A 72,089-nucleotide genomic window follows, 5' to 3' on the forward strand; every position below is an offset into this window, starting at 1 on the left:
TATTGGTGAGCTAGTCTTGTCTCTACTTGCTCCTAGATGAATATTATCGATATATCATCCTTGTCCTAGTCTTATCCTTGCCTGCAAGGTACTAGTTGGGCTACTGCTAATTCCTCTATACGCTATTTGTGGAGAAGCTTCTGTTGGTGGTCCTGCTCAGACAAGTGTTGTTGAAATTCTTGCTACCTTTGGAACTATTCTTGTACATTGCAAAGTTATTATTAGAGTTATAGCTCTCTTTGGGAATCGATATTTAGATTCTGGAAATCGTGGACTGACAAAAAATAACTAGGATATTCATTGTGGTATCATGGAGAGTAATTGTATTGAGGATTGTATAATTGTTGTGGTGTTTAATAAAATTTTTTTGAGTTAGATTTGGTAATTTTAGAAAGTTTGGTTGTTTTAGAAGTTTAGGAAATATTGGGAATTAGGAAATTTTGGGTTGTTGGGATAGCTTTTGGGATAAGTTGTCAGTTTTGATTCTAAAGGTCAGAAGTGAGTCCACACCTACTGTGCCAATTGTTGATATAATATTTGAGTTTAAGGGTTTAAGGTAAATAAAACTGGGTACAAACACCTCGAGCCCAATGTCGACCATTGTTAGGGGTTCGGTCAATTACTTGGTAAGTAACACTTCAAAAACTTCCCGTGAATGAATTGACTTCCCCCTAAAAATAAAAGGTGCCTATTAAGATTTCTACCCATCAAATAGTAAAGGTAAATGTTCCTCATGGTAATTAATTTCTCCAAGTCCATCAAACAACCCAGTCGCAGCCTATCAAATTTTTTTATTGTGTATTCCTTAGCCAATGGAGGCCTTGCATCACAAGTGTCATTCACAAGCAAATTCCACCTTATAAAGAATGAAAATTCCCTCAAGAATCGAAGAAGGATGATAATGTACTTTTCCTTGTCAAGACAAAGGTTACTAGTGTAGTTGCTCAAAATGTGTTCGACAGCAACACCCTCTAGCTTTGCCTCTTGGTGAAGTAAAGCAATCCTTGCAAACTGCTGTCTTCCATCTAAATTGTAAGGACTAACTTGAATAAGTTATGGAAGGCTACCAAATTCGTAGGCAAGCGATGGAGATGAAAATATAAAAAGAAGGCTACTGGGTTCCACCAAGATAACTATACACCTTTCACTTAACTGAGCAATAAGTGTCACATTTAGTCACTGAGTTACTAAATTAACCAAGTCACTAAGCTAATATAATATTTAAAAAAAATTCAAGTATTTCTACAGTACTCACATACACATACCATATTTAAACTTAAGTACATGTCATTTTAAAATCCAAAATTTATATACCAAAACTTGTCATTGGAGCTTGTAGAGTGATGTGATCCAAATTAGCGTTGCAACCCTTGATTCATCTCTACCTTTGTCTTTTACCTATGTGTTTTAAAGCAAACATGTTAACCTATGTGAATACTTTAGTAAGTACTCAATTGAATTCAATCTTACCTTATATAAATAATTTAATTAACTTCAATAGTTTTTATTCACACAATTTCTTTTACCGATATACTTAAACTTTTAATTCATTTTCAAAACATAAAATCATTTAAATTAATTTTATAACCTATGTTTTTTTACTTTAAATAAAAATTTTACTTTGTTGGGGTTTATATCACACGACCACAGTATGGAGACATGGCCGTATGACTTTACCTACACGGTTTCTGCCCTTGCACACGGTTGAACAACACGACATGTTCTGTAGCTTCACACGGCCCTAGCCTATCATACGGCCGTGTGAACCCTATTTTGTATTTTTTCCTTCTTTTTCTAAAATGTTTCAAATGAGTCACCGCTTCCTTTTAAATTGGTTTAAAGTTTTTGTGTGTTCGTTTTAACCTCAATAATATATTAATATAATATTTTTTTATTATAATTTTGATGACCACTGATCGTTTTGAGAAATTTTACATTGATATAGCATGATTCTATTCTGTTATGCGTGGTAGCATCCCGTAACCCTAATCCGACAACGAAAAAGGATGAGGGGTGTTACAAAACCAATGGATATGATGGATAAATGGATAACTGTCTAATTGAACCCTATGGGATATAAGCCCCAACAAATTCAATTAATGGCTCTAATCAACCCTCTAAAGAATAATTCTTTGGCAAATTGAAGGATGAATAATGAATTCTCACAATTCCTTGAAGAAAATCAAGAAGAAAATTACTTCTAAAAATAATAAGAAAGAAATCTTGCACAAAGAAAGTAACTTCCAGAGTTAAAAACTTTATTAATGAAAACAATTGTGTCCCTAATGAATAATGAAGATATCTTTATATAGGTTAGCTAAGTACATCTAAATAAAACTTTCAACTATACTAAAACGCTAATTAATTTAAATAACCAGTTTTTAAACGAAACTTTCTTGTTTGACAAAGAAACGTAAAACTCCTAAATAACTTAAAGTACTTAAAAAATATCCAAAATTAAAAGTAAATAAATAATAAAACCTAATAAATACAATATTGGGGCATATATAATAAGAATTACATCTAAAAAGTTGAACCCAATATGATTTAAACTCGAATTAAAAGCTTGACATTCATAATTTTCGTAATAATCCAGTCTAAAAATTCTGCTCACGCAGTATTCATTAAATTGAGTGGTTCAAAGTACGTTCTGAAGCTAAGAGATAGATCTTCGAATGCTATGAAACATCTCAACCAAAAAATGCTTAGATCCCATCCAAAAACTCATTGAAAGTCAAAGGATCTTCTGAACTTGAAAATTGACATATTCGGCGAATGAAATTTTAATAAATTTCACCTCATCCGTTCATGTGTCATACGTTTTTCTATTTTCAAAATAAACATCTTAAATTAATTTAAATAAATAACTTAATTTCTTAATTAAATAATTTTCTCAACCTAATTTTAATTTCATTAAAATCATGACAACTTTACCATAAAAGAATCTATGAGAAAATATATTTAATATTTCTATATTCAATTGATTCATTATGATCAATTGATTTAATTCTATTTTGAACTTTAATTATTTAATTAATTAAATAATAATTTGAAAAATCATAAATTAATTTTTAGGTCATTTCCATTTAGAGAAAACTACATTCATTTTCTAATGTTACCCATTTCTCTAACTTTATCATTTCTATTCATTTTTATTCATTTGATTCAACATGAAATTTATTTCTAGTTTCAATAAGCTAGCAAAAGGACCGATTGAACATATGTGATTAGGGCTCAAATGATTTATAATTAAGTTTCAGCTTTTCTCCTATTAATTATAAACTCATTTAGTCGCAAAGTCATTCCAGTATAGTATCGCGACTGAGCCTCCCTAATGACATACCATTACGAAAGCAACTCGATCAGTGCTCGTCCAATGACCTTGTCATAAGTGTGTTACCCTCATAGGATATCATTAATCTCTTTGGGATAAATCTGATCTCCTGATATGATCTTATTTTATCTCATGGTGACACATTTTCTTTCGTGAATAGTCAATTACTACCAAATAGTAATCAAGCCATTCATAAAAAAAAATGAACGACCCATGACCACGTTTACTTTTCATCTATCATGGAATGTCAATAAGAGGATATCATTTACCCATGTCTCGGGCTAATAATTCCACTATTGTGAATGATGCTACATACTGTAGAAGTTATATACACAACACACCAACTTTTGGTTCCTTATATATTTGAGCCCATGCTTTTACTTACATCAAAGTATACAAGTCACACATACATAGTTCATCATCCACTCAAAATTAAGGTATGCCACACTATGAACGTCTTAAGTGAATAAACCTATAAATGGATTTAGGATCTATTCTCCTTGGGTCCAGTCTGTGTAATGTCAGTCCAGTCAATCATATTTATGTTAGATCTGGTGCCCTAAGTGTAATATTTTTGTCTAAGTACACTAGCATTTGTTTTAACAGATTGGTTAATAAAATTATTCATAAATTACATTAATACTTTGTATAATTGTTGTGACACCCTAAACCCGGCCTAAAAGTTTAGACCGAATCCCGGATATCACATTGATCACCGAAGTGATCGTCGGTAATTTTTTTTACAAAGCAAGTTGTCACATCAAATCGAAACATTTAATCATTTAAAATATAAAAAGTAAAATTACAGTTAAGTTTAATATATATAACCGGTATAAAAACGAATAAAACTTAAAACGGAACTTGTACTACAGTTTTATAAAACCTTAAATTTCAAAACCGAATAACAAATTAGAAACTAAAAAAAAATGATAATTTATTTTCCATTGAGACTGTCCAAGACCTCCGCATACCGAATCCAATGTTAATATTTGGTAATGTACCTGAAAAGAAAATACTAACAAGGGGTGAGCTACTCGAGCTCAGTGTGAGTTCCATTCAAGACTAAAAACAGAATCACAAAATTTTAATTATATAGTGCAACAGATTTACATATATACACAGAGTCAGAAGAAAACTTGGAACTAACGTCCCAACAGAACATATCACCCAAACACCCATATCACTCATAGACAGATAAAAAACAGTCAGACAGCCTATCACCCAGAACACACAAATAGATGCGTATGAAATCCAGTTAAGTAATATAACCCACCCATCCAACTAACACACCTTTCCGTCCCACGATCACACTTCATAAGAGCTATTTAAGCTCATCCAACCAAAACACACCACATAGGACCTCGAGCGCCCATCTAACCCAACACACCATATATGTGGACTAAGCCACTCATATATCAATATGCAGCAGAGCTGGCATATGTGCTGTACAGTGCAATGTGGTAATCCACTGTATAGATACGTTGCAGTTTAAAGCGCGGATCGAGATAATGGTACGCAAAGAAAGTGACATATATACGATGCAGATGTGGTAAACCACTGCATTTAATAAGCTTGCAATTAATCTGCCAGATTAGAACAGATACAGTCTTTCTTCTCTTCACAAACCAACCCAAAATACTTTATACAAGTGTATGTATACATTCAATCTCATAGAACACTGACACATTAGCTGACAGTCAAACAGAACAAATATGCACACACACATCCAGTTAACTAGATTCAGGGTCAGACATCTCACACATCAATTACAAACAACACCTAAGCCGTAACTCAAATCGGAGTATTAACTACCTTTATTAAAGCTTAGCCAAGGGTTGAAGCACACAGACATAATTTCAGATCAGAAACACACACAACCAAAATAAGTGTTTTAGAACCACACGCCCATGTGCTCAAGCCGTGTGTACCAACACAAGCCCATGTGGCCACCAGTGTGGTCACGAACCCACATTAAAATAACCCCAAAAAATATGCTTCCAACCACGAAGCACTTTCCAGCCCTCGATAGTTCGAAATTATACCAAATCATACAAATTCTAAGCATGAGACAGCGATACAACATCGAAAAGAACAGATTTGCGAACACTCACACACACATTGTTGAATTTTCATAAAGTCGAAATAAAATTCGCAATTAAACTAACAGAAGATATGAAACCCACACCTGATTTGTAATGGGAGACGTTCAAACACTGACTTGACGATGGAAGAGTGAAATTCCTGAAATAAGCTAGCAAAACTATTTTTGAGAGTTAATTCAAGGAAAAAGTAGAAAAGAAACAAAAAGAAAAGAAACAGGGAAAAAAAGAGGAGGAGAACGTCCAGGAGAAAAGAAAATAAAATTAAATTAAATTGTTAAAAATAATAAATAAATAATTATAATCCTAATAATAAAACCAATTATTAATTAAAATTTAAAAATTAATTTTCTATTTAACAAAATAAAAATATATTACTTAAAACTCACACCTAAAGACTCAAACCCAGAACCCAGAGGTTCACTAACACTCACTCAATCACCAGACCAGCAGGCCCATTCTGTCACTTAAACATACAATCAAACACAATAGCGCAACCTTCTCACTGACCCTAACCACACAAGCCAAAACCTCTAACCCCAAAATTCGGAGTGTTACAATTGTCCTTATATGGTTTTTGTATGCAAAGAAAAATAGAAGAAAATGTTGCTCACTAGTTGTCTAATGATTAACTAATACTAAGCAATATTACGTGGTCAGGTCATAATACAGAAAGATAGGTTATATTAATAGACTAACCTAAACATGTCCTTAGTTTAATCGAAAATGAGCAAACCATTTGAAAGACTAACATGTCATCTATCAAGTCCAATTTGGGAGATGTTTTGTCTTGGGCATTAGAGTGGATGACTCCCAGAAGATAGAGACATAAATGTGACTAACTGGACTGATAATACATCGGATTAGACCCAAGAAGAATATATCATGAATACTTTTATAGATTTATTCACTTGTGACATTCATAGTGTGACATACCTAAATCCTGAGTGGATGACAGACTATGTATATGTGACTCAAACACTTTGATGTAAGTAAAATCCTGAGTTCGAATAAATAAGGAACCAAAAGCTAGTGCGTTGGGTATACAACTTCTACAATATGTAGCATCATTCACAATAGTGGAATTATTAGCTCGATACATGAGTAAATTATATCCTCTTATTCACGTTACATGATAGATGAAAAGTAAATATGGCTACGGGTCATTCTTCTTTGTAATGAATGAGTTAATTACTATTTGGTAGTAATTGACTATTCTTGAAGGAAAATGTAATGGTTACCATGAGATAAAATAAAATCATACTGGGAGAGCAGATTTATCCCAAAGAGATTGAGGATATCCTATGAGGGTAACACATTTATGAAAAGGTCATTTGATGAGCACTAATCGAGTTACTTTTGTAATGGTATGTCATTACGGAGGCTCAGTCACAATACTATAATAGAATGACTTTGTGACTAAATGAGTTTACAATTAAAAGGGAAAAAGTTGAAACTTAATTTGTAACACTCTAGACCCGACCTAAAAGTTTAGGCCAGATTCCGAAGGTCACATTGATCACCGAAGTGATTGTAGGAAAATTTTTACAAATCAATTTATATGTCGGTTCATAATACTTAATTGTTTAAAACCAGTCAATAAAATTACAATTAAGATAGTATATATGTATATAACCGGAATAAAAACTATTAAAACTTAACTCGAAATCTGTACCACAGCTTTATAAAAAATCTTATAGATCAAAACCAAATAATCAAATAGGCACTGAAAATGCAAATTGATAAAAATTTATTTTCATCGAGACCGTCCGAGACCTCTGCACACCAAGTCTAGCGTCAGAATTCAGAAAATGGTATCTGAAAGGTAAACACTAATAGGGAGTGAGCTATTCAAGCTCAGTGTGACACCGAAACAAGACTAAAAACACATTTTAAGAATTCAAATCAGTATTGCATCAGATTTACAGATAAATAGCGCGTCAAAAAAAAAACTTGAAACTAATATCACAACAGAACAGAAATCACACTCACATAAACTCACAAACAGACAGACAGAGTTCAGTCAAACAGTCAAGCATCCAGAACATACACATGAACATGGATGAAATGCAATCAAATAAAACCCACCTATCTAACCAACACACCTCTCCATCCCCTATTATACCCCATAAGAACTGTTTAAGCTCATCTAGCCGAAACACACCACATAGGACCTCGAGGGCCTATCCAACCCGGCACACAACATATGTGGACTAAGCCACTTAGATAACAATACGCAGCAAAGCTGGCGTATGTGCCGTACAGTGCAATGCAGTAATCTGCTGTATAGACAAGTTGCAGTCTCAACTGCTAGAACAGATAACAGTACACAGCAAAGCTGACACACCTATAATACAGTGCGATAAATCGCTGTACGGGTAAATTGCGGTAGAATTGCCATATCAGATTAAAATCAGACTCCATTCTCTTCATTAACCTACCCAAAATCCTTAAATTTATGCAAGTGTATGTATGCACACAAATTCATAAAACAGTGACATTTACACAGTCAGTCAGACAGAACGGATGTGCAACACACTCTACAAACCAAATTCAAAATCACACATCACACGCAATTATCACATATATCGAGCCTAGAACACCCTCCCTAAACTTGGCTAAGGGTCGGAGCACCCACACAAACATATATTTAGATAAAAAATACACACATAACTAATATAAGTGTCTTAAAACCACATGCCAGTGTGCTCTGGCTGTGTGGCAGTAACTAGGCCGTGTGGGAGGTCAAAAGCTTATGCAAAAAGGGGCACATGATCGTGTGGCAGAGGCACACGCCCATGTAAAGAGAGACATACTGTTGTGTGACTAAGGCACACGCCCGTGTGAAGAGAGGCATAGGGCCGTGTAAAAATAGGCACACGACCTTATGACTAAAGCACACGCCCATGTGGACCAAGGACATGGTCGTGGAGACATGCCGTACAACTCTTTGTCCATTTATACTAAATCTGAGTACAGTGCTGACACAGCCGTGTGAGGATCTCACACGTCCGTGTGCCCAGAGATACGACTATGTAAAAATTGACTATTTTCCCTAAGTCAACCACACAACCGTATAGCACCAAATCTTGCCCGAAAACCCTAATCTCTAATTCCACACGGCCGTGTGAACAAGCACACGCCCGTGTAGTCGCCCTTGTGGTCACGAAACCACCATAAAATAACTTGTAAAACGTGAATTTCACCCTTAAACATTCTCTAATCCCCATCAAGATCAATAGATATTATAGTAACCCAAATTTGATGCAATTTAGTATCCAATCCACATTACAATTACCCCATAATTAAAACCCACACATGAATTTTCCCTAAATTAAACAATTCACAAATAGAGTTGAAAAGTTTTGAACCCATACATATTTTAATAATCGAAAATGTCATGTTGTCGACTCGATGACAAAAAAAAACGAAGCTCTGCCGAAACCACCACACCACCGATCCAAAAAGAAAGAAGTCAATGAAAGAAACAAAAGTCAATAAGAAGGGAGGAAATAAAACGTGAAGAAGAAAAGAAAATTAATAAAAATAAAAATAAAAACAAAGAACAAAAATAACAATAAATAATAAAAAAATATTCACTTAAAATAAAACAAAATAAATTGCCTCTCCAAAAATGCACCCTCAAAGATTCGAACCCAGATCATTGAGGCAAACTAACACACAACCAATCATCAGACCAACAGGCCCATTCTGACACTTAAACACACCACTAAACTCAATAGCACCACCAACTCACTGACCCTAACCACAAAACCCAAAACTTCTAGCTCTAAAATTCAGGGCGTTACAACTCATCCCTCCTTAAAGAAATTATGTCTGCAAAATTTTCAACTAACCAAACAGTGGTATATCACAAGTTACACCACCATGCTCCCACTGCATACTCTAGCCCGAGTAGAACCAAATCAAACTTAAGACCTCTCGCACACATCCAGAACACTTAACCACTAAAACAGATACACAGTTGTCCTATCACACACAATTACTATGCTCTAAACAAAACATCGAAACATTTCACTACCATACCAGTCTCAAAACTGTCGAGGACACTTCCGAATCCAATGATCGGTGGAACCGCATCGAAAACATGCTCTCGCCTTCTTCCAACAATTTGCCGGATGGCACTTCTTACAGTGCTTACATAACGGAGCACTCGCACCACTACCTCTATCCTCAGTAAAATCGCTATTGTCACTCAAATGCGTTCTAACACGCTTCGCAGAACAAGGCTCCAACGTCGGAGGACTGTGATCTCTTTTCTTCCCACAATCAATGCATCTACTTTGAACTAACTCTCTATTCCTCTCTAAACTAGCCTCAAAGGCTTTCTCTAACACCTCTCTCAACACTTGAGTCAATGCCTCGATACCAACCTCTACCCAAAGCTGAGGGGATCGCATTATTCGCCGACTCCTGAACTGACACACGCCCCGAAAAAATTGACGACTCCTTATGATCACGCTTAGCTTCAGAATCTATATCCATCTTGTGCTAAACTTAGGATATCTACACTTTCAAAAAGTAACCACAAAAATAAATACATAAAGCTACATTCCTAATCTTACAGTTTCGAATTTCTACCTGAACCAGCATCGAAGTCTCAGATAGTTCATTTCCGTAAAATAATTTCAAAACGCAATCGTTCAACTTACTGTGGTAAGGTTTCTCAAAAATTACTTTTTAAAACCTCAATGTGCATACACAGATACATAAAAACACAGGCAGAGTTTTTACAAACCTGGCTCTGATACCATTAAATGTAACTCCCTAAACCCGACCTAGAAGTTCAGGCCAAATTCCGGAGGTCACATTGATCACCGAAGTGATCGTAGGAAAATTTTTACAAATCAATTTATATGTCAGTTCATAATACTTAATCGTTTAAAACCAATCAGTAAAATTACAGTTAAGATATTATATATGTATATAAGCTGAATAAAAACTATTAAAACTTGACTCAAAATCTGTACCACAGCTTTATAAAAATCTTACAGTTCAAAACCAAATAATCAAATAGATACTGAAAATGCAAACTGATAATAATTCATTTTCACTGAGACCGTCCGAGACCTCCACATACTGAGTCCAGCGTCAGAATTCAGAAAAGGGTACCTAAAAGGGAAACACTAAGAGAGAGTGAGCTACTCGAGCTTAGTGTGAGACAGAAACAAGACTAAAAACATATTTTCAAAATTCAAATCAGTATTACATCAGATTTATAGATAAACAGCGCATTAGAAAGAAGCTTGGAACTAACATCCCAACAGAACAGAAATCACACTCACATCAATTCACAAACAGACAAGCAGATTTCAGTCAAACAGTCAAGCACCTAGAACATACACATGGACATGGATAAAATGCAGTCAAATAAAACCCACCCATCCAACCAACACACCTCTCCGTCCCCCGATCACACTCTATAAGAGCTGTTTAAGCTCATCCAGCCGAAACACACCACATAGGACCTCAAGGGCTTATCATACCTTGCACACAACATATGTGGACTAAGCTACTCAGATAACAATGCACAGCAAAGCTGGCATATGTACCGTAAAGTACAATGCAGTAATCTGCTGTACAGATAAGTTGTAGTCTTAACTGCCAAAATAGATAACAGTAAGCAGCACAGTTGACGCACCTAAAGTACAGTGCGATAAATAACTGTACGAGTAAATTATAGTAGAACTGCCATATCAGATCAGAATTAGACTCCCTTCTCTTCATTAACTCACCCAAAATCCTTAAATTTATGTAAGTGTATGTATGCACACAAATTCAGAGAATAGAGACATTTACACAGTCAGTCAGACGGAACGGATGTGTAATACACTCCACAGACTAGATTCAAAATCACACATCACACGCAATCATTACATATATCGAGTCTAGAACACCCTCCCTAAACTTGGCTAAGGGTTGGAGCACCCACACAAACATATATTTAGATCAGAAATGTACACAGAACCAATATAAGTGTTTTAAAACCACACACACGTGTGCTCTAGCCATGTGGTAGTGCTTAGGCCGTGTGGGAAGTTAAAAGCCCGTGCAAAAAGGGGCACACACCCATATGAAGAGAGGCACACGGCAGTGTAAAGAGAGACACACGATCGTATGATTAAGGCACACGCCCGTGTGGACCAAGGACATGGCCTTGGGAACAGGCCGTATAACTCTCTGTCCATTTACACTAAATCTGAGTACAGGGCTGACACGGCCATGTGAGGGTCTCACACGCTCGTGTGCCCACCAGACACGGCCGTGTGTTTAAGACACACGCCCATATGGGATCCCTAAATCTCTAAATTAGCCACACGGCCGTATAGCCAGGCCTGTGGCATCAACACCCTCAAACCCTAATTTCCAATCTCACATGCCCGTGTGCCCAGAGGATACAACCGTGTGAAAATCAACTATTTTCCCCAAGTCAACCACACGGTCGTGTAGCACCAAATCTTGCCCGAAAACCCTAATCCCTAATTCCATACAGCCATGTGAACAAGCACACGCCCGTGTGGCCGCCCTTGTGGTCACAAAACCATCCTAAAACAACCTTTAAAACGTGAATTTTACCCTCAAACATTCTCTAACCCCCATTAAGATCAACAAATATTATAGTAACCTGAATTTGATGCAATTTAGTATCCAATCCACATTACAATTACCCCATAATTGAAACCCACACACGAATTTTCCCCAAATTAAACAATTCACAAATAGAGTTGAAGAGTTTCAAACCCACACACGTTTTGATAATAAAAAATGTCTTGATGTCGACTCGATGATAAAAAAATGAAGCTCTGCCAAAACCACCACACCACCGATTCAAAAAGAAAGAAGCCGATGAAAGAAACAAATGCTAAAAAGAAGGGAGGAAATAAAACGTGAAGAAGAAAAGAAAAATAATTAAAAAAAACAAAAACAAAACAAAAATAATAATAAATATTCACTTATAATAAAACAAAATAAATTGCTTCTCCAAAAATGCACCCTCAAATATTCGAACCCAGATCCTTGAGGTAAACTAACACACAACCAACCACCAGACCAACAGGCCCATTCTGACACTTAAACATGCCACTAAACTCAATAGTACCACCAACTCACTGACCCTAACCACAAAACCTAAAACTTCTAGCCCTAAAATTCAGGGCGTTACATAATTATAAATCATTTGAGTCCTGATCACATATGTTCAATTGGTCCCTTTACTAGCTCGTTGAGACCAAAATGAATTACATGTTGAATCAAATAAGTAGAAATGATGAAATGGAGAAATAGGAAATATTTGGAAATGATTCAAGTTTTCTCCAAAATGAAAATGCAAATGAAGAAATGAAATCATTTAGAAATTAATGTGGTTTTCTCCAAAATGAAAACGAAAATTGAACATTGAAAATGACTTGAAAAATGAATTTATGTTTTTTGAATTAAATGAAGTTTGAAAATGGAAATAAATCATTTGGTCATAATGAATTGTTGAATGCACAAATATTAAATATATTTTCTCATAAATTCTTTTTATGGTAAAATCGTCATGCTTTTAACAGAAGAATTGAGTTAAGAAAATAAAATATATTAAAGTTTGTTTTTTGGGAAATATAAAAACAAATATTGGGTTAAATCAAATTCTAAAGTATTTGGTTAAAAGTTAGGAAAGTACTTGTAATTGGACTTGATGTGAAAGAGGCCCAAAAGCCACTTATATAACAAGGGATATGGCAAATCATAGTATCATTAACTAGGGTTGCCGCCCCCTAAATCCTAGTTGAACTAGGATTTCATTTTTCTAGTTGAAATAAACTTCTACAATTCAACAAAGGTTCTACCTTCTCTCCCTATAAATAGATGGCACGGGTAGAGCTATTGCCACAAATTTCAGATATTGTTATTCTGCCCAAAAATAGAGAGACTTTTATTCTCTTAGAATTAAATATATTTTTCAGAATAATGATTCTACTAGTTTCTATTTGAGAAAAGAATTTTTGTTTTCACCCCCCAAAAAAAGAAAACTATTTCTAATTCTATGTTTGATTTGAATCATTCGAGCCTACACTCAAAGCAATTCATGGTACAAGAATAACAAAGAAGATTGTTTGGTTGAAAGCCAAGAACGACAAGGATCTGTCTATCTGAATTTCAGTCTAGGATTTATTGCTAAAAATATCACAAACCAGGTCGATTTTCAAAATTTTTATTTTCCGCGGTGCAAGAAAACTATTTTTGAACCAATTTTTTTCCAGCAATCTATGTCTCTATCTTCTTGGAGTCATCAACTCTGATACCCTAGGCAAAAAATCTCCTTGATTGGACTTGATAGATGACATATTAGTCTTTCATTTAATTTGCTCATTTTTGATTAGACTAAGAACATGTTTAGGTTCATCTGCTAATATAAGTTGTCTTTCCATATTGTAATCCTACCATGTAATAGTGCTTAGTATTAGTTAAACATTAGATGATCAGATAGCTAATATTTGCTTCTATTTTGCTTTACATGCAAAATTCATGTGAGGACAATATACAATGGGTATTAATGTAATTCATTAATAATTTTTTTAACCAATCTATTCAAAAAAAGTAAAAGTGTACATAGAGAAAATACTACACTTAGAGTACCAGATCCAACACGACCATCTTTGGCTCCGAAAATATTCTTCTTCTTCTTCCTTTCTTAGTTGCTCATTGTCCCTCTAAGCACATTCTCGAGCATACTCCCAAGGTTGAGCCAACTCATTTTGAGCTCGCAACTCCTTATATTATTAGATAGTAGATTGAGAATCATCTTCTATTTTTTATTCTTGCCAATATTGTTCATTTTGATGATTTTCTAAGGTGGTGAAAGGAAGTGGAACAGCATGATCATCATTCCATCATCAAAATTATAAAAATGAGGGGTGGTAAACTTTTACAACATCATTTTCATCTCAATTTTTGAATCCACATTGGTGTTGATAATGTATAGCTTGTTCTTCTTGGTCTCGATGATAATAGCTTTTAGAGAATAAAGACATAGTTTTTTGTTTGGTTCTTATAAACGATGTTGATTGCTATAACAATTAAGTTACACAAGATGCTGAGGTAGACAATGATGGTGGTTCATATTGTAAGTGGTGCAAAGAGCCACTATGAATGATGGTTTAAAGGTTGTATTTGAGCATATTGAAAGCCATATTGTTTATCTCATTTTTCTTATGTTTTGTCCCTTGATATTTGGAAAAAGGGTGTAACGCCCCAAATTTTATGTTTCTACTTTTGCTATTAATTGACACAACTAAGTATCTGCTTCAGTGGTTAAGTGTTCTGGGTGTGTGTGTGAGGTCTCAAGTTCAAGCCTTTTGTTTGGCAAATTTTGGTATTTTTCTAATATAAGCCTTAACCTTACCAGTAGGCTTAAGTTTAACGTTTGATAAGAAAATATCAGAATGAGCCAGCTGGTCTGGTGGTTAAGTGGTGTGTTAAGTTGTTGAAGGTCTAGTGTTCGAATCCTTTCATGAGCATGAGTGAATATTTTTGCTCGGTTTGGTGGCTGGGAGTTTGAGTTGTGTTGGGAATCTAAGTAGTAGGTGGTTGAGATAGTATGGGTAGTGAAATTTGGATAATCAGTTCCCAAATTTTCTCTCTAGAAAAAAAAATTGACAACTTTTTCTCCAACTCTATGTTTTTTTCTTTTTCTTCAGCCGAAAGTTTTGGTTCCCTTCTCTCATTCTTTTTGCGATTCCCTCTTCGTTATCTTTCGGTGTGCAACGTTGTTCTGATTGTTCAGTAAGTGTTGTGAATATAGTTTCGTGTTAGAAAGTTGAATCTTTGCTAATAGAGGTTGTTTTGTGTTTAAGGGAATTAAAGAGTCTGGAGTTTGCAATCGGTGTTGTGGAAGTGCGAATTACCGGTGATTGTTTAAAGGCAGGGGATTTTAATGGTTTTAAGTTAGAATATCTCGTCAAGTTTCAATCAAATAACGATTTAAGTGACTAAATTGGGTATATATTGGTCAATTATAGGTGATAGATATCTCGGAAGTGTTTTTACGGCAAAAACGATACAGGTGTGTACCCAAAAACACAAAAAACGTGAATCGGCAAAAGTTGAAAAATGAAACTTTCGACGCCACACGGGCGTGTAGTCGCCCGTGTGGTAGGCCGTGTGGCAGCACACGGGCATGTGATTGATGAACTAGGCCGTGTGCGCTTGACACGGGTGCATAACATGGCCGTGTGAGGACTAGCTAGGCTGTGTGCGTGACATGGGCTCGACCAATTAGGCCGTGTGGGCTACACGAGCATATGGGCCCACACGGGCGTGTGGAATTCTGGGTCAGGCTGTATGATCCACACGGGCAGGCCACATGGGCATGTGAGCCCAATTTTCTGAAATACTCTGAAAGGTTGCTCGGGTCGCCCAAGTCGACTGGGACCTACCGTAGGGTCGGTAAGAGTTACTTGACCCCTGATTACGTGATTTGACTATGTAATATGTATGCTCTAGCATATTACTCTTAGCATGTAAACCGATTCATATGTATGATCTGTTAATTGCATAATTGCACGCCATGTATTATATGTTGCATTGCATTGGGGTTGGGTTATTGTATATGGAGGAAGTATTCTGAAAGGCTCCTAGCCTCATATCTGGCAGTACAGCTATGATTATCTAATTATGTGCCGCATTCGGTACAGCATGGTGTGTAGAGATGGGTGGGTTGATTTTATTCCAATATGGTGTGTAAGGTTGGACGGAGTTGGTGTGTAGAGGCTGGTAGGTAGGAATCTATTTAATCTGTTTTGTTCTGATTTTATATCTAATTGGGCTAAGGCCCTAGTATAGTCGATTACGCATCCGAGTGGGCTAAGGCCACATCAGATTAGATTAAGGGCTCGGCCCGGTCGATTCTGACTATATTCTGATGTATACATGTTTTCTGTGGGGATTACACACTGAGTTTGCAAAAACTCACCCTTTCTGTTTAATTTGTACAGGTAATCCCCAGGCTTGACGGTTCAGTACAGCAGAGGACTCGGCGGTGGCCACACATGTTTAGACGATTTTAAACCCAACTTCGGTATTTAATTCTTAATAAATTTTTGGGTTGTTTTGATGTAATTTGGAGTTTATGGACTTAATTTGAATTTTTAAACTACTTATGGGATTTTAGCCTAAACTCGATTTTCCTAAAAGCTAAGGTTTTTGTAAATAAAATGGCTTCCAAGAATTAATTGGGTTTCAAAAGCTTCCGCGTAAAAGAAATGTTTTAAATCAAATCAAGTAAAACATGTTTTCCTGCACTAAGTAAAAGATAATAATTGGGACGATTTTAAGGCCAATGTGTTTTTAAAAATACACTCATGTGATATTGTCAGATTCGGCCATAATATCTAGGCCGAGTTTAGGGTGTTGCAAAGGGTATTTATAAGGGGAGGTCGAATAGACTTGTATTTCAACAATCAAGCAACCTACTCCATAAATGTAAAGGGCGGAGCGTCGAGTTGTTAGATAGGAGCATTGTTGGAGTCAATGTGGGGACTAAACAAAACGACGTCAAGTAGATTACAACTTTTAAAAAAGATGAGTTACGCATGATTAAACGCTGATCCTGATGCCAACATAGAGATTTTTAACCTCTTACTCCTTTGGTTATTGACAAATGTCTTGATGTTTGAAGTCCTACAAACTTATAAAATTCAAATAAAGAAAAACTATCCTGTCATTTTTATGTCTTATATTTCTCCTTCTTGTCTTATATTTTCTTACTATAGTTGCCCAAAATTTCACAATATTTTATTTACTTTTCAAAGCTACACAAGTTTTAGAAGCGAATATCATGTCTCATTTGGACCTTTTCATTTATGTTTTGTCGAGTACAAACATTTATATCTCTGCATTTTTTGTCGCCTGCAATTTAAATTTGAGTCCTTCATGTTTTAAATGATGTAATTATTAGCCATTTACTTCAAAGTCATGAAAAAAGAGGCTATGTCTCCTTCAGTAATAATGGCGCTGGTATGTGAATTATGGACAGAAATATATTTTGCTAAACTAAGAAATTATTCAGGAAAATAATCATGACTATGATATGATGATTGATGAACTGACCACTGAAATTGCTTGTTTACTGATGAATGCTTTGGACCTTCTTAACTTCAAGTGGTGACCCCCTCCCACCGGAAATTCTAGCCTGAGCTTTTTTCTGAAGTCGAATGAGTTGCATTAGGTATTTGCTACTGTTGGTAAAGTTGTTACATTTGAAAATAATGACAATTAAGAGTGGTAGACATTGGCTGCAAGTAGCAAGGAGGAGAACATGGGCATGAAATGGTAGGTTGAATATCAACATCTAAAAGCGTTTTGTTTCAGTGAAGGTAAGATAAATTGGGGCATAAGTTTTGAGGAAAATGAGAGACTGTGGTTCATGCTCTGGTGTCCACTGTCCTGTTTCTCATGCTTCGCGTTGCTGTCGGTTAAAGCATGTGGAGGGGTCCAAATCAGACGGAGATGTGCATGTGTTTCGCCACATGCTGCTGGGCCTCTCCCATCCTCCTTTCCTTTTGCTGTAAATTGAATAGATTAAGGACCAGTTTAATATTATTTTTCAGAAGCACTTTTAACTTAAAAAGTTTTTTTCTTTTTTCCGAAAAATAATGATAAATTGACGCTAATTGTATGTAGGAGTTAACTTCGTTTTTAACTAAAGTTTTAATGTCAAATGTATTGAGAATGGAAATTTTTAGTGTTGGGAGATGTTTTCTTTTTCCTACTTCCATTCTAACATAATTATTGAATATTAAAACTTTCAAAAAAATTAGAAAGATAAAAATTGAAGGGTAGTAAATTAGAATGATATAAAATATATATATTCCATAGGTATGCTTAGAAGGAAATTTTGAAATTTTAACAAAAAAATTCTTTTTATTTATTACTTGGTAGAGTGAAAAATAAGAGGTAGTATATAGAATTTTTAAAAATTTGAAGAATTTCAATTACTAGAGAATCCTTTCTCATTTCTCTCTTCTAATTTAGAATGATTAATTTTATGCATTATAATGAAAAATGATAACTTCTTACTTTATTTCTATTTTTTCACTCTCTTCTAATGTTTTTTACTTTTTCATTTAATCCCTATTTTGTTTCTTGATTCCATCGACTATGTTACCCTTTCAAATTACAGGTGTCTTTAATGGTTGCAAACCCATAGAGATAAGATCCAATCTCATATTAGCAAATATACAAGTGTTTAAGTCCGACTCATCATAAAATATGAGAAAATATTTGAACTCGATCTAACTGATTTATACACTATTTAAGCTATTGATTTTGTTAATGTCACAAATCAATCAAATATTAATTTTGTTGAAAAATCATTAAAAAAATCATTCTGTTTAAAACTCAAAATAAATTCATAAATGATAACTAAGGATTTTGAACCTAAGGCACCACCATTAGTTTTAGAATCTAGTAGGATCGCCAATTGGACCAATTGAACTAGAAATTGGTCGAGGTATGACCTAAAGAGAGGCAAAAAACCCTATTGACCTACGAATTTGTTAAACTAGGCTAAAAAACAAATGGTTGAATATGATTTTATATTTTTTTAATAATTTATTTGATTTGAACTAGCCAATCCGAGAATTGATAGTTAGAATGGTTTAACCATCGACTCGATTCCAAAAACATTGACCAACATCCTAAAACCTCGACTTCATCATTTCAATTAAAATCTCATTTAATTTTAATATATATTTTATGAATATATATTTTACATAATATTTTTCCACGTACACTAGAGGTGAACTATAACCTAGTATATATAATATAATTAAGGTATAATATAAGTTTTACTCTAAACTTAATAAATTCAATCTATTTTAATTCTTAAACTTGACTATTAAATTCATACATTCATTGTATAGGATCATAAGCTCAAACTTTGTATTATTATTATTACCTAACAAAACTGCCATTAAACCAATTTTTTTTTTTTTAATTTGGAGGGTGGAAACTGTGTGATCCAATGAAATGAATTTAGTGGAAAAAGGCAAGTAACAAGTAGCAAGTATGCATGGTACCATCCTATAAATACCCTCACCTTCCCTACTTTTCTAATCATCAATCTCTCTTCTTCTTCTTTTAACTGTTTTTTTTTCTTTCCCCATTCTCATAGCTTTCATCATCTTCAAATGGCTAAATCACTTGTCATTGTTATGTTATGTTTTCTCTTAGTAATTGTTTTACTTGGAGAAATCCAGGTATGCTACTATTACTCACCTCTTTTTTCATTTTAATCCTCTTACTATGTGGGAAATTGGCACACAATCTGTTTGACATATATAAATTAAACTTATTATAATTTCATAATTTAGTCTTAAATAAGCACTTCACTTTTGTTTTAATAATATATATATATATATATATATATATGGTATAATAATTTTCTTATTAGTACTAACAGAAGTAAACACCCATAAAATTTATGCAATAGACAAATATATGCCAAAATTGTACTTTCATTTTGAGCTATGGTTCGATTTTTTGGCATCTCTATTTTTGTTTAGGCATCAAGCCCTTCTCAAAAACAAAGACAAGGCAACCATGGAAATGGAATGGTACTGAAAACTTATCAAACCTCAAACTCTTCTTTTGTCTTTAACCTTTTGTATTAATTGGTTCTGCAATGTAAAATGCAGTATGGTGCCACCCAAGGGAGCCTTCGTCCTCAAGGTGAGTTAAAAACAGTTCTAATTATCTAATTTGGTATAAGTTTCAAAGGAGTTGTAAATGTTATGATATAAAATCAAATTTATCGAATATCATTAAATTTCTCCGCGACTAAAATCCAAACAAGATAGATAATTTCCAACAACGGATCTTTCTTACATACTTGCACATGGTTTTGGACCCTTTCTCACCCATACACAATAATATATCTTCGTCTATAAAACAACGCAGAGTGTGGTCCAAGATGCACACAGAGATGCTCAGCTACAGCATACAAGAAACCATGCATGTTCTTCTGCCAAAAGTGTTGTGCCAAGTGCTTGTGTGTGCCTCCAGGCACTTACGGCAACAAACAATCTTGCCCTTGCTACAATAATTGGAAGACCAAGAGAGGAGGCCCCAAATGCCCTTAGATCCCTAACTATATCTATGTTGTTCTCTAGTTAAAGTGCTTAATTATCCAATTATAGGCCATCGATCTTCTTCTTTTTTCCCTAAATTAATGATGGTAAATTGTACTAGTATTTCCTTTTAAAGGAAGTATGTGCTTTGCATTTAAAATTTGGTTTTTGGGTAAGGTATCTAAAAGATGGGAAGTGTCTTTTTTGTAACGCAACTAATATGAAAATGAATTAGTAAAATACATTTCTCTATTCATTTTTCAGTCATATCATTTCATTTATGAGAAATTTGGGTTATTTTATGGGTTTGTGTTTGATATATTTTATTGTATAAATATATGTAATTAAAGACAATTTATTAGATACTTTCAAATTTTTTTAAAAATTGGGTAATTTACACAGACAGTTATTTTAGTTACCAATGTTTTTCTATTTTTACCAACTCCACTATAATTTTTTTATTTAATCATTAATGTCTCTTAAATTTGGGTTTTTTTAGTATTCTTGTACTTAATTACTTTAAAAATTCATTGAAATAATTTTTAGCATTAAATATTCAGTAATTTCACTAATGATTTAATCATCTAAACAAAAGTGGAGTTAAATTATGCATCTATGTAAGAGCTACAATCCCTCTTGTAAGAGCTCCTCTATAACAATTAAATTTTAAAAATAAATTTTTTATTTTGTAATTTTGTAATTTTATATAGTTTTATAAAATTTTAGATTTTTATCAAAAATAGTTTTTAATAATTTTATTTTTATAATTAAAATTAAATTGATAGAATGTGCAAATATTAAAGGTTAAATTTATTAAATTTTTAGAATTAAAACCAAATTGAAAGAATGTGTAAATAACTAAAGGCTAATTTTATTATTGTGTCAATAAAAAATACCACATCAGCCTTCCTTTAACAATTTAACAACAAAGTGATCAACAAATCATTTTGAAGACGTTAGTAACTAAATAAAAAAATTATAGTTGAGCAGTTAAAAATAAAATACTATCATATTTGAGTGATTATTTTATTGTTTAGCCCCAAAAGTATAAAAATAAAGGTCCCAACATCGAATTTATGGTTAAACCACTTGTTAGTACCTCAAAGTCTTAAGGTTCAAATTTTATTGTTGTCATCTTCTTCCACAATCTGTGACTTGTACAATTTTTGAAATGCTTTTGACTAACAAATGATTGTTGATTCGTGCTACAAAGAAAATTAATTATGTTGAAAGACCTGTTCTTATCTTTTGATCAAATTTTGAAGGGAAATGGAGTATTTTTAAATTCTTTGAAGCTAAAGCAATATTTTGCACTATTAAAGGGATGTAATCTATGGATAAAAATAAGTTTAAATTTGAAAGAAGATTTGTATTTATTTGAAGATTCGTCAGATCGAAATCTATAAATAAATTTAATTGTCACACATATTAGATTTACTTTTAGGAGTGCTTTCAATTAAATACTTTTTGCACTCTTGTATTAGTTATTTTATTGGAGAGCTATTTTGTTTTGTAAATAAGAAATTTGGGTGAGTGATTATAATAATTGAATTTAGTATTGGAGGTAAAGTTAGATTAGACTTAAGTGCATAAGTGTTCCAGAATAATTGTTGAACAAAATTATTTATTAAACCAGTCCTCTATGCTAACAAAAATCGCGTGCACTTTCTTTACAAAATGGTTTGATATATTTTCTTGTTGCAATATCCCGAAAAACTGATAACTTTTTAAAAAATATTTAATTACAATTTGATTTAGTTTATTTATAGTATTAAATTGGGTTGAAAATTTTTTGGTTATATCATATACAAGTCTTTTTGGGTCCAAAGCTTTTTCATTCAGGTCTTTTTAGGTTAGGGGTTTTATACATAAATACACTTTTAGAGGCATTTATTGAAGTTTAATTTTAAAAATTTTTAAAGTGTTTATATATATTTGAATTTTTGATAGAATTTCTATACAATTTTCAAATTATTGAATGATGATATCATTCTGACATTATTATTTTATTTTTCACAATTTTAGAATGTCACTGTCTCAACTTACAAAATAAAAACTAGAAGAAAAAAAAGGCATAAATACTAGAGAAGAGATTAGGGAAAGTTAATCAGTTTAAATTGAAAAATCTGATCCCATCAATTTTCAGTGATTTTTTCGATTGTGGATTTGATTTTGTTAGCTAAGTCAATCGGTTTTTGGGTTTTTACTTATCAAACCGATTTGACTGAAAATACCAACTTAATATTTTTCTAAAATTATATTAATATGTGTTTAATAAATTTATTTTATTAAAACCCAGTAACAAAACTAAGGATAGTACAATTAGGAATACCCTAACTAAATGTCTAACCAATTAACTAAAAGCCCAATTCAAAATAAAAATCAATTAAAAACATAACCCACATATCCTATACAAAAACTCTCCTTCCATATTTTCTTCTGAGATAAAATAAGGCTGTGTTTGTTTACCAATAAAATATTTTCTGAAAAATAATTTTTAAAAATAATTTATTTTTCTGAAAATAATTTACTTTTCTGAAAATAATGAATCTGTGTAAAATATTTTCTATTGTTTGGTAAATTTCCGAAAATATTTTCCAGAAAAACTGTTTTAAATTAAACAAATATATATTTAAGAATTTATTATATTTTCATGGTTTAATTGAGTTTATTATATATATATATATATATATTAATAAATTTATATTTTAAATTGTTTTTACATATCTTGCAATGATTTATTTATATAAATAAATCAAATTAAATATATAATAATACTCAATTATTAAACTAAAATATTAACCGTCATAATTTAAAAATAATCAAAGTCAAATAAATTATTTGTAATTGTTATTTACAAATGTTATTTACAATTCCTAGATGTGATTACACATTTGTATCATGTTCCAATAAACCAAATTGACTTGCTTCTCAATGCTTGCTTCACCAAAAATCACAAACAATTCTTGAAAACTTTACATGAATTTTTTCTACAGGTAATTTCAGACTACATATCATACACCGACAATCGCTCTTCTATAGAAACACGGCAGATTGGGCACCTTTTACACTTCTCACAGCATGTACTGAGATGCAAATTAGTCAAATAAAAAAGAATGCATGATTCCACATCCTTTGATAATAAATGTAATATTATGCATGGTCATAAGACAAAGGTTACAATTTTGTAAGTAATTACCATAAACATACATACATGAGAAGTTATGATGCCTTAGCTGTAGATTTAGGAGATATATCAATGCATTTATCATTACTGATAGAGCACGTGATAGCTAGAATGAATGAACTTTAGCAGTATTTATGGGGATGGATAGATTTGAATACCTGCAGAGGCCATGATGCCTACATGGGAGGAGGACTATGTTGATTTGTTCTTCGAAGCAAACTCTATAGAGAATCTTTTCCTGACAGATTCATTAAATTAACAAGTAAGCAATACCATAGATAACGGTTCAACAGTTATAATAACTAGGTTAGAAATTATGTTTTCTCCTGAAATATACATTTTTGAAGTCTTTCAAACTCCTGCTGGCTAAACTCGGTGATTTCGGTCTGCTCACAGGCTACAGCTTGTAATCTCCAAGTCTGTATTTAAAGGAAATGAAGATTTTATCAATACAACACCATTAGATGGTAAACAAGATTTCACATATTATATAGCCATCAAGTTAGACAAAAACAATTGCAAAAATAAAGCAGAATTCAATTAAATTTCATTCAAAAATTAAAAAAAAACATACTTAAACTAAAGCATAAACGTATACTTTTACGATTTGAAGGTAACAAGTACTGGGTGTACCTCTTCAACCAGATCTGATTTAGGCATTTTCTTCATAGAATCAGGTGAGAAAGTGTTATATCTAAACGTTAAAAGGATGAAAGATAACATCAGCATAGAGACAAAAGGAGAAAAAAACCTGTTACAATCTCTCATCTTTGTAATACTCAAGAAGCCCCATAGCATGCAATAGAAGCAACTGGTACTTATGATGAGAACAAACAAGCATTGTTGATAAATTCAGCATAACAATAATAACTTATTATGCAGACTCCATTTTTTAGTTTCCAATGCTTTTTTAAACATTCTTTGCGTCCAAGAATTGAAAGCAAAAATTATACTTTTCTAGAATGTAACTCACAAGATGTAGAAATACTTTAAACAACAATACTCGAATAAAGAAGACTATAATTTGAAACAAAATAAAGGGCATCATAACCGAAACAAGCACATGATTAACTTCATCCACAAAAATATCCAGTAATTAAAATCTTGCTTTTATCCCTAGATCATGTGGATTAAGAATAGCTGTATAAACCTCAAAGTTTGCCGGAGACCCAGACAATGGTTGAACATTAATGCCCCACTTCTTTTCATCCAAATGAAATGCTGCCAAGGCCCTTTTCTGGCAAAGTATTTCAAGTTCATCAATGTACTCATTGCCACCATTGTACTTGCAATAAACAAAAAGATAATTGGTTGCTAAATCATAACCAAAAATAGAATTAAATTTCTTTTCACTTTGGTCAATTATACATAGTATATACCTTTTACCAGGTAGTCCTTTGGAATACTTGTTTGTGAGGCATGACCCGACTGCCTCTATCATAGCACAGGATGTAAACCACCAATCTGCCCCAAAATAACAGAAGCTTCTTAGTTTACAAATTATAGAACTATAAATATTCGTTATCAACATCCACGAGATAGTCAAGCATTGAACATTGCTTCTCACAGAAATGCAAAGTCTTAAGCAACTAGAAATTCTAATTTCAAAACACTGCAATTAGTAAAAGACCTAAACTGAAATTTCTTCATCCAAATTTGTATCAGGTAGTACTATCCACAACAAAAAGGTTTTTCTCAAATCTATAACCTATAATAACAACCACACAAATACTGAAACAAAAGGAATGCAGCTTCAATTCCGAATCAAATTCACAACAAATTAAAACAACAAAAAGAATCAAAGAAGAATTAAAACAGATTAAGTGAGCCTTTCGAATTGAAACAAATCTAAACAAGTTAAAAAGAACAAGAAAAGAAGAAGATTAAAACGAGTTAAGATTATCACCTTGGCTGTCTCAGAACGATTCAAATCAAAATTCTAGGGCTTAATTTTCAGTGAAATGGAAAAGATGGATGTAGATGGGGAGGGTGACTCCAAATATATATGCCGATTGGTGGTGCAGTAACCATTTTGACAACGAAAGGCGAAGATGAGGAAAATCAAAGATTAACGCCAGCGTCTAGTGTTGAGAATCATTATTGGCTGACGGCAAGCAGAAGATTGGGGTGTCAAGGATGGGGGAAGAGGAAGGGAAAGGGAATATCAGGTGTTCAGAGTTCTTGGCTTCTTTTTCTGAAAATATCTTAACGAAATAAAAAGGGTAAGACATTTTCCCAAATTAAAGGTCTCATCTCCCGTGTTTTGTAATTCATTTTACGTTAGAAAATTCTTTTCAGCCAAACAAACACTGGAAAAGGCTAAAAAGCTTTTCCGGAAAATGATTTCATGGCAAACAAACGGAGGCTAAGTCTCAAAGTAACAAATTAGAATAGTAAAAATAAAAATATATACAGACACATTATGTTTTTCGTCAAAGAATAAATATAACCCAATAAGCAACTGCTTGGCCCAGCCTAAATTTGAAAAAAAATTATTGCTATTTTTTACTGTTTTGTATTTTTTTATTGTTTTGCTATCATTTCTTTATTATATTGTTATTATTTTATTATTAGTGTAGCGACGTAAAATTTAGCTTGGTCACTAATTGTGGTGATTTAGTGCAAACTTAAAAATTAAAGTTTGATTTTGAAATAAAGAGGGAGTCGCCACCGATCTTTTTTAGGTGTGATCGGACACCTAATAAATCATCTTTTGAAAAGAAAATTTATTCTCGAACAAAACGAAGGCTAAATTTAGGTCTACATAAAAACCAAGGTAAAGTAAGGTTCGGGAGTCGGTTACGCGCGAGGAAGGTATTAGCACCCTCGCAACACCCAAAATTGGTATCTTGTAAAACACGTGTTGTCTTGATTTTTCAAAAATACGAGTTCAATGTAACATTTAGTCGTGATCCGGTTGCAAATGAGGATTTTTAGTTTTTTCAGTTTTTTAAGAGGGTGTTCCGTCTTTAACACGAGCCGACAAATTTCATCCAACATAGCGATGGAATCTATGGCTTAATGTTTAATCGGTACATTGCCTTATTTATTAAAATTAATTAGAAGACAAGAGTAAGATTTTCGAACTAATGCAAAGCAAATTGATAAAAATAAATAAATGATAAAACTAGAAACATATTGAAGCAAATATAAGTGTGACAAACATACTAAAAACAATAAAGATATACATAATATTAAGCGTAATACTAAAATTAAACATGAAATGGAAACAACGAATACATAAATATGATAATGATATTAAGAATATGTACGTAGAACATATATATGTAAATAATAATAGTATTAGAAATATGCTATATAATATTCAAATATGTACATGATACGTATAAAATACAACATTTAGAAGGTATATATATACACATAATATATGAAAATACGTATACAATACAATGTTAAAACACTTATATAATATATACATACATAATTATAATGTTGAAAGAAAACATAATAATATTAATAACAATACTAATATAAAGATATACCTATATATATATTAAAGATATATACATGTATAATAAAATACATGAATAATATGATATAAAAAAACATATCGTAATACATATAATAAAATAATAATACATATAATGCACATAGTATAAGAATATAAGAGTATTAAAAACATTTACATAATAGTATAAAAATACATACATAATGCAAAGTTAAAAATAATATATGAAATATATATACATAATATCTATTAAAAGAATATACACGTAATATATATATACGCATGTATTAAAAATAATAATGATATTAAAAATAATTATCAACAATGTTACATAAAATATATATATATATGAATGTTAAAATATTTATTGAAACTAAAACTAATACTAATAGTAGTAAAAATAATAATATAATATAATATAAAAATAGGTAATTAATAACACTATGATATGAATACGTATATATGCATATAAAAATGCATGCCCAAAATTCAATAATAATAATGGTACTAGAAATAATAACGAAACACACATAAATAAATAAAATATAATAATAATATTAAAATAAAGTAAATAAAAGATACTATATATAGATATATATACAATAATATAAAAAATGTGATATATAAAAAAATGTACATAAAGTCGGATAAAATATATAACTATGACACTAAAGTATATACATGATATATATGAAAACATAATATAGCATTAGAAATACATATTAGAAATGTCTCTACTTAATATGAGATTAAAAATATACATAAATAATAATAATAAGTAATGAATAAATATAATGAAAATAATAAATATAAAAGTAAAAAGGAGAAAATATAATATATAAACAAAAAACTAGGTATAATAATGATATAAAGAAAATAAAACAATAATATGTTAAAAATAAATTATAATAATGTACAATAGTAAAAAGCATGTCTATACGTATATAATAAGATATATATTAATAATAATAATAAGGATAATATAAAATATATACATGAAATAATATAAAAATATATAACTAGTAATATAAAAATAAGAAATATATACATGATATTTACATAAACATATACGATATATATACATTAGAAATGATAAAATCAAAAAAAAAAATTGAAAATTCTTATGTTTCAATCAGATCATGATTAAATCTTACATTGAACTCGTATTTTTGAAAATCAAGACAACACGTGTTTATAAGATACCAATTTTGGGCGTCGCGAGGGTGCTAATACCTTCCTCGCGCGTAATCGACTCCCGAACCCTAATTCTTCTCTGACTTTTAACGTAGACCTAAACTCGGCCTTCTTTTTGTTTTAAAAAAGGAATCTAATAGGTGTCCGATCACATCTAAGAAAAAGGATAGGTGGCGGCTCCCTTTTTGTTAGAAAAATCGAACCTCGGTTTTTTTAAGTTTCCAATAAATCACCACAATTAGCGACCAAGCCAAGCCAAAATTTTTACGTTGCTACAGTTAGTATTTAAATATTATACAAATTTTATTTTAAAATTAATTTTGCTATTATTTTAGATATATTTGTTTATTAAATTGCATATATTTTAATGTTATTTTAGCGTAATTTTATTTTAGGATTTGAAATTAGACTTATGTTGCATCCACTATTCAATACAAAAACACTCTCCTTGTTCCCAATTGGTTTCAGTTATCTTCTATTTTAATGGAAGCACAAAGCTTGTTTGGCTTTGCTCAAACTCAATAACCCTATCTTTTAATATTTATAATAATAAATATAAATTTTTTTTATAATATCTTTAAACTTTGAGCCACTCTTAAGTCAAATCGATTTAAAGTCAATTTGGTTAGATCGGCTTTTCAAATATAAATCGGTTCGATCAATTAAAATATATTTTGGTTGATTAAATTAAAAATCAATCAGCAAAATCGAATGTTAGATGTCTAACTGAAATGAATATTTAAGCATTTTAACAAACTCTTTAGGCCGGAGTGCAATTCTTTTTTGGTACAAAGCAAGAATAATTAAGGCCATGATAAGGTAATAAAGGCTTTTGAGGCGCATAATTCCTACTTTGTTAAGCTATCACCCACTTGTTGGATGTTGTTGGATGGTGACAAGTTGGAGGAGATGTTCGACATCCTTAAGTGTTGGTTAGAGTTTCCATCCAAGAATAATATTGGTCTATTTTTTGTCATTGCCAAGAAGCCTATAAGAGATCTTAGAGAAAAGAGGATTGAGCGCAAGATAATATTCTAGCTTAGAGTTTGCTTGCAAATTTGAAATTTTTGATGGATAAGATTTAGGAGGATCTGGAGTCCTGAGCAATTGCAATTCCACCAGTCATATTGTTCTAGAGATCATGGACAACGCTTAAAGAGAGTGTCCAATCCGAACAAGGATCTCCAGTGATAAGAGAAGCTCTGGTCCTATGCAGAGGAGCCTGGGTTGGATCGAGGGGGAAAGCACCAAGGTCCAACTTGTGGAGGTCACAAATTCTAATGAGTGCACTCACAAGACTGGGATCAGCTATTCTGAAAATGATTTCGATCCTTGAGAGGGAGTCATTGAGGAGAACATCATGAGAAACCGTGGAAATACATTGGTGAATAAATTAATCCTTCTTTGGTCCAAGCTCATTTCCTATTGACAACAATAAGGAAATTTGATGTTGAACCTGACAATATCAATTTTGAAAGCGACAAAAGAGCCTTTTCCATTTGTCTTTCTTTTGATGGTGTATAAGATTTCGCTTGTAAAAATAATGTTATCAAAGATGAGGCAACATTGAACAAAGGCATTTTGGAATTCAGAGACAAGCAATGGCATAACTTTTTCGAGGCGATTAACAAGGATTTTTAAGATAATTTTGTAAGTAAAATTAAACCTGCTAATGGACTTAAAATCAATTGGACTGGTTTGAGAGTTTCCCTAGTAGATTAGGGTTGTAACGGTTTTGTTGAGTCATCTGAACAAGATACCGAAGTTGAGAAATAAAAAAGACAAGAGAAAATGATGTCATTGCCCACAATATCCCAATATTTCTAATACAACAAACTAGGTTTACCATCCATATCTAGAGCCTTAACTCCCAATCTCGAAAACATCCTTAATTTCCTTAGCCCAAAAAATTAAATTTATTTTTTTAAAATATTTTTTATTTTTATATATTTTTAAAATTTATATATTATTTTTTAATAATGATTTTTATTTTAAATTTATTATTATATAATTTTTGAAAATTTTATATATTTCTTTGATTTTTTTAGAATTAAGATCACATTGAGAACATTTGTAAATTTTAAAGGTTAACTTTTAAAATTATGACTAAATCAATATAATATGTAAAAGTTAGGGGCTAAACTTATTATTATACCGATTCTTTTAACTACCACATCAACTTACTACTTGTGATTTTAATAGGATTAACTAAAATGACTGAATTATGCAACGTAAATGCTTAAATTACAAAAAAAAATTATTTTGAGTGCTTAAAATAATTTTTTTATAATTGAATAATTATCCCTTTAATTTACTCAAATAATAATCAAGTTTGAAAACTAAATCAGTATTTAAAAAAAAAAATTTCACTTTATTGGTTGCATATTTTGAATCAAATATCGGATACTGAAAATTTTCCAAATAAGAAATAGAAAACATAGGAATTATTGTTTGAAAAATGGAGAGTGAACATTCTTTGAATAGAAATTCTTCATGTGCAGCTAATACTTGCGGTGAACGGCCATGCCATTCATACAACCACCACCCTATCTTAACAGCTAATGCTTGCTTTTTCAGCTATTGCTGCACATGCCACGTATAATCACACCAAACTAACTTTAAACTACAAAATTCATCCTTAAATTTTGAAATTAAAATATATATATATATATATCAACCATTTAATTTCACTTAATATTTATCAATTGTGTTTTAGTTCGATTGAGACAATTATAGATTGAGAATTATGATGAAATAAATCTGTGATGGGATAAATCTGATTAATCAACGAACAAGTAAACTAATAAAGAAACTTGAAAATATAGAACACAAATATTTTACATGGAAAAACCCTCTCCAAAGAGGATAAAAAAACCACAAGTAAAGATAATTTCATTAAAACAGCAAAAACAAAGAGTACAAATATAGAGATAAAACTAAACCTTGAAACTTGAAATAAGAATTCCCAAAACATAAGCACAAAATTCTTTGAAAGCTTATAAAAAGTTAACACCTAAATGTGTAATGGGTTATTTTTCTAGGGCGAAAATGACTTATTTATAGGCTAAATTTGTAGGTCAAATAATATTAAAATAATCTACACTAATCAAAATTTAAATGGAAAACTAATATTAAAATAACTTACACTAATTAGAGTTTAAGTGGGAAACTGAAAATAGAATTTAATTAGGAGAAGAAAAATCGAAAAATACAAGACATAACTCCACAACTCCACATTGACTCGTATTTCCATGATGTCTTCTTTACCAAAGCCCACCGCTGGCTTATTTTAAACTATGCAGGATATTAACCAAGTCAAAGTTGTTCTTTGTAGCTGGAAGTCTTCTAGTCTTCGACTTGTGCATTGTCAAATCAAAACTGACTCAGGTCTAATAAAAAATTACACCTAAAAGAGAAACCTTCTTATACGAAACGGTCATACTTTTTTTACTCCTATGCCCAAGTTGTCTACGCTTCAAACGAGTCGACTTTGACTCTTTAATAGACGAGGGACATCCTGTTTTATCAGTCACTATTGATCCTTCCAAAACATGAAAACTATCAATCTTTTTACCTTTCATCAAAACTAAAGCCCCACGGGATACCTTAATGTCGCTTGACTTGATGTTAATTCTATAACCTTTCGAATCCAAATTTCCCAAGGAGATAAGATTTTTCTTTAAGTTAGGCATATGCTTGACATCTGACAGTGTCCTAATTCTCCCATCGTGCATCCTGATCTGAACAGTACCAATAACGATTACCTTACTAGGTGAACCATTCCCTATACGCATAACTCCACCTTCAATTGAATTGTATGTGGAGAACCAATCCCTGTTAGGACGCATGTGTGGAAAGACACCTCTAATCCAGGATCCACTCAGATGTAAGCTACCAATAAGAAATCATCACTCTTGTCATTGGTCAAATTAGCATCAACTAAATCTTCCTTATTGCTCTCAGCAACCCCTTTATTTCACAATTTGTAACAATCTACCTTGACACAACCTAACATCTTACAATAGTGACATCTCTTGTATCGCTTCCTTGATGCTACCAAAATAAAGGCTTGCCTATCTGACTTGCTATCCAAACCAAACACATTGTCAAAAGTTTGTCTTTACTCAACGTATGACCCTTCACATCCTCGAATGAGAGATTATCTTTATCATAAATCAAGGTCTTCCTGAAAGACTTATATGAAGGGCATAAAGAGCACAATAATAGCATAGTCTAATCTTCATTGTCAATCCGAACCTCAACGTTCTTTAAATTATTCAAAAGAGTAATAAATTGACTAATGTAATCTCTAAGGTGCTCACCTTCGTTCATGCGGAACGTGTACAACCATTGTTTCAGCACTAATCGGCTAGCCAGAGACTTAGTCGTGTAGAGGGTTTCTAATATTTTCCATAAAGTGAATGTCATTTTCTCCATCAAAACCTCTTGCAGCACATTATCTGTTAGACATAATTGACTCGTGGATAGAGCCTTTTTATCTAACCTATCACATTCTGATTTATCCATGCCTACAGGTTCTTCTTTATAAAGACCTTCTCAAGATCACCATGAATTAGAATTGTCGTCATCTGAACTTGCCACAGATTGAAATTTGTGATGCCATCGAACTTATCAATTATAAGAATTAAAATTTATTTAATAGTAAAATGATATTTTATGATAACTAATATCTTATATAGATAAATTAATAACTAATGCCTAAATAAATCTTAATTTGAAGTTACACATATTACATATACTAGCTTATTAGCCTAGGCAGCATACGATTAGTTGTCTTTATTAATTATAACATAATAAAATTATACGTTTTCATAAATAATATAAAATAACATAGCGTATATAACTCATTGATTGATTGAATCAATTAAATATTTTTAGAAAAATATTCATAATATTCTCATTCATTTCAAGCTCTTAAACAATTTTTGTTTTCATTAATTTTAAGATGCTCATTGGAGAATGTCTTGTACATTGATCACTCTCTTATCAATTTATTCTTCAAATCTTTAGTGCATTATTCCTTTCCGTTATCTTAATGTTAGAAATTAGAGAAAAGTTATGTTAAAACAAATGGTAAATTAGAGAATAAATGGTGCAGATATAAAGTAGTTAAAAATAATAATAAAAATAAGGTTAAAAAGCTTAAATGCCAATAATTTGATTTATAATTCTTTTTGTTGTGTTTTATAAGCTTTCAAACATGCATAAAAGGGAAGGAAGAATGGTGGATTTTATTATCTTAATGGATTTTCTACATTAACATTAAAAAGTATATTTGTTTTCTTTAATTATGTATGCCATTAGTTTACTGTTTTAAAAAATGAATTTTGACTGCTTTTAAATCCAATGGTAGCAAATAAGATTTGATATGAAACGAATTGTTGATGTTATAATTACTGTAATAATACGTCATTACTAAGGGTAAGAAAATAATATTTAAAATTTATTTCTAAAATTAAAATCTACTTTAAATATAACTTTAAAAAAAAAAAGGGTGTATTGTGGTGTATTAAAATTGGAAGGATAAATGAAGTTAAGCATGATTTAAATAAAATATTCATATTTTATTATTAAATATTATTATTAAAAGAGTAATATAAATATTTTTCAATAAATATATACGAATATTGTTTAAATATAAAATTATTATTGCTGAGTATGACTACTATTTCAGTTAAATTTAAGAAATAATCTTTCAATTAAACTCTGTCTTTTTGTTTCAATTAAACTCTCATTAGTCGATATTATTTTATTATTATTTGACCCTATAAATTTAGTCTATAAATAAGTTTTTTATAACCATTTAGACAATTTTATTATTATTATTACTAATAATATTTATATTAATATTTTAAATATTTTTAAAAATTAAAATTAAAAGTTTATTATAAATAATATTAGAAGTGATTCATGTTAATTTTATATAAAAATCAAGTTATTCATACTGGGTTATTTTTTCAGAAAACGAAAATTAATTTATTAAGAAGTGATTTATTTTTGGTTGATGAAAATATTTTACATGAAATAAATATAAAAAAATATTATTCATACGTTAATTTTTATGAAACAAACCCCCCATGTAATTCCAAAATTAAAATGAAAAAAATGGCTAATGCGGTATAAGAGGGAGGGAGGGAGAGGCGACAATAACAAGAAACAAAGTCTAAAGCACGATAATATATACAGAGGTATTTTGGTGATAATCTCCAAGTTGGGTGGTATACTCACCTTGAAATCGACTCTTTTCTCCATAATACCCCTACGGCCCCGAAACTGGTTTTCTACACTCTTTTAGATCGGAAAACCATCAACCGGAGTTATTTATTTACAAATATAATTAGAATAGACATATTTTAAGCAACACCAAGTTTAATTAATATATAATTATATCACTAAATTTAATCACTAGTTAAAGTATTAATCATATAAATATTTAAATTTGTGTAAATTTAACACAAAAACTAAAAAACAAATCTTACTTTTATTTTATTTTTTATATATAACTTATGTATTAGTACACAAAAATTTCATCCCACAAAATTTGAAATGGACTCATCGAAATTTTTGAAAATAATTATTTTATATAAAAATAAACAAATCTCTCTCAAAACCCAAAAATTTTTAATTTTTAATTTTGTTTAAACGCTCATCACTTTTTTTCAAATTTTCTTTATTTTCTTACTCTCTAGAATTGTCTCTCAATTTGGTAATAAATCTTCTTTTCTTTTTATGCTTTATTGATTAGTCTCTAGAAAATTAGGATTGTGGCTTTTCTTATGATAGATTAAGATTTTTATATAAGATTTATTTTTTTATTGAATAATTTTGGGACTATTGATATTGTATGAGATTCCTAACATCGCGATTGAATAATAATTTTTAGAGGTTGACTAATACAAATCCTTGAAGAAATTAGGATTGATAAGAAATTGTTGTTGCTAGTGTAATTACTATAAATCTTGTGTCTGAAAATTTGATATATTGCATTCTTATGACATCAAAAAACACTTAAGTGATGTTTATTTTTTTAAAAGAAAATTACTAGTGGTATGTTGGCTTCATGGAAACCTTTATGTTTTTAAGGCTTAGGTATATTTGTTTTAAATGTTTAACAAGAATGAAAAAATATTTTAAAACAAAATCTACTAGCGAAATAGAAGAAGAATAACAAGAAAAAAATATCATGCATTAGTTTATATGACTTTTATAAATAACTATTTACAAAATTGACCCCAAAAACCAAGTTTCTTAGCTCTGCCTCTGGTTGTCAGCGTAGAAGGACGTGAGTTCAAACGCGTTCAAGTTCGTTTTATCCTTCTATTTACAAGTTGAGGAGGGGTTATGGATAGATCCAGGGGCGAAGCCAAAAAATTACTTTAGAGAGGTTAGAAATGAATAATAAATTTTTGAGAGATCAAAATATAATTTTATCATTATACTAACTTATGATTTAATAAAATTTAAAAGACCTCTATAGGAAATTTACCATGGGGGGCAAGACCACTGCTTGCCCCTGTCTGCTTGCCCTTGTCTTTACCTCTTAGTAATTCCAGACCTTGTAAAAAAATTAGATTATGACACAATGATGTATATGAAAAAATTATGTAACAAATTTATAAAAAATTTATATGAAAAATAAATGTTATTAATTGAAACAATAAAATTGAGATAATGAAAATTATGATATCGTTTTTTATACAAATCTAATAATTCCAATCATGTATATGTATTTGTATAGATAAAATAAAAAAGTGATAAATACTATTAAAATAAAATATTTATTATTTTGTAAAAAAATGATTTTAATAATTTTATAATTCAATGTAACTGATTTAATTGAGAAAAAGAAATTTTAGAAGTGTAACCGAAAATGGAAAAGAAGAAATGACTAACCCCACTGGTCCACTCCTTTATGGACAGTTGGATATATGTGAAAAGCATTGAAGAGGAAATTACCAAAGCTATCCTCTAAAATCTCAATATAAATGATAGATACACCAAAGCAAATAGATAGGCAAGGGCAGTAAAAAAAGAGTAGGAAGGAAATGGCGTGGTGGTTGAGGTTGGCAGTGTTGATGATGGTTGGAAGCCATTGGGCATGGGGGCAGTGCGAGACGAGCATCCCAAAGCTCATATCCCAATGCGGGCAATACGTAGAAGGATCAGGGCCGGAAACGACTCCATCCAAGGCTTGCTGTGATGTGATAACAAGTCTGGATATTCCATGCATGTGCAAGTACGTGACACCAGATGTTGAGAAGCTTGTGAACATGGAAAAAGTTGTGTTTGTTGCTAAATCCTGTGGATTGACACTTCAACCTGGAATGAAATGCGGAAGTACCTACTTTACATACCTTTTAACATCCTTCCATATTCTTCTTCTTCTTCTTTTCATTTCATATATTTGTGATTATTTCATTTTTAACCAAGTTGTTGTTTCAGGCTTCGTTGTTCCGCCATCTGTTTGAGGAGAAGAGCTGCTGAGATGATGATGATGATTTCACAATCTGAGAATCTGAGAGATGTCAACTTTATGTATTAAATAATAATTAATAAGATTTATCGTTATTTTCCATATCTAATTATGCCCTACTACTCTTCTTTTAACACTTTCTCATCTTGCATTTTTCCCACTCAAATCTTTGGCTTCATCCCTGAAATGACAATATAAGAAAAACCACATTTACTGACACATAAAAAGCCGTCACTATAACCATAAAAGTTGTTGGTAAAGTGAGGGTAAAAAGAACACCATGGGTCACTCTCCCCCTCTAAAAAAAATAGATTACATCAAAGGCTAAATTGATCTTGATCTTGTGATGTCACTTTATGATTATTCCGTTATTCATATTAGTTTTTAGTAATATAAATGAATAAAATTTTTAATAGGAATAATCAATTTGCTCTTTAATTTAACATACAATATATAATTTTTTCATAAATTAAAAACAAAAAGTGAGAGAAATAAGTTAAATTAGATCTAGTTGTATTTTCTTAAATTATTATAATCTTCGAAGGAATTACAATATTTTTCATAACTTTTTTATGAAATATTACTCGATTTGTAAGTACTTATTTTTATTTATACTATAATGAAATCTCTAATAAATTTTGTTCGCATAAGTATTCGGATGTCCTTGTATTATTAGGGAGTGAACAAATTGACCACTCTAGAAAAAGAGCAATTTAATAAAAAGTTAATCAATCAATTTAATCTTTTATACTATTTTAAAGTAAAGTGAACAAACAAGTTTAATTTTTTATACTATTTTAAAGTAGCGAATAAGGATAATTGAATACGATGTTCATGACTGGTGAAGGATAATTGAATACGATGTTCATGATTGGTTGAATTTTAAAAAGAAAATATAAAATATTTAAAAATGTAAAAATTATAAAAATCCAAAAGTCATAAAATATAATAATAAATTAAAATTTTCATAAAATCTTAAAATTTATATAAAAATTAAAAGGAACCTTATAACAAGCTCTAAAGTTTCAGAAAAATTCAAGAGTAAAAAACATTTATAGAAAATCCAATTATTTTCAGAATTATAAAATTCAAAAAATATATAAAATATTCTTTGAATTTTCTAAAATTTTCTAAAATTAACTATAAAAATAAAAATATATTATAAAAAACTTTGAAATTTCGAAAATACTTAAAAGAAAAGATATTTTTAAAAATATATGTCAATTTTTTTCTGATTGGAGCGGGAAAATTCCATAAAAAACAATTTATGACATTTCTGTTAAAATTATTAAAATCTATAAGTGATTAAAAGATTTACAAAAAAAAAATCTTTTACGGAATTTTTGTATTTTTTAAAATTTTGGAAAATTTTAAAAGTTTCTGAAATTTATAAATATTAAATGCTTCTATTTTTCTGAATTTTGGAATTTTTGAATTTTCTCGAAACTTTGAAAAAATGTATTAATTTTTCTTTTACATTTTCAAATAATGTTGTAAATTTTTAAAATAGTTTTATTTTATTATTTTGGAGGTTTCTAATAGTATAAGGACCAAATTAATAGATTTAATAGTAGAGGAGGTAATTTAATAAAATACAATAGACATTAAGGAAATCATGTGAGAGAGTTGGAAGTGAACGTAAAGATAGAAGCGTTTCGAAATGCTGAAAGAAACGCTCATAAACATCATCCATCAGTTAAAAAGGTTGAAGGAATCTCTCCCAAAACAATGCCTTTGCATGCTTCTAATTTCTTTTTCCTCTCCCAACAAACTTTCTGTTCATAATAAATTCAAAAACAATAACCAGTTGAACAACTAGTATTTATCTTCTATATTAATACTAAACTTTCAATCACAACCAAAGAACATCTGGTATCGTCATTGAGGGAGCTGATAAAGGTTTCAACTACTTATATGATATATTGAATGCTTTTACTATAATAAAATATATGCATTGAATGTGAAAATCAGATTCATGACTAAGTAGCCACCAAAAGAACTTCATCCATTATAAAACATGAACATCCAAGGATTAGTATCCTATCCATCATTCAAACACTAAAGTAATAACATGATCTGCAGAAAACAGTTCAGCTAACCCATCCCTGAAACATAGACATCCAAGGATTAGCATCCTATCCATTGCCACTGGAGTTCTTTTAACACTAAAAGCAGGGTTAGGAACCCAACGTCTTTCTTTTGATTATTTTTCTTTTTTCTTTTAGATATAGTATATGGACATTTATCTGATTCCTAACCCTACTCGTGCAGTTAAAAACACCATTAGTAGTGGATAGGATAATAACCCTATATATAAAACTCTTTTCCCAAACAAATTGTTCACTGAGGTTGGCTTCTAGCAACTCCTTTTCTAGTAAATATAGTGTACTAAACAAAATATTCCTCACCTTTATGCAAAGTTATTTAAGGAGCTGGGCCAGGGCTACAGATATCTTAGCACCGATAGCAGCATTATTTTTCACAAGCGCAATGTCTAGAGATTAGTTAAGAAAACCAATACAGTATAAGTTGAAGAATATTCACTGCCCAAGATATCAGCTGAAGAACAACATGTAATGATAACAACTATGTATGTATTCTCTAAGTTGACTTACTGCTGTTCATAAGCCACATGACAGAAAGTATTTAAACAAATATAAATATAATTTATCTCTTAAGGATACTTGAAGCAAGTGATGCTCCTCCAGTTATTTCATTAACCCTAGCGAGCAAGAATGGAGTCTCAGCATTCCCTGTTATGTTCTTTTCCCTGAAGGTAAAGAGGATGGTCAAAAAAAAAAAAAATTGGAAAGGAAGTAAAGAAAACCGGATCTTTAATGAGCATGAAAACAGTTTTCACCTGGCTTCTGTAAGAGCTTGCTGTATTGCAGACTCTATTAAGCTTCCAGAAGCTGAGTATTCTTTTGCGATGGGAACTGCAATCAGTACTCCATTTCCGAGATTAAGCTTCCTGTTTGCATCTGTAATTAAGAAAAAATTGAAGTAAAAAAAAATAAAAGAGATCATCAATAACCCTTGAAAATAAAAAAGAAGAGATCAAATGAACTTTGTAACTTACCAATTAACCGTGCACATTCTTCTGGGCTATCTAACCGACAAGGCACCTAGATTCACCACCAATTAAGAAACAAAAACACTATTTACTTTCCTTTGAACAAAGCATGCAAAGTTTGCACATAAATTATTGAAAATATATAAGATTAACATTGTAACAATACTTCTCTGTGCATACAGCAGCAGCACAACTTCTCAATTAGACGCTATTACCCAAAGTTTCAACCAGAAAAATGATGTCCCAACAACAAACTAGAAACCTTCCAAAATGCTATAATACTCCAAACCAAAGCCACTTCTCCTTTCCCAAGAAAAAGAAGGGGGGAAGAAGGAAAAGAGATGAAAAACATTACAAAGATAAATAAGATTAATAAGCAGGTCACATTTTTCACAGTTTGGAATATCTAATGTAAAGGTCACCATAAGATAACTACAGATACAATCTTATGTAATAACGATAGAAATGCAAACTCAATGCAACATGCCAACAATCATGAGGCCGTCCTTCTCTTTGCAAAATTTAATTACAGAAGAAATCAAATATATAAATTTTCAAATTTTAATTGCAGAAGAAATCAAAGATATAAATTTTCAGTGCTACTATAAAAACAACAGAAGAAAACCGCAAATAATTATCAGAATAGTATAATACTGTTGAGAGAACACCAATGGTGCTTCAAGAAATGCTAATGTTCTAGGTGTTGACTCGTTATACCTTGCAGCCACTTGTTTCAGTAAAAAAAGCTGGAAACTCATTGGTCTTGTAAGCAGCAACACAAACTCCCTGAGTTTCCTGTTTTAACAACAAAACTTGCAATGTTAAATTAAACAATACCGATTGATAATTCAGTCTGAAGCTAGGATCTTCGAAAATCTTGTGTAGAGAAAGTGATTAAGTACCAAATATTCCAGTGTCCTTGGAATATCTAATATAGATTTTACACCAGCAGAAACGACTGCTACAGGTGTCCTTCCAAGCTCCGTGAGGTCAGAGGATATATCCATTGCTGCATTTTGAAACATAAGAAGCAGAAAATTACAATTAGTAAAGCATAGAATATTCGTGCAATTTTTGGTATCAGTCCACGTGCTCATGAAAACAAAAGAGTATGGTTCATTGGTCACAAAATTTTAAACACTATCAGAGAAAAACAATCTGTAGGACTATTGCAGATGTGGAAGTACAACATACTATGCTCGCCATGCCTATGCACTCCCCCAATTCCCCCAGTAACAAAAAGAGGTATACCAACCTGCAAGTGATGAATGTGTCAGTGGAGACACTATTAAGGGTAACAATTACAGCGAAGAAGATGAAAAGTGGAAAGGTGATTCAAATCTAGTAGTCACCATGGCAGCGAAAAACATAGTTGCAGAAACAGTTGTTGCACCATTCCTCTTGGTGGCCACCTGAAAATGGACATCCGTTACCACACAAAATTTGAGGTGCAATATATCAGAAAAAAGTAGGAACCAGAAACTCATTAAATTTTTATAGGCCAGTGTCATTTGTGGTTTTATTCTTGTACTTATTACCAGAAGAATTTGAAGTAGATATTGAAGTGAAAATATTCAAGAAAAAGTTACTTAGAAGAATATAAACAAATCAATAGCTCTGCCAGCAGTTTTGTACATTGATCTCTGTGTTTATTAGTTATTCCTTTATAATTTGCGCCAAATTTGAAAGTTCAGTGGAAAAATTAACACCCTATAACCACTCAATCTCAAAAATAATAATACAAAAGTCGAATCATACATCTAATAAGTTTATTATCATTAGAGATAGAATCAGAGATGAACAAAGAGTCCTGCAGCAAGCTAAATGTGATCCGATAGAAGATATTGTGAAAAACAAAATCTTCATAGAAACAATAAGTTTAATTAATTATTAAGAAGTTGCTCAATGATTTTCTTCTATCTGAACAATGTCTAACATAAACGGCATGCAACTATATGTTGCTCAGGAGAGGAGAAGTTATTCAAAATAATTTTCATAAATAATTAATCCTTCGTCTCTGGTAAGTAAACCTTTTTCATTAGTATCATAATGTCATCTTCAATGTAACAAAACCTGTAACTCTTTCACCTTAGTAGATCTATGACAAAGAAGAGCAGAGTTGGTCATGCAAAAACCAACTATTTTACATGATACTCACAACATATGCAATGTCCCTTCGAGCTGTCTTTTGAGCACTTTTTCCCATTCGGGCAAGCCTTTCCAGTTGTTCCAAATTCAAACCTAGAGGCAAGAGAAAGAATCAACACTAGAATCCCAAAGCCTATTTAAGAAAAAAAATTTAAAATTTCTCATAGAGATATCTGGCTAAGGGCTAAGTTAAGACGAAGAGGAAGAAACCCAATCTGGTGGGGAAAAATGCAGTGATGGCAGCAACATATGGAAGAGATAAAAACATTCAAAGATAAGCTTAGTTTGTTGACTAGCCAGAAATTATTATAATTCTCTTTTCATTATTACACATTCTAAATGTATAGGAAGATGGAGTAAGGGTGGCTTATGGTCCCAAGTATTAAACAACAAACTATGAATCAAAGCAACGGTTATATATGCTACTGCTATGTGTCAACTTTCCTGGGTAATGAAGTGGTAAACACTGAAACATCAATATTAACTAACATTAAGGTTTAGACGTAAAAAGGGCTTATAATATAACAAGGAACAAGTTTAAGAATAAAGACCTATGCATGGTACGCCATCAAGAATGGCGATGGTAGCAGGAACAGCTCCATTGTCCCTCACAATCGCCTCCACCTCCTTGGCTGTTTCAAGATTCTGCGGATACGGCATTCCTACAAACAATTAAAGTTGTTTTTTATAATCAATTAAAGATCCCAATAGGAAAAGGAAATGAAAAGAAAAGTTACCATGGGAAATGATGGTGGACTCGAGAGCAACAACCGGGAGACCAGTGGACAGAGCCTGGGACACTTGAGCAGATACTTTGACTAAAGGGTTTGAGTTAGTTGGGCAAAGATGGTTGCTGAGATTTGATAGTCTTTTAACAGCCGATGATGATGATGGAGAAGAAGACGCCATTTTTGCCAAGAGTTGATTCTAAAGCGCCTTTGCGGTGGGTTGTTTTACGGAGGTTTGAAAAACCAAATTCAACCCTTATTCCCACGTAGACCTGATAATGGTGGCCATCCGTCAAGGCCCGAACCCGGCTTGAAAAGTGAAAATGCGTGAGTTTGAACAAAAATATGGTTTAGAAATTTAGTTGATATTTTATTGTTATATTATTATTATATTGTTACTCTTTTGTTTTTATTATTTGATTATTGTATAAATATTATTTTATTATTAATTTTGTTACCATTTTAGAAATATTTATTTGAAGTATTATATTTTTAAAATTTATTTTATATAAAAATAATTTAAAAATTTAATCTGAAGCGGCTAACTTGAGTTCGAATTTAATATTTTTAATCTGAATTAAATTTGGGCAAAATTTTAAACTAATTTTTCAGGTCGAATCCGGACCTAAAGAATAAACTTAAAATTTTCAAATCTGACCCAACCCATGATGAGGACTATTCTCATATAAGATTACAAATTTATACTAATAACCACAATGCAACTTTTCACCCCACAAATTTCTTTATCCACTTTACTAAATTAAACTCATATTGATAATGATTATGAAAAAAAATAAGAATAATGTAATTATTGGTCTCTAAACTTAGCAAGTAGGTCCACATTAGTTCATGAATTTGACAATTAGGTTTATTTTGGTACCTGTACTTTTTTTATTTACTTTAGCACTTAAACTTGATAACGAGATCTATTTTGATCTCTGAACTTGAAAAATTTAAAAGTTTGATGATGTGACACTTTGAATTTGAAAAATATAAAACTTTTAAATAACGATGTGATATAATCTCGTAGTATCATATTCGGTGTTTTAATAATTGAACTGATGGTTAAATAGGTTAGATCACCAATTCTCGATTCAACCAGTTCAATTGCTTCGATCATCAAACCAATAATAATTAAATAAATAATTAAAAATTCATAAAGATTTAAATAAAAACTTTATGTATAATTGATTTTATTTGACTTTTAGATTTTTATGATCTTTATAAATCATGAACTGTATATCTTTTAATTTATATTTATTACTTGATTCATATATAATAATTATATTTTTTACATGCGAATAGTATAATTAAATTATTTCTTACAATTTTTAAAAAATTTTATAAGGTTCACAAAAGTTAAAATATGTCAAGGGTGTTTGTACTTAAAAGGCTTAGTTTAATATCGTTTTTTTAAGTACTTTTGGGCTAAAAAACCTTTGCCCAAAAGTTAATATTTTTATTTTTGCTGTTTGCTAAAAATTATTTTTGCAAAGTATTTTTTATTCCAAAAATAATTTTGAAAAACTCAAAAATATCTAGTTTAACAATATTTTTATCTTAAAATACTTTTTGCACGAAAGTATTTTTAGAAATAATGTTAAACTGACCGTATACAGGTGAATTGATTGTACAATTTTTTATTTGAAAATCTTTTATCCTCTAGTTATCCTCTACTCAATTTTGCTCTTAATTGCTTCAAAAATAACAATCCAAAGATGTTGAAAAGGCAAGTAAATATCTAGTAATCATATTTTAACCCTAAACCTAATTTTTCTTAGCTAATATAGACTTAATTGAGTGATAGAAAATTCTATTACTTATTTGTAATATTTTACATTATTCGTTTTATTACCTTAATTAAGATATGTTGACTATTAAGTTTATCAATCAAAATTCAAAACATATAATGTAATATTCTCTTCTTTAAATTGAATTACTTAATTGACTAACAATATATGGTCACTTGCTAAATTTTAGGATCTCATAATATCTATTTATACTATGTAAAAATTAAAAGGGTCTATAATGCAAATATACAAACTTTAATACAGGGTTAATATGAGTGCAGATGTATAATGTGGTGAGGTAGGTAAACCTTTTATTACTTAAAATAAATATTTTTAATGAGACTTGGATGCTTGTTTGGATTAATAACATATTTTAGGAAAATAACGAAAATTAAGTTAATTGATTTCATACATTATTACATTGAGTTAAATATTTTTTTTTCAAAAGGCAAAGTTTTTAAACAATTAAAATAAAATAAAAATATGGTAAAATTGTTATAATGAAAGGACTAATTTGAAATTGAAGATTTGGCAAATCTCTACATTTAAGCAATAGATTATTTATTTAAATTATTTTTATTATTAATTAACATGTGTCATTTTGATTTGTATAATTAAATTGTTTTTATAATTAAAAATTTTCAGGAAATTTTCCATTTACGTGCCATGTTTAAAATTAAAATTTAGGATAAATATTTTATTACTGTAATATAGGGTATTTGAATATGATTAATACTATAATTTATTTGAATATAGGTACTTAAATGCAAATAATTAAAAATGATTATAACATCTAAAATTTTATTTTTAATATTTGAATTATCAATAGGTAGAATTAATAAAATATGCATCATAATCAATTAATGATAAATTACATATTTAAATATGAAAAAAATAATGACTAAATTAATAGCGAGTAATGAGTAAATTAGTATTATAGTTAATCAACATAAATTTTAAGTTAATATTAGGATTAATAATGTGATTAAATAAAATACTTTTAACAAAAAATGTTATTAAATCAATAAATACTTAATAATTTTTTCATGAAAATTATAAATTAATATTATGGTTAATCAACATAAATTTTAAGTTAATATTAGGGATTTTTTAAAATTTTTCATAATTATTAACATTATTTTTAAAACTGTTACAATGTTGTAAAATTTAAAAATATTTAAATTTATAAATCAATAAGATACAACATTTCATTATTAATTTTGTTCTGCAAGGCTACTAAGATTCAAACAGGAGTTGTTAATGGTGTTTTTGATACTTTTTGTTACTACTTAGGTCCAAAAATTAACAAAAACAAATTACCAGTCTTTTTTTCCCCTAATATGCCTAGTGCTCTGGCTAATGCTATTTGTGCTGATGTGGGGTTTACCTATGTGGATGATTTGGACAACTATTTTGGAATGCCTTTATTCCATGCTAGAGTTACAACAGGCACTTTTTCTTTCGTGGTGGATAAAGTAAGAAAGAAATTGTCTGGTTAGGAGGTAAGGAAATTGTCATTAGCAGGTCGTTTAACGTCGGTAAAGGTTGTCTTCTTGGCTATTCCTAACTACTTCATGAATTCAGTTTGTATCCCTGTATTTGTTTGTAAGGAAAACGAGTAGATTTGATACGGAATTAGAGTGGAGGAAGTGGAAGAAGAATCAAATTCAAGTTTGTTTGACTCAAGAAGAAAAGATTTGGACATGACCTAAAAGGAAGAAACCAAATAAATTTAGAAAATAACAAAGGAAGTAATAACAATAAGAAAACTTAACAAAAAAAATAAATGATAAATATTGAAAATAATAACTAAATAGTGAAAATATAAGTTAAAGTAAAGTGGAAGATGGAACGATAAACCGATGGAACGATAAACCGATGGATATGATGGATAGAAGGATAAATGTCCAATTGAACCCTTTGAAATATAAATCCTAAAAAACTCAATTAATGGCTTTAATTAATCCTCTAAAAAATAATCCTTAGCAAATTGAAGGATGAAGAAAGAATTTCCATGACTTTTTGAAGAAAATCGAGAAGAAAACTACTAAAAATCACAAGAAAGAAATCTTGCACAAGAAACAAACTCCGAGAGTAGAAAACTTTATTAATGAAAATAATTGTCTGATTTGTATACAATGCAAAGGCCTATGTATAGGCTAGTTAAATAAATCTAAATAAAACTCTAAAGTATACTAGAACTCTAATTAATATAAACAAGTAGTAGTTTTAAACTAAACTTTTTTATTAACATAAAACTTCTAAATAACTTAAACTACTTAATAATTATTAAAAATTCGGAATAATAAAATAATAAGAGCTAATAAATACAATGTTGGGCTTATATAAACCTAAACCCAATATGATTTAAACTCGAATTAAAAGCCTGAAACTCGTAATTCCCGTCATAATCCTGTCTAGAAATTATGCTCTCGTAGTCTTCACTAAAACGATCATAACTTGAGCTACCAAACTCAAAATCGAGTGATTTAAAGTTCGTTTTGAAGCTAAGAGTTAGATCTTCGAACGCCATGATACATCTCAACCTAAAGATACCTAAATCCCATCCAAAAAATTGTCGCAAGTCTTCTAATTTTCCAAACTTGAAAATTGGCAGCTTCGGTGAATGGAATTTAATAAATTTCACCCCATCCGTGCATGTATCATTCCTCCTTTCCTTGAAAATATTCATCATCGAATCTTGTCTTTGATCAAATCTTGGTTTGATTTGCTTAGCCTTTGACATTGTTGTTGGACCTTGAGGTAGTGTGAGCCCATCACATCCATAGGCCTGAAATTGGGCCTTGAGACTCGCATCAAGATTACCCAAATTTTCCTTTAAGGATCTAATTAAGATTCTAAAAACCCGCACTAGTATCCAAGGATGATTGTTGTCGTCTTCTCAATGTTGGAGGCCAGGATTGAAAAGGTTAGCTGATCAGAATAATTTTTTTTTTTTGTTGAAGTTTGGGTTTCAATTGCTTTCAAAAACAAATGCTCTTTGAGTTAAAGTGTTGAGGAATAAATACAATATACATGGTTTGCTACCAAGGTCCATTGTCAGAAGTAATTGTTCATTTCTTTGGAGATCACTGATGAAGGTCTAACCTGAAGTAATTGCTAATGTTTATTGGTTTATTGGAGATGGTCAGCTTACGAATTTTTCTAATGATGTGTACATTCGACAATTAGGGCCCTTTCGTATATTTTATAAAGATGCTGAAAAATCGGATGATACGCTACGTGTTTGTGAGCTGGTTATGAAAAGTGGAAGTTGGGATTGGTTTCATTTGAGTTATCTTGTGCCAGATCATATTGTCACTCAGATCACAACTGTATTGCCTCATTCTCCTAATGCATGTCAAGATCGTTTAGCATGGAAATGGATGAGGAAAGATGATTTTTCCACAGTTGAAACTTATAAGAATATGCATGCTCTTTATGACATGGTTTCTACTGCGGTAATACGATTTGGAAAGCAAAGACACCTCAAAGGGTTCGGATTTTCCTTTGGCTTTTGTGGAAAACAAATCATTGACAAATGGTGAGCGGGTAAGGAGACACAGGATAAGCAATGGGAGTTGCCCTAGATATAGTAATGTGTTGGAAACGGGATCTCATGTGATTCGATACTACCCGTTGCTAGATTAGTGTGGCTATCAGTATTTATAAAATCAAATGTGATTTATAAACTCAAATTGTATTATGATATATGAAATATATAAGCTTAAATTATAATAAAAATTATAATTGACTCTGTAGTAAGCCAATTTAGCCCGGGACAATAAAGGCCAAACCGACCAGCCCAAAAACAAAAATTAAAACCAAAATAACAATATAACAGTCCATTGCTTTTACAAGACCCATTAAAAAATCCAAAAATTCAAAAAAAAAATAACCCAAACTTTACAGACTCATTAGCCCAAGTTCCTACAGGCCCAAAAGGCCCAAGAGCCTAAAACAATTCAGAAACCCTAGGGTTTCTGAATCTCTTTTGCGCTGTACCCCCTCCATGTGTGCCCTCAGCACTTAAACCGCCCAAGGCTCGGCTCTACCTGCGACTTTGCACCAAGATGGCAAAACATGCCTCGTTGACCTCCTCTCCGACCTGTAAACATACAAAAAGGAGAAAGAAGACGGGAACAAAACAGAAAAGGAAGTAGCAGAAACAAAAAGAGTGCAAATAGAAACATAAAATATAGTATTTTCGACTATAAAAGCCCGAAACCAAACAATGTATGGTACGCACACTAAGAATCAAAAAGAGAACAGAAGTTTAAAAAATGTGTTAATTTTTGAATTTTTTTTCTTTTCGTTCCTGTTTCTTTTCATTTATATATATATATATATATATATATATTAAAAATTGATTTTTAATAAAAAGGCAAAATAAAAAGAAAGAAAGGCTTACCTGAACGACCCTGTGATGCTGTCTTCGAGAACCCTTTTTCAGGAGTCGAAATCGGGCTAAAAAGGTTAGCCAATGACCTTTCTTTTGGCTTTTGGTGTCGAGAAGATTTGGCCTCCAAACCTGTTTTAAGCGAGGGTTAAAATCCCCTCTTTGCGTAGCTACGACCACCGTTCACGATGGGTTGCGACGGCGGATACGACGGCGCCTAGGACCAAGAGAAAAAAAAGGGGGTTTTGGAGAAACAAAAAGGGGTTTCAAATTTTTTGGGGAAAATGGGGGCTGAAATGAAAAATTTAAAAAAACTGGCTTAAATAGTTGTATAAAACGACATCGTTTTCCACCCAATGCCCCAGCGCCAAAACGGCATCGTATAGGGCCTCTGACCCGGGCTCGACCCTGTCTAAAGGGGGGATCCGCATGTTTCACTATTTTGGGTTTATTGCATACTTGGTCCCTCTACTTTCAGGCGCGCTACAATCTGACCTTTATTTGTTTCTTTTATTTTTCTCACATTTTGCCGCATGTTTTGTGTTCACTTCAGTTTGGTCCATCTTGAAATGCAGCGCATGAGGGCTGGGGATATTTCCCAGTAAGTCCCTCATTGTTTCAGTGCATTTCATCTCGGTCCTTGAATGGCCTATTTTCTGTTATTTGCAATTTGTACCCTAAATTTCAATTCGGTTTCAGCCTAGTCCTAATCTGTTTAATTGATTTATTTATTTTTTTATTCAGTTTTTTTAGGAATTGTTTTATTTGTATTTATTTTAAGTTTGTTTTTCTTATATTATTTATTTTAAATCATTTTATTATTATGTATTTTAAGTTTAACATATTTTAAACTATTATTCATTTTCAATTTCATATACATTATTGGTTTTAAACTATTATACATATTATTTATTCGAAAATTTTAGATACCTCGTTATTTGAAACTATTATATATATATATATATATATATATATTATCTATTTTAAAATTTTTCATATGTTATTTGGTTATACTATTTTATATGTTAATCATTTTAAATTCTTTTCATTTTTTATTTTGAACTTTCTATATATTATTTATTTTAAAATACTTTTTATATACTCTTTATTTTAAACTATTTTATATATTATCTATTCAAAATTTTCATATATAGCATTTAATTTAAACTGCTTTTATATGTCATTCATTTTAAATTTTTAAATTATTTATTTTAAGCTCTTTTATTATTTATTTTAAGTTTTATACATTATTCATTTGAAACCTTTTTTTATTATTTATTTATAGTTGTTTCATTTATTATTTATTTTAAACCTTTTATTTACTTTAAAGTTTTTCATGTATGATGTTTGTTTCATTTTTATGATTATGAATATTGATGTTAAAAATGATATACATTGTGGGAACATTGTCATTATATGCTCTAGAAACCATTTATTAATATATTCATGTTGTTGACATTCATTAACATAGCATTTAATTCATATATTATTATTTCATGCTCTATATTCCCTTTTATTTCATTCCGTTTAAATCACATCGCGCATTAAGCTCAAATGTATTTATCCAAATATGGACCATTTTATTCCAAACAAAATAGTGCACATTGTTAAGTGTCATGTTCGTTATTATTCAAAAGGAAAATCTTCAAAATGAGGCAATATTTCGCGCTTCGGGAATTCGAGAAATCGTACACTAACTTACGGGGTTTCGATTTTCTTGTTAAACTTAAATAGCCAAATATTCTCTTAGACTTCAAAATATACGAAGTTTCGATAAAAATTAAAGGCAAACTTATCCCCGAGGATTCAAACGTCGCATCCTAACTTACGGGATATGGTATTTTGTTATATCGGGACAAGAGGGCCTTTGATACTCGTTTCAACTTAATTCAAGCCTTTTTTTAAAAATAAACGTAAATAAAAAGGGATCATATTTTAAAATCTTTTCAACTCTTGACATTAAGACGTTAATTAATCAATTAGGTACCAATTTTGGGTGTGACGAGGGTGCTAATCCTTCCTCGCACGTAATTGACTCCTGAACCCATTTTCTTAAATTTCACAGACCAAAATAGCTTTTTAATAAATTGAAATACTTTATTAAAATGACCAAATTGTTAGGTGATCCGATCACACCTCAAAAAAAAATTCGGTGGCGACTCCCATTTTAGTTTTAAAATAAAAGTCGACCCTTTTTTTTAAAAAAAATGGTTTCGACAGCTTGGTGACTCCACTAGGGACACGGTAAAAGAGTCAAGCCAAAAATTGATTAACTTCTGTCTTTTTTTCGAAATCTAAAAATCTAATTTAAATTTACGACTGCTTCATTGCATTTTATCCGTTACTTTCGTGGTTTTCATCATAATGTGCTTGTTTTAGTGGTTTAAATTGTTTGATGTATCTTTACATATTACATCTCATAAGTTGGTCGATTTTACCCTTTTAAGTGGGAGTGAGAAACTATTCTTTCGTAAGGTCTTCACCTCCGTATAAGATAGTGGATCGCTTTCGGGATACATCCGTACTTACATCTTCATGAGATTTTCATCTCTGTATAGCTGTAGGGAAATGTATTCCTCTGAATTGAACTCGGTCCGTATGAGCCTATAACGGGTGAGGATCGAGGAATCTGTCGGTTCAAGTACCTTTACTTTAGAACCAAACCACATGTAATGAGCCTTAGGAGCCTACCCTAGGTAGAACCACGCCAAACCCTAGTGGATTACCCGAATAGGTGCTTGATTATTTCCTGTTTGCTTTGAATTCTATTTTTGTACATAATACTGACTTTTTGTGTTTTGTTGTTATTGCATGGCATCTCATCATAAAAAGGTGTTGATTTACGTTCGGTTACTAAATAGAAAGCTTAGCATGGAAAAGGGGTTTCTTGATAGAGTGGAAGAAAATGCGACCGTCCGATTATGGTCCGAGAGGACGCAGCAAGAAAAATGTGATAGTTTGACCAAGGGTATGAATCAGAATTGTGGGATTTCACTCGCATTAGAGTGACCCAAAATGATCTCCAAGAATTGAAAGAGATATGGAACCATTGGAACGATGAGATCAAGCAGCTATTGTACCATAATTATGGAGACTTGACCTATTTACTCGATATGAAAGTAGACAAGCATTTATTCCGAGCTCTCGCCCAATTTTGGAATCTCACTTACAGCTGCTTCACTTTTGGGAGAGTTGATTTTGTACCTACCGTGGAAGAGTATATGACCTTACTTCGCTGCCCGAGGACTAAAGTCTACAAGGCCTATTCCAGAGCTGCTAACGTCCGGACCTTTGTAAAGAAATTGATGAATATCACAGGGATAAGTGAGCAGCAGGTTACAGCCTGGATCAAGCCAAAGGGAGACAGTAAGTGTATTCCTTGGAAAAACTTGAGATATCTGATTCTAGCACATCCGGACATGAAGAAAAGAGTTGATGTTTTCGCTTTGAGCATCTACAGTTTGGTCGTCTTTCCCAAGGTATTAAGACACGTAGATGAAGAGTCTTAGACTTTGTTTGATCGACTTGATAAAGGGGTCATACCTGTCCCTGCGACCTTGGCCGAAATGTTTAGATCATTGAATGCTTGCTGAAGAGCGGGCGATGGCAGATTTATAGGATGTGCTCAACTTTTGCTATCGTAGTTCCATAGCCATTTTTTGGAGGGTAGAAAATGTCTAATATCAAAGTTTTTTCCGAGAACTACTCTCCATTGAAGGAATTAGTGGCTATGCCGAGGCAAGATGACCTTTTCAAAGAGAAATGGATTGCAATTCTCCAGAATTTACAGGTTGAAGATGTTGAATGGAGGGCTCCATGGATGATCCTCGATGAAATCTTATATCAGTGTGGTGACTTTGACTGAGTCCCTCTACTTGGGATATGAAGAGCCGTTGGATACGCTTCACTACTTGTGTTTAGGCAATATCGATCAAGGAAATTCATACCGGTAACACAAGGATTGGTTCAATACAAGTTTTCATACAAGGGTGATAATTATAAGAAAAAAGTTTGTGAGATATCGAATGCATAGAACCAAACCCGTAGAATAAAAGGATTCACCGTAGGTCCGATGACGACCCCTGAGTATGATGGGTGGTGGGAAAAAAGAATCAACGACAACATCCCAATGCCGAGTCAAGAAAACGGTCAGCCAATAGAGGAGCACTTACAAGTAGTCCCGTCTGAATTAGAAATCATCAAGCAAGATTTTGAGAAAAAGAGTCGAGAATTGGGCAAGGAGATAGAGCCATTAGAGGAGGAAAAGATACGGTTAGGATTAGACGTCGACATCCATAAGCTAGAGGCCGAAAAACTAAGGAAAGGAAAGAATAAGGCCAAAGAAGATTTAGGTAGTCTAAAAACGAATTACAAGAAGCTGTGTATGTCAATAAAAACTATCGGTTTCGGTAAAACATCAGAGCAATGGCGGCAAGAAATCAAGGAAGAAAAAACTAGAGCCGGCCAATAGAAGAAGAGGTTTCAAGATGCTCAGATACGGGAGGACACTTTAAAAAAGAGTTTGTTGGAGAACTAAAACGAAAATGAGAGGTTAAGAGCTTGGGTGACAGAGTTGGAAAAGTCATTACATCAGCGTTGTAGTCACAACTCCGTGATCGAATTAAGGGCCAGCCTAAACAAGATTGAGGAGCTGAAAGGAAGAATAGAAGAGCTCGAGACCGTACTGTGAAATGGTGAACTTCGAGTTGAACTTCTTGAAGCAAGCAATGAACATTGCAAAGAACAATTCCACCACTCTCAAGGTCAAATCAGAGACAGAGATTATATCATGGGCGAAGCTGTGGCTCAAGTGCAAGAGGTGGCCGACCATCTACAAAACTTGGCAGTTCAGGCTGACGTAATAAGTGTAAAATATGAGTCGAAATCAGATCGGGGCCGAGATTTAGCTTGGCTTCTTAGGAAGGTTAAGGCTTTGGGCATTAGGGCAAAGTCGTATATCTAATCCGTCTTATGTAAATAATTAGTTTTCTAGCAAAGTTGTTCTAATAAAATTGAATCAGAATCAATGCCTCTTTTTACTTTCATTTCATTCATTTGCATTACATTTCATCATATGCATTAAGTTTAATAAAATGACCCTAATTAAAACAAAATTATTTCAGTTAATCTGGAAATCAACAAAAGTCAACCAACTAAACATCATTACGATACTCGCGCTAAAGTAAAGATTATGGATCAAAGATTGAAAAGGTTGAAACAGTTCCAAAAGGAAATGCAAGAATAGATGCAATCACAAATGTAAGAGCAATTGGCTAAAATCCAGTAGGATATAAGGGACCAAATGTTGGAATCACAAAGGGACATGATGAACCAGCTAACAGAACTGCTGACTGGTGGACAGGAGAAAAGAAATGGCTCTATGGTCAATACTGGAGATAACAATGAAGATCTTCTTTACCCTCTTGGTTTTACCCCGACAAACCCTCAGACACAAGCCAATGTATATACATAAAGGCCATCCATTACAATCAGGCCCTAACAATTTCAAGTTGGTGCATCGATGCCAATCAATTATCAAGTAGGCTCAGGCTCTAATCTAGGGGATAACCCAACTAATCCCGTAGTCCTGATCCGGATGATATGATAGAAGCCGAAAGAGCGAGAGTGAAGCTCCCGAAACAATTGGAAGACAGATGCAAGTGGTTAGAGGAGAAGTTTAAAGTGATGGAAAGTGCTGACTATCACTGTGGGATCGATGGTAAAGATTTGAGCTTGGTTCCGAACCTGGTGCTTCCCCCCAAGTTCAAGACTCTTGAGTTTGAGAAGTATAACGGGACTAGCTGCCTCAAGGCTCATATTACCATGTTTTGTAGACGAATGACTAGGTACATCAATAATGATCAGCTATTGATTCACTGCTTCCAGGATAGTCTGGTTGGGGCAGCATCCAAATGGTACAACCAATTGAGCCGTACCAAGATCAACTCGTAGAAGGACCTAGCTCAAGCTTTCATAAAACAATATAGTCACGTGACAAATATGACCCCTGATAGAATTACCTTGTGGAGAAGAAACCAAATGAGAGTTTCCGGCAATATGTCCAAAGGTGTAGGAAAGTTTCCATACAAGTCCAACCACCTCTCCTAGAAAAAGAAACTATAATGCTATTCATCAATACCTTAAAAGCTCCATTCATCACTCATATGTTGGGGAGCGCCACTAAAAGCTTCTCAGATATAGTGATAACTGGTGAAATGATTGAGAACACAATAAGGAGTGACAAAATAGATGCAAGGGAAAGCATCAAGAGGTCAGCCCCAAAGAAAAAAGAGAATGAGCTAAACAATATGAGCACGTACAGCAAAGGTCATTCCAAGTCGTTTATAGTGAGCTAACCATCAAAACACCCCAAGACAAGAATCCAATACGAGGATGAACACAGAAAGATTATAGTTCACACCTGTACTTATGACATATAGGAAACTGTACCAGAGTTTATTTGATGCCCATATAGTATCCCTATTCTATCTCAAACCCATGCAACCTCCATTCCCTAAATGGTATGACGCAAACGCTCAATGTGAATACCATGCAAGAATAACAGGGTACTCGATCAAGAACTGCACTACGTTCAAGAAGCTGATTGAAAGATTCATTAAGATGGGGATCATAAAATTCGACGACCAATCGGGGTCTAATGTAGCAGAAAATCCGTTGCCTAATCATTTTGATAAAGTGGTAAATGCGATAATCGAGAATATGGGCAATAGAATCAAGGCTGACGTGGCGGAAGTGAAAACCCCACTAAAATGGGTTTGGAAACAAATGATAAATGAAGGTTTAATCACACAAGATTCGGAGGAAAGATCTAGAGGAATAAGAAAATACTGTGAGTTCCATGCCAAGGAGGATCATGACATCCAAGAATGCACTGAATTCAGGACCACAGTTTAAAATTTGATGGACAATAAAGAGATGGAATTTTATGAAGAGATCAAGGGATCAGAAGAAGGAGAGGTTTATGCCTAAGAGAATGGATCAACAGAAGAGGTTCAGAAAGTTAACCACCCGGTAGTGATCATCTCACAACCAAGAAACGATGAAGCAGGAGTACAAATGGCGCCAAGAATCATAATCCAAAATCCTGTATCCTTTCCCTACAATGACAGCAAAAGGGTTCCTTGGAACTATGACTGCAACGTGACAATCCCGGGAGAGAAGAACCCAATTAATGCTTCAGAGGAGGGTCAAAATGTGGGTTTTAACATGCGTAGTGGGAAATGCTACGATCCAAAAAATTCAAGAGCGGAACCTGAAAAAGAAAAGGCCTTGACAGTAGAACGAGGAAAAGAAAAGATAGTTACAGTTGAATTACCTGTTAATGAGCCAGTGACTGAAAAAGAGGCTAGAGAATTATTAAAATTCTTAAAACACAGTGAGTACAGTGTTGTAGAATAATTACATAAGCAATTGGCTCACATTTCAGTGTTAGCTTTACTTTTAAGTTCGGAGACACATCATAGCGCGTTGATGAAAGTACTAAACGAAACCTATGTCACGGACGATATCTCTGTCAACAAGCTGGAGCATCTTGTCAATAATATAAGTGCCGGCAATTTCATATTTTTCAATGATGAAAAAATACCGCCAAGGGGAATAGGGTCTACAAAGGCTCTGCACATCACCACTCGCTGTAAGGGATATGCATTACCGGGAGTATTGATCGATAGTGGATCTGCACTGGATGCCCTGCCCCTATCCACACTGAACAGGCTGTCTGTGGATAGCTCTCATATGAAAACATGTCAAAACATAGTGAGAGCATTCGATAAAACCGAAAAGAGGGTGATGGAGACGATTAAAATACCCCTTTTGATCGGCCCAAGCACATATGAGGTGGATTTTTTGGTGATAGACATCAAGCCTTCTTACAATTGCTTATTGGAGAGGTATTGGATTCATTCAGCCAGGGCAGTACCATCATCACTGCATCAAAAGCTAAAGTTGGTAACTGAGGGTTGGTTGGTAACAATAAATACGAAAGAACACACCATCGCATCTGTAACCAGCGACGCGCCTTATGTGGGAACAGACGATGAAGTGATAGAATGTTCTTTTCGATCGCTGGAATTTGTGAACGCAACCTTCATTTTCGAAGGGAACAAGATCCTGGTGCCAAAAATATCCAAAATTACAAGGATGGGCTTACAATTGACGGTGGGGAAAGAGCATTGCCTGGAAGAAGACTTGAAAAATGCTTACAAGGAAGAGTTGAGACACCTATGCTAAAGGACAAATGAGACCGCTTTGGCTTAGGGTTCAAGCCAAATACGAGGCAAAGAAAGAAGGAGCTATAGAAAAAATAAGAGAGGAGGAGAGCATGTTTGAGCGGAGAGGAGATTAAATGGGGACTAATGATCTTCCCCCATATATCGAAGACTTTTGTATCAGGAGGAACTATTCATCTTGAACGAAAGACGAAAAGAAAAGAAACAACAGAAGAAATGTTGGGAAGTTTGAGCATTAATGCCATATCTGAAGAAGGAAGGGGAGAAGAAAACCTATCAGGCATTCGCCCTTACGTACCAATGAGTGTTTTGAACAATTGGATGTAGATGAAATCCCTGTAATCTTTACAATTAATTCAGAGTAATGTTCAAAACACGCTTATTGCTCTAAGCCTAAGAGTAATAAGAACCCTTTTGTGAAATAGGCTTATGCCCAACGATCTTTATTTTAATAAAATGCATCTTTTGTCCCACTTTGAGCAAATATTCTTTTATTCTTTCATTTATAAGCATACCATACAAATATTTATTTTTGGATTCTTTTGTTCTTTGGATTTTTCCCTTGTTCCTATAACAAGTCTCCAGATATTAATGATATGAGTGACGCTTCTAACGACTCAGGATACCTTTTGAGCAAGATATGTGTCCAGAGGAAACCTAAAGTTTTGAGGATGGGCAAGAATATGGTCTATGTCTTGATTTGTTAAGGATGGTTGAACAATATGAAAAATAGATCCTACCCTACAAAAAATCAGTGGAAGTTGTGAGTTTAGAGGAAGACAAAGAGGTGAAGATCGTAAATACAATCAATAATACAATAAAATAATTATTCAAACATACAAATATGTCATAAACACATTTACAATATGATACATTGTAACACCCCTCACCCGTATCCAACTCCGGGACAGGGTTCGAGGCGTTACCGGACTTAAACATTCACAAACATACAAAACTGTGTTACCAAATTTTGCCCAAAATTAAAAAATTTCAAACACATGCATATTGTCCCTTATACAGGCCTTCGAATCCTATAACATACATCGGGGTAGTTTGGCACTAAACCGAGAACTTTTGAAAGTCTTTAGGTAACTTAACAATTTTCTAACTTTGGAGAGTCACGCGCCTGTGTGGGTTAGGCCGTGTGGTCGCACACATCCGTGTGGCTTAGGACACGCCCGTGTCCTCAGCCCGTGTAACTCTCTGTTTATGACATCAGCAATCATTTAAGGGCACACGGCCAAGGCACACACCCGTGGCCAGAGGCCATGTCCTCCACACGGCTGAGACACACGGCCATGTCTTTACCCGTGTGGTCAAGACTTAGGCTAATTTCCAAGCCTTTTTGTCATCTTTACGTATAAACATATACACGATTTCAATGGCATTCATCATGTACATATGCCATATACTTCTCATACATAGTGAACAAGCACAATCACATAACCACATCACAAGACATTAACACATATCATGAATATAAGACTTACAAGTCAAAATCATTATAAGCCATATCTCATGGCTATAAAAAACAAACCAATATAAACCAATACCTTTGGCTAATCACAACAATAGTCATCATAGAAAAACTAAGTCCCTATACATGCCACTCATTTGAAAACATTTAACATACACATATCAATACTCCACGGATAATGGCTCGATAGTGTGATGCTGCCTCCGACTATCTCCAACCCCGAGCTGACCTGACAAAACTAAAAGAAATAGAAATGAGGGAGTAAGCTTTACGCTTAGTAAGCTCGCATGAAAATAATAAGCAATGCGATAACATACTATTTTCATTTTTTTTCTATTTATTCAAATTCCAGCTAAGCTATTTTCCCGAGTCACAGTCATTAAATTATTTATATCTGGAGCTACAAAAATTAAAATTAAAGATCTGTTAATTTTCCCAGAAACTAAACTCATATCTCTTATTATCATAAAATTTTAAGAATTTTTGGTTTAGCCAATAAGTACAGTTTATTATTCAAAGTCTCCCCTATTTCGCTGTTTGATGGCTTCGACCTTTCTTCACTAAAATTTATTTATCTCATAGTACAAGACTCAGATAATATTCTCATCTCTTTATGTGAAAGTAGACTCATTAAGGATTTCAATCATATAAATTTTAACTCATAATTATTTTTGTAAAATTTCTAGTGATTTTCCAAAGTTGAGACAGGAGAGTCTGGAATCACTCTGACTCTATCTCACAAGAATTCAAATATCTCATGATACAGAATTCTTTTGCTTTCACCATTTCCTTTATGTGAAACTAGAGTCATTAAGATTTAATTTCATATTTTATTAAGCTTTTAACTCAATTTCCACAATTTTTAGTGGATTTTCAAAGTCGGACCAATGCTGCTGTCCAAATCTGTTTTGGTACAATATAATGATCACTATCATAAGATCATTTCCAACTATCATGAACTTACCATTTCATGGATCCTTTACTCATTTTTTCATAATGGAGCTCAATATAAAAGTTATTATTTCTCATGGGCACACTTAGTCATACATTTCAAGAATAGGATAATTCCCTATCACATGCACTCAATCATCAAATTTGTCTCATGATAATGCACCATGTAAATTTGTCTTAGAAGAGCTCATCATTTATCATTTCATTGATATACATCATATTAATCCCGTTGAGTTTCTAGGAAATTCCGATGGATTTTCTATTTACCGTCAATTCATAAGAATGATCATTTCATGTATGCACTCCCGCGAACCTCACTTCTTACGGTGGGATTACCAGTCCAGGTTAAATCCCCCGTATCGTGAACTCATAAGGTGATGTCGGGATTACCAATCCAGGCTAAATACCTTATTGCGACAAACACCCTTACTGGGTTTGGATTTGAATTGCCAGTCCAGGCTAATTTCAGACCCTAATCAGATTACCCGTCCGGGCTAAATCCAATGCACATATATTTTTTAGGAGGCTCGATCATCCAAAGGAACACTCGTCCGGGCTAGATGCTTTTCATAATTGAGATCAACAGATTACCCGTCCGGGCTAAATCCTTTCTACAACACATGCAGGATCTCAATTAGCTTGTGAATCATGGTTTATCCATTGAATTCCCTTTTTAACCTCAATCGAGATATTTTTCAACAAATCATTTTCAAAGATGCATTTCATGTAATTTCATGCCATCAATAAATGCACTTATCATGCACTCATAAATCATACAATTAGGCATGTTAGGAGTTTACTTTATGTTATTCGAACTTACTTGTCAAAATCTCGTCAAGTACAACCGTGTAGCAATTCATACAACCCAGGTAATAGTAATTTAACACTCAATTCATGTAACAATAATTTGCCATTCAATTTCACATGACACAACAAGCATTACATTTTTCCATATCATACACACCATCCATCAACTTCTCTTAAACATATTAAACCATACAATTTATGCCATATCAATAGAGAATTACAATTCATGCATGGTATTGTATTATTATTAACACACGAACTTACCTCGATCCAGAAACGACAATTTACCATTTCAGTCCATAACCTTGTATTTTCCCGATTTAAGCCCGAATCTCGATTTTCTTGATCTATAATATCACATTTAGCCTACTAATTAGTCAAATTATTCATATGGATCCAAAAATTATATTTTTACAAATTTTCATTTTAACTCTTAAATTTGTGCATATTTGCACTTTTTCCCCAAGGCTCGAAAATTAAACTTCATCCTATTTTCTTATGTTTTATGACATGCTGATAATTTTTTCCTTCTATAGCAACATCAAATTCTCACTCTAACATGTACTTATGAACATTAGGTATTTTTACTGATTATGTCTTTTACTCGTTTTCACGTAAAATCGCTTAACAAAAGTTGTTTAACACAATTTCAAGCTTCATATTCTACCATTAAACAACAAAATACATGCATATCATTCATGGGTAAATTTTTAAACACATACCCTAGCTCAAATAAATGGTAGAAATAGCTAGAATATGTTACCGGGACTTCAAAAATGTAAAGAACATTAAAAAGGGGCTCGGGATCACTTAAAAATGAGCTTGGAAAGCTTGAAAACCCTAGCCATGGTGTTTTTCATGAGACATTCGGCCATACGGAAGAAGATGAGCAAATTTGGCTTATTTTGGCATTTTTAATTCATTTAATTACCAATTTACTAAAATGCCCTTAATGAAAAACTTTTAAAAACCTATCATGCCATGTCCATTTTTGTCCAAAAACTTCAAAATGGTCTAATTACCATTTAAAGACCTTTAATTTAAAAACTCATAACAATTAGACACTTCTAATATGTGGAACTCAACTTTTGTACTTTTTACAATTTAGTCATTTTGACCAAATTAAGTGCCCAAACGTCGAAATTTTCGATCGAAATTTTCACGAAATCATTCCGTGAAATCGTAGAACATAAAAATATAAAAAAATAAAATTTTTTTCATCGTATTTATGGTCTTGAAACCACTGTTCCGACTAGGCCCAAAATCTGGATGTTACATTTCCCCCTTTAGGGATTTTCACCCCCGAAAATCTTACCAGGAAAGTAGTTTTGGTTTTTCACTTGGATTCCTCAATCCTATAATCGATGTCAAAGAACTTTCACTCAAGCTAAGCTTTTACTGCCTATCTCTTTAAATTCTACATACAAAAATCATAAGTGGTATTCACTTTACAATACTTTCACTGAAACTTAATCTGCCACCAGAAAGCTCATGTACTCAAAAGTCTGATCCATACCATCATGTTACATATACATTCGCACCCGAATCTTTTCGGATTCAAATAGTGAAACTAGTCCGTTCATCCCAGCCTCATACTCTTTATAATTCCACACAGTCCAATTCAACTCTTAGTTACCTTTCATTTCAAAGCCTCCTCTGGCTTTCCCAAGAAATCATGCTATGAATCCCGGATCTCAATCCGATTAGTGAATATTAAAATTCCATGATATCCAATATTTATAAAGACACGAAATCCTATGAATCTGGTGAGTAGACATTTGGGTATACCAGTATAATTTACACATCTCATAATGTTTAACAACACTACATATTACTTTCCTCTTTCAAGGACAGGAACGATCCAGACAAGAAAAACCATATTAACTTGGTTATAGGAAATGTCTTAGTTATCATATCTGCAAGCTTATCATGAGTATTAATTTTGCTCACAATAATATCACCATGAGCAATAATATCACAAACAAAATGATACTGAACATCAATATGCTTTGTTCTATCATGAAACATTTGATCCTACGTAACGAAGATGACGATTTGACTGTCACAAAATATTGTACTAATTTAAAGGTCTTTATTGAGTATACTAAAGAGCCCATTTAACCAAATAGATTCTTTACAAGCCTCAGTAATCGCTATGTACTCAGCTTTAATGATAGACAAAAGTGACAATAGTTTATAAAGTGGCTTTCAATTGATTGCACAACCCTCAATTGTAAAGACATAACCTGTGAGAGATCTTCTTTTATCAAGGTCTCCAGCAAAATCAGCACCAACATACCCAATGACTCCATCTCTATTTCTTCCAAACTGTAAGCAAACATTAGTAGTACCTCGTAAGTATCTCAAAATCCATTAAGCTACTTTCCAGTGTTCTTTACCGGGATTTGCCATGCATCTATTAACTATACTGACTGCATATGATAACTCTGGACGCGAGCAAACCATAACATACATGAAAAACCCACTGTACTAGAATATGGAACATGTGACATGTAGTTAATCTCATCATCTAATTGTAGAGACAAAGCTGTGAGAGTCTAAAATAGGCTGCTAGAGTGTTAACTTAGCACTCTGCATATTGAACCTGCAAAAAACTTTCTCAATGTACCTTTTCTGACTTAGGTACAATTTATTTGCTTTTCTATCTCTGAGAGTCTCCATACCAAATATCTTCTTTGTTGCTCCCAAATCATTCATCTCAATTTCTTTAATTTCTTTCGTCGCTATCAACATGTCATCAACATAAAGGAGTAGATACACAAAAGAATCATCACTGTTTTTCTTAAAATAAACACAACTGTCAAAGCTGCTTCTTTTGAAATCATGAGTAGTCATAAAAGAATCAAACCTCTTGTACTACTGCCTTAGTGACTATTTCAAGCCATAAAGGGACTTTTTTAACAAGCAAACATAGTTCTCTTTTTCTGTGACTGTAAAGCACTCTGGTTGTTGCATGTAAATATCCTCCTCAAGTTCTCCATGTAAAAACACTATTTTTACATCTAATTATTCGAGCATCAAATCATACATGACCACAATACCAAGTAAGGCTTGAATCGAACTATACTTCACAACTGGAGAAAACACGTATGTGAAGTCTATACCAAACAAGTCCCTTTTTTTTTTTCCTTTTGAACACCCATTTACAACGAACAACCTTTTTACATTTAGAAAGCTTCACAAAATCCCATATTCTATTTTTGTGGAGCAATTCCATCTCTTCTTGCATGACAAACATCCACTTTTTTTTAGTCTTCATAGCTAACTGCCTTGGAATAAGTAGATGACTCTTGATTTGCATCTGTATCTTCAGACATATTTAAAGCATAAGCAACTAGTCAGCCTCGGCATACTTCTTTGAATGTTTAATTTCTTTTCTAACTTTATTTTTCACAAAAGAATATTGTGGTAAAGAAGTGACTCTATTCTAAATTTCTGTACTAACTTGAAGATTTAACTCTGTTGTAGATCCTAGATCAATCTAAAACTCCACCTGCTTTTGCTATTCTTTATTGGAAGAGTCTTTAAGAGATAAGTTAGGTAGCTTAACAGTTTCATAAAAATAACATATTTGCTAATCACAATTTTTCTATTTTCAAGATACCATAACTTATACCATTTAACACCAGCCAACACATTTAATGGATCACTGTTCCAATTTCCCATTATCAACATGAGAATAAACAGGACACCCAAAAATTTTCAAATTAGAATAATCACAGGATTACCAGACCATACATTTTGTAGAGTCTTTTTTTCAATGGCAACGGGTGAAGATCGGTTGATCAAAAAAATATAGTAGAGGCTATTTCATCCTAAAACAACTTCGATAAATTAGCATTTGACAATATACATCAAACCTTCTCTGCAATCATTCTATTCATTTGTTCTACAACGTCATTCTGCTGTAAAGTATGGCAAACTATCAAGTGGTTTATAATCCCTTCTGATTTGCATAATTCGTTAAACTCATTAGAACAAAAGTTTAAACCATTATCTGTGCAGAGGTGTTTTATCTACTTTACTATCTATTTTTCAACCATAGTTTTCCAAGACTTGAATGCAGAAAACACATCACTTTTCTACATCAGAAAGAACGTTTAAAGTTTTCTAGAAAAATCATCAATAAGAGTTAGCATATAATTAGTTTCACCTCTCAAAAGCACTCTAGATGGTCCCCAAAGATCAGAATGAATATAATCTAACATTCCCTTTGTGTTATAGATTCTGCTGGTGAATCAAACTCTCTTTTGTTTCCCAAAAACGCAGTGCTCACAGAACTTTAGTTTGTAAATTCCTTACCTATCAAAAAGTCCTCTCTTGTTCAATTCTGCCATGTTGTTCTCACTCATATGCCCTAGACGCATATGCCAAAGTCTAGTAACATTATCATCTGACAAGGAAAAGGAAGCGACAACTGCATCACCAATAATAGTAGAACCCTGTAAAACATATAATTTGACAGTATTTCTCTGCCCTTTCATCACAACAAGCGAACCTTTGCAGATCTTTAGAACCCCACTTTCAGCTGAATATTTGTACCCTTTTGAACCAAGAGTACTCAACAAAATAATATTCCTCTTTAACTCTGTACTTGTCGAATGCCACTAATTTTTCTAATGACTTTATCGAACATCTTGATTTTTATCGTACCAACATTTGCGATTTTATATGAAGCATTATTTGTCATCAAAACGACACCTTTAGACATTATTTCATAAGTTGTAAATCAATTTTGATTAAGACTCTCATGGAAGGTACAACCAGAATCAAGAATCCACTCCTCCCTCACTTTAGAATTGTTGGCAGAAGCAACTAGAAGTTCACCATTGCTGTAGTCTTCTACAACATCAGCTTTACTGAATTTTTCTGGTTGTTTTCCCTCTTGATTCGCAGCCTCCCTTTTGATCTTGTTCTGTAATTTATATCACTCAGATTTAATGTGCCCTTTCTTCTTACAAAAGTTATAAGTTTTACCTCTATTTAAAGATCTCAATCTACCCTTAGATTTATAGTAAGGATTTCTATCATTTGTCCTCCCACGATCATCATTGATATTTTATTCTTGTCTCTCACGAACAGTGAGACTGTAACAACCCATTTTTAGTCAAATTAGAATTGTGGTTTTGGGACCAAAAATCCGAGCTAGAAAGAAAATTTATTTTAATATTATTGCATGGTTTGCATTATGATATGGATGTTATATGAAAAATTCTTATAAGAAAATTTTACCTATTATGTGTTAAATTAGGGAAAGGACCAAATTGCATAAAATACAAAAGTTCAATTCTAGTAGCTATAAGTATCAAACAGCTATAGAATTTAAAACTTAAGGTTCTTATATAGTAATTAGACCATTAAAGAAAAGTTAGTAGATATTTTTGATGAATCATCCATAGAAAAATTAAAAAAGGACAAGGACTAAATTGGAAACTAAAATAATTAAAAGATGATAATAGAAAAATATCATTATTTTATATCATCTTCCCCAAATTAAGACATGAAAACCCTAGGAAAGAGAAAAGTGTTCAAGCAAGCTTTGTTGGCTTAATTGGTGCTAGGAAGCTCGTAAAGGTTGGAGATCGGTCAGAGCATTATCACACTATCTACTAGCTCATTTTGGTATAAACAGTAAACTTATTTTGGTATAATGGCATGTATAGGTTAACTTAGCCAATTGTTGGCTTGTAATCTAGCCATTGGAATATCTAGTGATAATTTGAATTGGTATATTTATAAGTTATATCATGGTAATTACATATGTGATTAGTATGGTTTGAGTGAGTTATGTTAAACATGAATGTTATAACAGGTAAGATTATAAACATGTAAACATGTAATGATATATCAAATTAGATGTTAGAGTTGGTTTGGTTATATTGCTTGAATTGGTTGGTATATGTTTGCAAGTATTGGTGTAAGTTGTTGGCAAATTTGGGTGAGAAATAAAGTTAGGAAATGACTTAATTTTGTCCACATAGGTAGACACACGAGCATGTGTCTTGACCGTGTGTGACACACGGCATGGCACATGGGCATGTAGTTTGGTCGTGTGTCCCCTGCATCTTAAAATTGAGAAACAGAATACTCAAAATTAGGCACACAGTCAGAGACACTAGCGTGTGCCTCAGTCGTGTGTGACACATGGCCTAGAACATGGGCATGCGTCTTGGCCGTGTGAAACCTGCACATAATTTGTAAAAATTAAATTAGTCACACGGCCTAGCACACGGACGTGTGGCAAGCCGTGTGGAACAAGTTAGAGAGTTACACGAGTAAGGACACGGGCTAGGACATGACCGTGTGCCTCACATCGAATGCCCACACGGCCTGAGACATAGGTATGTCACTTGGTTGCGTGAGCCACATGGCCTACTCACACGGGCGTGACCCCTGTATATAAGAAAAATTTTAAAATTTTACGAAAAATTTTCTGAGATTCTGATTTAGTCTCGACTTATTTCTAATCCTTAAATTGGACTTTGAGGTTCCATTTAAGGGATAATATGAATAGTTTCATATATGAACAGTAAATGACATAAATTATCTGTAATTGTTCTGTAAACTCTGGTAATGCTCTATAACCCTATTTCGGTGACAGATACGGGTAAGGGGTGTTATAGAGACTCTCTCTTTAAGAGTTGGATTCAACCATAATATGTTTCATCTTATCATACAAGGTCAAAGAAGCATAGACCTTATCAACTGTGAGAGATTCACGGCTATACAAAATTGTGTCTCTGAAGGTTAAATAAGACGGGAACAACGAGTAAAATAGAATCAACCCTAAATTTTTTTATCATACCGAACCTCAATGGCCTCCAAATCCTAGAAAATTTCTTTAAACATATTTAAGTGTTCGTGCACAGATGTATCTTCCTCCAAATGATGAGTATAAATATATTGCTTCATATGTAACTTATTAGTCAATGTTTTCGACATGCATAGCTGCTACAATTTTGCCCATAATGCAGCGGTGGTCTTTTTCTTCATCACATCCTACAGAATTTCATTAGACAAATGCAGATGTAATTGTGTCAAAACTTTTTGATCTTTATGCTTCTTTTCTTCCCCCATCAATGTCGGAGGTATTTTATCTATCCATAGCAGGGCATTCTACAAATCCATCTGCATAAGAACTACCTGCATCTTTATCTCTCACAACGTGAATCTGGTGTTATGATCCAACAGTGAAATATCAGACTTCAGTGACGCCATTTTCGTGATAGAGACAAGCAATCTAAAAAGCTATGATACCAATTTATGAAAAAATAGAACGTCGATAATGGCAATGTATCACAAAGAAAAAAGAAAATAAAAATAGAACACACAGAATTTTACGTGGAAACTCTTTCGGAAAAAAAATCACGGACAAAAGAGAAGTAAATTCACTATGTCGAATTCAAATAATATAGAGGAGAGCCGAATACATCTATTTATAGGTTTAAAAACCTTATTCTAATCAAAGTCTAATAAAAGTAATGTAGTAATGTTAAAACACCTTATTCTAATCAAAGTTTAAATCACATTCTTTGCCCTCATAGATCTCCTTATCTTGCCACTTGTATTTTATTTTAACAAGAATTTGGGTCACACAACTCTAATAATACCATTTTAAGGTTCAATGTTTAATAAATTTAAGAAAAATTACTAAAGTATTGATACCCTTTCTAAGGCATCGATACTTAGAGCAAAAGTTTCAAAATCCACATTTTGGTACCTATTTCAAGTCAACCAAAACAATTGTTCATTTGGTGCTTATTTACCAAACTTGTACCTACACAAAACCATCCAAACATATACCAAAATATTCATTTAACCATTTGATTAACAACAATTCAATAAGCCACAATTTTGATCCAATTCAATATACTAATCCATGTTTTATAGCCATTCAAATTCATCATTTTACCATACCATTTGTAATAGCCCATTTTTAGTTGTACCAAAAATAGTGGTTTGGAAACCTCGTTTTCCTATGATAAAGTTATTAAATATTATTTATTAATATTTACGAGTCTATTATAGCGTTACATTAATTTTTGGTCTAGTAATTTGGTGATTGGATGGTTAATTAGGGTACAAGGACTAAATCATAAAACTTGTAAAAGTTAATCAGTATAGACTTTCATTAGTTAAAAGGTTTAATTAGTGTTTGTTTAAGGATTTATGTGGAAAATTACCCATTTTTAATTATTAAAGACGGTTGGCTCTTAGTTTTAAATATTTTTATGTTAAAATTTTAGTTAAAATAAATGCTAAGGTTAATTAAACATAAAATATGAAAAGAAAAACATCACCATCTTCCTCATTTGTTTATTCCCCACTGAAAAACCACCATTGAAGAAGAAAGAAAAAGCTTCAAGCATCATTAAACATTCAACCCTTGCATTTAAGTTGATTTTAAGCCCGTTTATCGTAAATTTTATGTTTTTGAGATTGTTGTAGCTTAATCTAGCTAACACGGGTACTAAATTGTAAAAAATTTAAATATTTTAAAATTTAAAATTGTTGTTTTTGAATCTTTTTGGATGTTAAATGGTAGAGTTTGAAGCTTTGTTATGAAATATGACTAATTTGCAAAGCGATAATAGTTAATTTTGAGTTTAGAGACTAAAATAGAAAAATATTAAAATTGGCATCAATTTTCTGTAAATATAGGCATTTAAGAGTTTTTTAAGTATAAGAGTTCAATTGGATTGAAAATTGGGGTTTAAATGTGTAAGTTATAGTTGTTTCGATTTTAGAGACTAACTTTAATAAACTACAAAATTTTAGAGTAACTGTAAAAAAATGGAATTAAGTTGTCATATGCATAGTATAATTGGTTTTAAGGTATTTGGAATTGAAATTTTGAAATGAATTATTATATAGACCAAGAGTTAAAACAACCAGAAAATAAACACAGAAAAGGAAAACTTGCAAAATAGTCTTTAGCGTTGTATTTGTTGCTGTTTTTGGTTAGGTAAGTTCATATAATACTTATTCTGATTTATACTTGTCATTGTAGTATGGTATGTATATAACTTGTAGTTGAATTGTTATGGAATGTAAGATATACCTGATGACTGTGATTGAATATGGGAATGTATATAGTTGAATTATATGTATATGGTGATGGTCAAATGGTTGAAATAACATGAATATGAATTGGGGCCCATACGAACTTAGTGAATGATTAGGATACAAATGACATGTTATTAGGGTGTATAAGGTATCGAGTGTTGGTCTTGGATGTTTTACCGATGGTTAAGGTTCAGCATGTGTTGCAGATCCTTCACAGCTCGTGTGAGCAACATCGAGTAAAGTTATCATCACAACCCACACTCGTGTGAGCATACCCATTTTTATAACTCTTGTAAGCACTTATATTCATAGCTCGTGTGACATCTCTATCCCGAGTATCTGTGGTTATTTCACTATAGTTCTTTGGGTGAAAATATATTTTATGGTATGGAAATGGAAGAATGATCTAATTATGATATGAATGTTGCTACATGAAACAACTATATGTTGATGATACAATGGCATGGATTATGTTCTATGCTTAATTGTGAAGGTGAACCAACCTTGATGAATGGTGAAATTGCTTAGGTTGTTAAGAAATACCATGTCTTGTATTTATATAGATATATTCAATTCTTGAATTATGTTAATGTCGGGTAACTTGTGTAAAATTTTATGTACGAACTTACTAAGTATTAAGTAAGTTTACTTTTGTTTTATTTTTTTTCTTGTAGATTGTCAGAAACTGTGCAATCGGTTGGATCACATCGGAGCTTACACTATCCTCCTAATGACTTGGTAGACTTTTGATCGTTCTAGTTCGGTTATAAGTGACATGTAAATAGGTGTAGTTGGATAGATGTTTACAAGAGATTTAGGGCTTTTGTTTTGGTCTCATTGATGTGAATTTCGAGGTCAATCGAACTTTGTAAATATATATGTTATATGATGCTTTGAATATGCTTAAATGGTTAAGTGATAACTCTTTAATACGAAAATGGTATGGTAGTTGAATATGCTTTAATGTGATAGCATGAATGAGGTTTAAATTGGTTAGATTGAAATGGAAGTTTGAGTTGTGGATGTTTAGCATTTTGGTTAGTATTTGAAAGGTTTGAATGTTATATTTTGGGATGTTGAATTGGTGTATTCATAATGCTAAATTTTGGTACCAAAATATGTGCAATAGGTTCAAAAGCTTTTGTTGTGAAATGGTGCCATTGAGGCATATTAGTTAATTGTTTAAGGCAATGGTTTAGGTGTGCTTTAGCATGTTTTGAAAGTAGCATTGGTACAAGTTTTGGAATGGTTGAAATAAGTATCTTGCATCTAAAGGCACATTTTGCTGTACATGGTCTAACACACGGTCGTATGTCTCTACACGAGCTGGTGACATGGTCGTGTGACCACTAAGGTAAGTTATTTTATGATATACATGGTTCCCGAATGTCAAGAGGCTGGCTACACGCTCGTGTGAGTTTCTGTAGATGTAGTTTTAGTTTGCACATAGTCTCTACTTGAGTTTTTGCATTTTGGTACACACGATCTCAGTGAGTTACATGCCTACCACATGGCTGTGCGACTCATTCTCTACATGACCATAGTTTTTCACACAGCCTAGGTACAAGGCCGTGTTACCCTTGTTTGCAGATTTTCCATATTTTTTGCTAAGTTTTCAAATAAGTCATTATTTTTTCTCGGGTTGATTTAAGAGCTTTTGTAAGCTAGTTTGAGACTTGGTTTTGATTGTGAATGATTTGAAACATGAATGAACGAAATGTTTGCTATTTCTTTTTTTAAGTTTAAGCTGATTATAAATGTGTTCATTATGTTAATTGCTATATCATCTTGTAGCTCAGGTACAACAACTGGATCAGGTGAGGGACATTACACCATTCCATGTTCAATATACCATTTGAGTGCCATACCAAAATGTCACAACATGTTACCAAAACAAACATAGTTACATATATGCATTAGCCTTTTCAAAATAAAACATTAGATAAAATTCAAACTAAATTAACATTCCAAGCTAACACATATAAACACTTATGTACATACCATATAATCGGACTTTAGAGCATTTGAAAGACTGTTGAATTAATAATGAGATAGTGTGAGCTTCTCAACGATCCGCTTGACATGTTCTACAAGTCAACAATCTACAAGAAAAAAAAAACAACAGGGTAAGCATATTGAATGCTTAATAAGTCATAGACATTAAACAACAACTTACCTCGATTTATAATTTAATACGATAAACTACTAGCTTGACAAGTTTGCCTAAACAAGTCAACCATATATCAACAAGATGAGTTCAATATATATCGTATCATATAGTAATTTAAACATATAACATTCCAATTCACTTATAATAAACATTTGAGTATCATTCATATAATCAATCAACATTTAATCTATTCAATGTCAATTTCATGTTAATTTCCAAAGAGAATTGATTAATTTGTCACGTTCTCATATTAGTCCTTCAAACTTGTATATCTGATTTACATAATCTTTTGTATACTA

General features: G+C 32.2%; 4 protein-coding genes across 9 annotated transcripts; 2 read left to right on the plus strand and 2 right to left on the minus strand.

Annotated features, from left to right (window-relative positions):
- The first annotated feature begins 19,528 nt into the window (after positions 1–19,528).
- LOC108472102 (protein GAST1-like) lies at positions 19,529–20,807 on the plus strand. The gene is made up of 4 exons (XM_017773624.2): positions 19,529–19,697; positions 20,004–20,054; positions 20,136–20,169; positions 20,398–20,807. Exons 1-4 carry the CDS (start codon positions 19,629–19,631, stop codon positions 20,577–20,579), a joined length of 336 nt encoding a protein of 111 aa, XP_017629113.1. The 5' UTR covers positions 19,529–19,628; the 3' UTR covers positions 20,580–20,807.
- A 2,571-nt stretch (positions 20,808–23,378) lies between these two features.
- Positions 23,379–26,163, minus strand: LOC108483953 (uncharacterized). 5 transcript variants are annotated; one of them, XR_008285893.1, is made up of 7 exons: positions 25,661–26,146; positions 25,141–25,218; positions 24,905–24,991; positions 24,388–24,448; positions 24,092–24,173; positions 23,913–23,992; positions 23,379–23,653 (listed from the first exon to the last, which is right to left on the minus strand). XR_008285893.1 is itself a non-coding variant. In XM_017787519.2 (7 exons), coding segments are annotated over exons 2-6 (342 nt in total). In that variant the 5' UTR covers positions 25,196–25,218; positions 25,661–26,163; the 3' UTR covers positions 23,379–23,653; positions 23,913–23,990. The 5 variants fall into 5 exon arrangements, 1 of the variants encoding a protein (XP_017643008.1); XR_001871162.2 differs by having other exon boundaries at positions 25,134–25,218; XM_017787519.2 differs by having other exon boundaries at positions 24,905–25,039; positions 25,134–25,218; positions 25,661–26,163.
- Positions 26,164–36,417: 10,254 nt separating this feature from the next.
- LOC108483119 (uncharacterized) lies at positions 36,418–37,020 on the plus strand. The gene is made up of 2 exons (XM_017786343.1): positions 36,418–36,775; positions 36,881–37,020. The coding sequence occupies exons 1-2, from the start codon at positions 36,484–36,486 to the stop codon at positions 36,904–36,906; spliced, it is 318 nt and encodes a 105-aa protein (XP_017641832.1). The 5' UTR covers positions 36,418–36,483; the 3' UTR covers positions 36,907–37,020.
- A 1,863-nt stretch (positions 37,021–38,883) lies between these two features.
- On the minus strand, positions 38,884–43,205 carry LOC108469564 (pseudouridine-5'-phosphate glycosidase). Of its 2 annotated transcripts, XM_017770466.2 has the most exons (12): positions 42,870–43,205; positions 42,684–42,794; positions 42,143–42,225; positions 41,337–41,396; positions 41,179–41,239; positions 40,887–40,993; positions 40,702–40,779; positions 39,991–40,036; positions 39,772–39,892; positions 39,596–39,681; positions 39,320–39,405; positions 38,884–39,016 (listed from the first exon to the last, which is right to left on the minus strand). In XM_017770466.2, the coding sequence occupies exons 1-11, from the start codon at positions 43,039–43,041 to the stop codon at positions 39,332–39,334; spliced, it is 999 nt and encodes a 332-aa protein (XP_017625955.2). In that variant the 5' UTR covers positions 43,042–43,205; the 3' UTR covers positions 38,884–39,016; positions 39,320–39,331. The 2 variants fall into 2 exon arrangements, with proteins under 2 accessions (XP_017625955.2, XP_017625946.2); XM_017770457.2 differs by having other exon boundaries at positions 38,884–39,405.
- Between the last annotated feature and the right edge of the window lie 28,884 nt (positions 43,206–72,089).

The sequence above is a fragment of the Gossypium arboreum genome, chromosome 7, assembly GCF_025698485.1.
Source record: "Gossypium arboreum isolate Shixiya-1 chromosome 7, ASM2569848v2, whole genome shotgun sequence".
In the NCBI taxonomy this organism is placed as follows: Eukaryota; Viridiplantae; Streptophyta; class Magnoliopsida; order Malvales; family Malvaceae; genus Gossypium; species Gossypium arboreum.

Bases quoted from the DNA above. Each gene is read 5' to 3' on its own strand.
- LOC108472102 (XM_017773624.2), top strand. From the start codon at position 19,629: ATGGCTAAATCACTTGTCATTGTTATGTTATGTTTTCTCTTAGTAATT. The intron at 19,698-20,003 runs GTATGCTACTAT...ATTTTTGTTTAG, and splicing joins TTTTACTTGGAGAAATCCAG to GCATCAAGCCCTTCTCAAAA. The intron at 20,055-20,135 runs GTACTGAAAACT...TGTAAAATGCAG, and splicing joins GCAACCATGGAAATGGAATG to TATGGTGCCACCCAAGGGAG.
- LOC108483953 (XM_017787519.2), bottom strand. From the start codon at position 25,195: ATGATAGAGGCAGTCGGGTCATGCCTCACAAACAAGTATTCCAAAGGA. The intron at 25,040-25,133 runs GTATATACTATG...GTTTATTGCAAG, and splicing joins AAAGGACTACCTGGTAAAAG to TACAATGGTGGCAATGAGTA. The intron at 24,449-24,904 runs GTTTATACAGCT...TTTAACGTTTAG, and splicing joins GGTCTCCGGCAAACTTTGAG to ATATAACACTTTCTCACCTG.
- LOC108483119 (XM_017786343.1), top strand. From the start codon at position 36,484: ATGGCGTGGTGGTTGAGGTTGGCAGTGTTGATGATGGTTGGAAGCCAT. The intron at 36,776-36,880 runs GTACCTACTTTA...TTGTTGTTTCAG, and splicing joins ACCTGGAATGAAATGCGGAA to GCTTCGTTGTTCCGCCATCT.
- LOC108469564 (XM_017770466.2), bottom strand. From the start codon at position 43,041: ATGGCGTCTTCTTCTCCATCATCATCATCGGCTGTTAAAAGACTATCA. The intron at 42,226-42,683 runs GTCTTTATTCTT...TCTTGCCTCTAG, and splicing joins TGATGGCGTACCATGCATAG to GTTTGAATTTGGAACAACTG. The intron at 40,780-40,886 runs GTACTTAATCAC...TTGTTAAAACAG, and splicing joins CAAGGACACTGGAATATTTG to GAAACTCAGGGAGTTTGTGT.